The 72,089-nt window shown below is 37.0% G+C and overlaps 3 protein-coding genes across 4 annotated transcripts; all 3 read right to left on the reverse strand.

The window, feature by feature from the left end:
• Positions 1 to 14,616: 14,616 nt before the first annotated feature.
• On the reverse strand, positions 14,617 to 25,690 carry LOC118266807 (fork head domain-containing protein crocodile). Of its 2 annotated transcripts, XR_004782900.2 has the most exons (3): positions 24,397 to 25,690; positions 24,053 to 24,225; positions 14,617 to 16,633 (listed from the first exon to the last, which is right to left on the reverse strand). XR_004782900.2 is itself a non-coding variant. In XM_035580390.2 (2 exons), the coding sequence occupies exon 1, from the start codon at positions 25,419 to 25,421 to the stop codon at positions 24,411 to 24,413; it is 1,011 nt and encodes a 336-aa protein (XP_035436283.1). In that variant the 5' UTR covers positions 25,422 to 25,687; the 3' UTR covers positions 14,617 to 16,633; positions 24,397 to 24,410. The 2 variants fall into 2 exon arrangements, 1 of the variants encoding a protein (XP_035436283.1); XM_035580390.2 differs by lacking the exon at positions 24,053 to 24,225 and having other exon boundaries at positions 24,397 to 25,687.
• Positions 25,691 to 46,459: 20,769 nt separating this feature from the next.
• On the reverse strand, positions 46,460 to 48,140 carry LOC126912452 (piggyBac transposable element-derived protein 4-like; the record flags this gene model as incomplete). The annotated part of the gene is made up of 1 exon (XM_050704574.1): positions 46,460 to 48,140. A coding segment is annotated over exon 1 (1,485 nt), but the record flags the coding sequence as incomplete, so codon positions are not given.
• Positions 48,141 to 66,980: 18,840 nt separating this feature from the next.
• Positions 66,981 to 69,523, reverse strand: LOC126912453 (uncharacterized). Its single transcript, XM_050704575.1, has 2 exons — positions 69,518 to 69,523; positions 66,981 to 69,321 (listed from the first exon to the last, which is right to left on the reverse strand). Exons 1-2 carry the CDS (start codon positions 69,521 to 69,523, stop codon positions 66,988 to 66,990), a joined length of 2,340 nt encoding a protein of 779 aa, XP_050560532.1. The 3' UTR covers positions 66,981 to 66,987.
• Between the last annotated feature and the right edge of the window lie 2,566 nt (positions 69,524 to 72,089).

Raw genomic sequence — 72,089 nt, forward strand, 5'->3', positions numbered from 1 at the left:
TGAACAGACATCCTACTTCTTCAGTGACAGATACTGAAAGCGATATCGGTATCGGGCAGAAGTTATTAAATAAACAAAATGTTATTTATCTAAAAAGTTAGACAAATAAACACGATTCGAGTCCCGAGAGTGTACTGACACCGTACTGTTTATCTTGTATTTTAACCATACCGCCGCCACAACAACCCACGTTTTATTACAAAATTTACTCGACATTAAAAATATTATTAGCTGACAATATTATTTTAAGTCGACTGATACATACATTTCGAATATACCCGTACTTTCCGAAAATCGGGAACGATTTTCTCAAATGATTTCTTGGTTCTTATCTTACATTAGTTACATAAATGTCACCTCTATAATAAAGTTTGTGTAATTGAGAACTATATTTTAAACAATACCTATTTGCTTACGTTAGAATAATAAATAGTTGAGTACCGTACCTAAACTACATTGTTTGTGAGTGTGTGATGGTTTCACAGCGACATCGGCAGGCGGCGGGTGTTTTGTTCAAAATTGTTTATCCCACAACAAAGACATTAGGGGTAAAGTTAATAAGCTCGTTAATAATCCGGTGAAGAGTTATGACGGCGCGAGCGCCAGGCTGCGGTGTGCGGTGCCGCCGACCCGACTCACCGTGCCACGGTATCTTAGTATCTTCACTCGCTGAAGTATGGAGGGCCTCCACGCGTACGATCGCACTGAGACAAATCCTGATCACTACAAAAAGGACCTAAAATGCAGGTCGTGCTGTTATTATCTAAGTATATTAACTAAATCTATTTCATAAATTACGCCATTTAAATGACACAATTAAATGGTAAGCAAAAGTTTAGCAGCGTGTCTGATTTTAATGTTATCCGTATTAATTGCACTTATATTTTCGAAATTTTCGACTTTGATCTTGCTGAAAATGCGGTGTAAGCATTTTTGTTACAGTCCGATGATGGGAATATGAAAAGTACAATTAGGTGTATTATAAATTACAGATCTTTTTGGGAATTTTTATAAAAATATTATATTGTATTTAATGTGAAATGAGTTCGTGCAGTTCACTTAGACTTTTTTCATGGACGCTCAGTATCTCAGGCGTAGTGAAGACATTCATGGCGACTCTGGATTACGCCCATGTGTTCGCCACATTGCACGCCGGCCGCGTTAACGGCCAACGTATTGAAAGGTAAAACCAAATACTGTCCGTCATTTGTTTATTAAGATCGCCCGCACAGGAAAGGATTGAGACTAAAGTATGGGATTACTTGATAAGCTCCGACTAAACGTGATTTATTCTCATGGTAATTACCTACGTTCATAAAAATGAGTCACTGGAGCGTATTTGAGAATCTTCAGCTTCCGAACGCATCAAAATGGGTAATTCCTTTTTGTTATAATTATCCGATAACCTATTATTTTTGGGAAATACGCCAGTTCGTCAAGTTTCTATTTGTAGGATATTCTATCATGTCTAAGAAGTATTTTAGGTTCTGATCCTTTCTCTATCCGTACTTATTGACGATGCTTAGAAACACGGAGAAATTATTACCACCAAAAATATTCTGTAAAAAAGTAACTAAGTCTCGATGGACTTGCTTGTTTATCTCTAAAAACGAATGAAAAAATATTTAATGAAAACTGGACAAACTCGTGACAAGTCAAAGGTTTCTTACTGCGATTTTTTCATTATTATAGTTAATGTTATATAACTGGCCATTAAACATTATTTATATACGTTATACGCCAAGTCAAACTTTTTTACTATTATTGTTGTGTAGCAGCATAAATGAATTACTAATATTGTGGAAAAAATTATCTGATAATCTGCTACTAAGTCATCATTTAATTTTATGGCGCATGCTGTAGACACTACACCCGTAGGACACAGACTGAACGGCTGAACAACTGAACTTGGTAAAGATTCAGTAGCGATGAAGAAAATACCATATTTTTTCAATGAAAAAATACAAGACTATGATGCCATGTCATTAAACAACTGTTTGTACATAGATAGATTTAACATAAGTACCTAGAGAAAACCAAATGAATACAAATTCGAAGAAGTTTTATATTAATACGTTTATATTAAGCTACATTTATTTCTAAAATAAATTCGTTTTATTTATTATTATTTGCTTTCTTTTTATTTCCACCTATCTAAATCTTTGTTCATTGAGCCAATCCGCACTGATTCACCAAATAGATAAATGTTGAATACACATAAATATATTCATGCTGCTATATACTAAAATGAATAAATACTATCTTAGCATAAATACAATAAGAAATTCTGAAACAATTTGTGTGTAAGCTAAATAATACGAATACTTTAACTGGAACTAATATGCCTTTTGCAGTTGCAATAAAGGCCAGAATGGCGTTTCATCGTTAATTGAAGTTAAGCTGTTTCCTTTCCATGATGCCAATATTAGGGGCGATGTGTTTATACAAGGGATATTTGTGTGTGTATTTAATGTTAAAATAAGTCTACCAACCGAAATTAGGCGTGGAGGCTAAATCCAAATTGCAGCTGTTTGCTTGTTGAGTCGTTTGCGGTTGTTACTCACGTCGTCGATAACTTGCCGATTTTAATTTGTCATTGCAATTTAAGATCATTTTGAAATTGCATTGCAGAAAAATATATTTAAACTTATTTTTATTAAGCTTTGAATTCGTTTTTCGTGAATTATGATATGATATATCTTAGGTTTAGACTAAACGAAACCGTTCAGTGTATACTTAAACAAAACTTGTTTTAAAATACGTTTATTATTACGAACGTGTTTTCTAACTCTAATTAACATTTTACCTAGTAGTAAGAAAGTAACAACTAACAACATATCACTTAACTTTGTCTTACAAGCATGACGATAATTCTCCAATAATAATTCTGTAGCAAACGTTACGCTGAGGTGATGAAAACAAAATCAAAACGCATGTGTCGCTACAAATTGACCGTGGTGACGTCATGACGCATGAAGAGGGCGCTTTGACGCGTTTTTCCCCCTCGATGATTGCTCAATTAATCGCGACGCCTTTGATGTATACTATAAATTCAGAAGGAAACGCGTTACTCAATATAAAATATTTCCTAGTAATGGTAAACTTAGATTCATGACTACCAATTTTTATACCTATTTACCTCTATATAATTATGAAACGGTTCATCAAAATACTACGACGCATCCGTTCAGGTGTATAAGATTTGCAATAAACTCTTTGAAGCATCTTCATGATTTTGTGTCAGATGTCATCGGGCTCTGTGACTGTTGATTCGTTGATTCGCGACAAACGTTTGATCAAACCGTCCAGATGATAGATTGATGAGCGGCCCCGGTCCAGAAATCGATCCTCAGTTTCCGTTCGAGATTATTTATGCGTTAAGTTTGGCAGACGCTGATATGCTATAGCATCCGGATCGGATGAAAATAAAAACTTATAATGACTTCTCCTGATATAGGTTTATAGGGACACGTGACAGGTCAAATCTAATTTTCAATTTTAATTGTCGAAGTTTCTAAGAAGTGCAAACATTATTCATATTTTAATATTTATCATCATAGACTCGTCGACTTTGTAACGGGCAAAACATATTGCGTTAACAAAACACTCACCCCATTTCATTAATTGATAGCAGACTGAATGGAGCATCAACACAAAAACGCCGCAAGTAAAATATGCTGATCCGCAAACAGTTTCAAATTGAAACCGCATCTAAAATAGAGTTGAAAGGGGTGGTGAACGTGTAGCGGCGTGATAACGCGGCGCCAGCGATGCGTGAGCGCTGATCCGTAGTTGCATGCGCTGTATAAACCGTAGCCAGGGAACAATGTGAACAAAAATGAACAAACGCGCACTAATCCCTGCATTGTTCGGGCCCACAGCCCGCCCACGACACGTCATCATCCACCTACCGCTACCACTTGCTCGCATCACTATTTTTTATCTTTGTTTAATTGCTACCTGCTGCAATTCGTGTTTTTTTTCATAGGATTTATACTATTTTGTTGTAGTGCCTAATCGATCATTTTGATAAGTTTAAATATGTATTTATGTATAGCATTTTTAACAGAGATATATCTAAAAAGCATTTTAAGTTGCTACGAGTTCGTTAAAATATACATGTAATTAAGAATTAGACCTTCTTTAGCACTATCTTCATTCCACCATCTTCTAGACAGGTTTATTGTGGATATAAAATATGAATTCAATCAATTAATAGGGTAATATGGTATGGATTTGTCAGCAAGTTGCCAGGATATAATAATAATGAGTCGCCGAGTCGGTTATTGAATCCTTTATTTCCTTTCCAAACTATCGCTGAAAATTAAATTACTTTTGATAAAGGTTTGTGTTTACTCAGCAAATGACATGAATGGACGCTTAAGGAATTCATTAAGAAATATTGCTGCGAAAAAACAGCTTACGTTGTAAATGATGTGTTCACTGTATTTTGAAACTTATGCCATTGTAATAAAGATCTTGAGACGTTGTTAAGTTTTAATGTAGGTACAAAAAACAGGGTCCGGACGGGCTGGATGAATGGTGTCAAAATGACAAGCCAGTTTCGTATTTTTTTTGCAAAGTTTATGATAGACCCGGTGGCTGAGCGTTTATCCGCCTGTCAGTGATTTGCCCATTAACTTGTCTAAACGTTTAAAATTACTAGATTGTCGTGGGAAATCGTAATACAATCGCCAAATGTGCATTAACGACTAAAATATGTTTGATATCCAAACAAGAAGTTAAACTTTATCACAATACATTTGACTTATTTATAATAGGTGCCTAGTGCTTCCTGGGTACTTAGGCACCTACCTAAATTATTACTATATATAGTTAGATTTTAGACAACCCAGGAAACACACATAGTAGATACCTACCTAATTATGTATAACAATAATTGTAGTAAGTATAGAATGAAGTTTGAAGAGGTTAGTCTATAATCTAAAGGTATTCTAAAGGTATCTAAGGTGCAAAAAATAATCGGCAGCTAAAAAAATAAACTGTAGGTACGTGGATCGTAGATTGTACAATGCGCAAAATAAAGATAAATAAAAAAGAAGGAGCCGAAAGATCTGACCTTACTTAAACCGAGACCACCTATACAATAGAGTAAAAATAGTAGCATTATTGTTAACAAATTGAATTAAATCGGCTGCGAAAAGTTTAGCGAGTCCACATTATAAATAAAACGTTTCAGTTAAAAAAGTGTTCCTGCAAAGGTATGATGCTAACACTGTGGAACCCCCCGTATGTTTCGGTAACGCCACAAGGTCGAAAGTCGACGTTATTTTAGTTTGAAAAATAGCGAATTTTATTTTTGTTGTCTCTTTACTGTTCGTTTTTGCGGATTATAACTATTCGGGCATTGTGTGCCCGAGGCACAGTGGCGTGCGAGGTGGATTATTCGCCACATTACCCCGCGGGTGCAGATACCATTCTCGATGCGGGCATGATCTCGAAATTGTTACACATTTAGATATTAGTTTTGTACACACACAATAGCTAACCTTTATCGTGTCTTTATAAAATCAATACCTAATATAATTTGCTAGTAATTCATCTTTTGTTATTTTTATATTGACAGACATTCGAAGTGCAATTTTGTTTGATCAAGATTGTTGTTGTATATAAAAACACTGCTATTTTAAAAAAGAATAGGTATGTCCATCACACCTTCTGTATGTTTTATGTGCGTAAAGGTAAAACAAAGAATAAAACGTGAAAACGAAAAATGTGGAAAGGTAACCTCACTCTAGTGAACGACATAATTTGGTGTTCACGATTTACGACTTCCAGATTGCGTAAAAACACATCTATAACAAACTAAACAAACACAGGCGCGCGCAGCCGTCTATAAAGCGCAAGTTATCCACATTTAATTACATTCTGGTATTTTTGTAAGTACGCCCGGACCGCCGGCGGCGACTAACGCCATGGTGGTCACCTTCCGCAGCTAGCTATGTAACGCTCATTCCCAATTAATAAATATATACCCAGATATAGGTACACGGTAACGATATTTATTTAGGTAGTCTTTCATTCCCCATCTGATTGGTACAATACAATAATAATAATATAGTTAACCAATTTAATTAAATGTTATCTACGTTCACCTATAAATAATAATAAAAGTCAACTTCATTCTGATTATTTGTTTATGTAATAACTATTGAGAAATTTTGCGAAGATAAACTAGAATTGTTGTGGTAATTACGTCACGATTCACGAAGCTTTATACTTATTCAATTTATACCAGCGACATTTCATTTGATGAATATCGTAGATGTTTTGCGGTCAAAACTTACGAGATGTTATTTTGAAAGAAATCAAAACAGTGTCGGCATTTAATCTCTTGTAAAACAGCATTAAAATACAACGGGCCGACTCGAATCCCGACTAATCTTCATGTCACAATATCATGTTGGTAGCTTCTCTACAATTTAGATGTTTCGTTGTTTTAAGGTAACTGAATAACTTTTGTTTCGTTTGATGTGATATTTATTTTAACGTTTAATAAATTATGAAAGTTATTACTAAAGAACTAACGGCATCATGGCACTTATAATTACATCGAATAATTTTTAAAGTCAGTTTCCGGATTGGTATTTCAGCTAAGAAGCAAAATAAGAGCGTGAGAAAGAAAATAAATCATGTCAGGTGTATTCACACATCCACCATACCGTTCATTAGAATGATATTTAAAATGTTTATACTAAATCTCCTTCTGCCTCAGAAGCCATCGCAACTTTCCACAATATAAATAACAAAGTTTACCCAAAGTGAAGCCTTATTGAAGTTTTATCAAAAAGCATTAAACCGTATTGATCTGAGTTTCCACAACGTCGGGCGGGATGTAAATTATGATCACCGGGCTGTTACGAGGGGAAGTTTACCTATACAAAGTATATAGGGGAAGAGCGGGCAAACATTTAGCTATAAACCATTTCCAACGACGCCCGAGGCGGCATTGGCCCAAACGAGGGTTGGCGGGAATAGGCAAATATTTGCCCTGAGGGCTGGGAAGCAGCCGACTAATTGTTCTTTAAATACCTCAGGCCCACCCTTCAGCAAACAATTTCCAAATCGATTTATTGGTGCCGACTCCCCACTTTTTATTTTTTCTAGAAGAACATCTCTGCATATTTGTTCTTGGACTCATGGTGCATCGGATAGGTTACCGGGCAAACATTTTCGGAACTCGATAAACATTTGCTCATTTAAAATTCAACTGATAGGATGATGACCCATCTCTTAGCATTTCACATACATAGAAAACTTAACCGAACGGTACTACAGCAAGTACATTTTGAAATAGGCAGACATTACTGAGGGTATGAGCTGAACTCGGGCTTCCTGTAACATTTCAACATAATGCACCTATTATTACACACGGACAAAAACATAGTTCCCACTATTTTAAATTTAACATGAAAAATGGAATGTGAAGCCGGCATTAGCACGCGAACAGATCGACGTGTGTTCTACTGTCAGCGTTTCTATTTCCATCACATCTATTTGTCACGTTGTCTAATTTGTGTTAATGTTGATGTAAAGATTTATTGTCGGGATACGAATGTGTCTATCATAAAGAGGCTCGTCAATAAAGACAACGCCGTCTGATGTTATCTACTTAAGAATCATCTTCAGTTACAACTTACGAATGATTAAAAAATGTCGCTATGGTGTATAGAAAGTGGAACACAAACAAAGAAAATATTTTTTCACTTTTGTAAGCAGCAATAAATTAAATCATGATAAACACTATTTGTTCTACGACACAAACGTTCAATATCAACGAGATCGTTGAGAACAACCCAACAGATTGTTAACAAAAGAACGTGCGAAGTGATCAAAGTGATCGGAATTATAACGTAAACCTGCTGGAGATCGCCACACGCCGGTAACATACACTTTTTGTTTAAAAAGATATTCGACAGTTGGCCGACCGACATGTTGCGTATGTAAACAAAATCTTTTGACAGATTTCCTTGCTGTACGCAAGTGTAAGAAATTAACTCTCACAAACAAACTTTCGATCCTATTCCTATATTTGTTTTCAAAACAGTTGTATAGGTGTGTGACTGAGATCATGGCTATAGGTGATCAGGCTAGTCATGTATCTCACAGAGTGTCTGGTCAATCAAAGTGATACCTATCTACTTCACGGAAATGGTGATCTTCTTCTTCACAATCAAACAAAATGTGATAAAATACGAATTTTACATAAATCATATAAATGAAAATTTATGACAAACTCACAAAACAATGTATTTTAGAAGTAAACGGAGAGCTGTAGTGCGGCAATGAAAGAAGTGAAAATAACTTGCGGCATTGCACTCGGGTCCATATGGGACATGTCTCGACTACCCTTTCTGGGGCCACTATTTTTGTAATGACAGTTCGCAGGCGGTCGAACGACCGACGCCACGATCACTTCAGGGAAACACCTAATTGTGTTGTAGCCGCCACACTCATGATGAATGAGCAGATACTTACATTTTGTTTTATTTTGCAGCAAATGTCGAACGTAGCTAGCAGTTTAATAGTATTTGTCATTCATTGTGCTTATATTTTACTCGTACACGACTCAGTAAGAGTTGGTTATGCTGGGAATTTAGCTTCAAACGTTTAATAAAGATAACAGGTTAACTGTTAAGTTAACAGCTTTCAGATAAACTTTTTTACTGAACAGACCTGAACATAGCACACTTCTTAACCCTTTGTTTGTTTCAACAGAATGAGGTACTTACATGTATCTATCTGGGTAACTGTATGGTATAATGTCATTTACTTTTGCCTAATTTATCCCTCGTAATCGCTCACTCCAAACGACATTAATGCATGAACAATTTGTAAAATTAATGACACATTTTTATCAAGAATGAACGATGTATTACAATGTACAGTGTTGTGTGTCTGTCCGTACTCATCACCGATCTCACGGTTATGTAAACGTTACTAAGTCAAGGATTAATAGTAAAGTTTATTTTAAAACGTCTTTATTTATTTACTCAACAAGTGCTTAGTAATGTAAACGTAAACTAAAACGTGTATACGGCACGATACCCGACCCGAGAGCCGAACCCGGTGGCATGCAGGCGCGCCCGCCGCACGCCGACGTCGGCGACGGCTACGGCTGTGCCCTGTCATTTCCGACATGTGTTATACTTTTTAACGTTCTAAATATCATTTGTAAAACCCAACAGTCCATCACATTTAGGAACTATTTTCACTGATGCATAATACACGAACAGATTTTAAAGGAATTACATTCGACAAAATGTTTTTCATAATAAGTACATCCATAAACGTTTAAATAATAAAGTGCCTTTACTTAACTTTACCTCATTTCATTTTCCATCAAAAACATCTTGTCTGAAAGGGCGGCGATCTGGGGCCAGTTTCGTGCCAAATTAGATTCGATAAAATAAATATTTATCTAGCTTTCGATATAAACGTAGTAGGAGGTGAGATAGCCGTCAAATCAAATTGCTTTTCGACTAGACTGCGGGTGGTTGCGGCCGGCGTTTCTCGGATTTCCAATGTTGAGATTTTAATGCGATTACAAATAGGAAATCTATCGGGAAACTGCCGTGGAATAAGATTTAATTAAAACTTTCACTTCAAAGATCTTGTTTCAAGGAAAATTTTAGTTTTTTGCTTAAGACGTGTGAATACTTACTTATATATTTATTGTGGATGTTTTTCATATTGGCCTATTTTTATTACTCTTAGTGCTGTCAAATGTGGGTAAGTATGTTGAGAAGATCAACGTTGCTCGTGGTGCCATGCCGGAAAAGAGAGATCACAAATATGTTACTTGATATTTGAACCCTTTACTCTACATTTTCAGTAGTACACTTAAATAGCTTTTGTAGAAATCTAATTATACACGATTATTTTGAATTATCATAATGTCAACGATGTGGTACCTACATGTATTTAAGAATATGTGTATAGCTAAATAACCCATTAGTACGTACTGAAGTTTTATTAAGGGTATCCTCGGACTAATGATATTAAGGTAAGAAGAAATGGTATGTATGGAAAGTATTGTGAATAAACTGACATCTGCAATAAGGAGGCGTGCTCGGGAGGGGAGCCAAAAGACGGCGAACGCCATTTTGAAAGCAATCCATTTTCCTCGTGCACCGTTAACATTTCAGTGTCTACTTGATGCGCTAATACCTATTATTATTTGACATAAAAATTTGAAACTACTCACCATTAAACAAACTAGTTGTATCCACCATAAAATCAAGCGCAAGATTAGCTAAGAATACGTCTAAATTTAGAATTTAATGTTTCAAGAACAACAGAGTTTTAGAAGCAATAACTTATTCTCTAATTGAGACTTTCTTGAAACGTCGAAGCCCGTTGAAATATCAACCCCCGGTCGTAATTCAAGCGGGCGGATTATTTTCTTATATGTTCGAGTATGATACATGACTGTGCTCAGATGCTTACCGTTCCGGTGCATCGGGACTATTAGAGGCATTGGATAAACAAAGGATTAAATTATCGCGTTAAGACAGAGATAATCCATACAGATGAGTTGGTTGTTGACCTCCGATCTCCACGAAAGTAATACTCTGACTCATTTCGAATATTTTAACTTGGGAATTCTGAAAATGTGGATACAGTTTTGTATTGGCTGGTCTCATTACAACTACTGAGAATGAGGACTAAGTTCTGTATCTACAGCAAAATCTCAATTACAGCACGGGCCCTGATTTATGCCCACATTACTTAATTTTGTAGAAAATTATTGTCTTTTTAATTTCAAGGAAATTGTTGGCCTGAGGTTGTGTTAAAACTGTTAGATTAGGTACCTCTTGCCTACACAAGGTTATTTAAATCACTCGACAACGATCGAAATACGCTCTGAAAGACAATAGGTAAATATGAAATGGGTTTGGAAGACCACTCTTGAATGTTTTCCGTCAACCAATGTTTATACAACAACACCCGTAAAGATAGAGATGCACCTACTTACGTTTAGAATGTTTTCGTCTCATATAGGTACGTTAAAACACTTTTTTTAATATGCATAAAGAGGATAATGTAGCTATAAATGGAATCAGTGTGAACTATGAATTATGAAATGCCATCATTTCAGGAAAAATTACTCTACAAAGTTGCAGAATATATTCAGATAATTGAAATCGCACTGATCTCACGCTGGGTAGGTAAACTTAGCATGAGTACTCATAGGCGCAACGCAGCTCGCGTTTGTATTGTGTTATTATAAGGTCATGGTTACGTAAATCTACCTGTTTGTACGAGACTTACCATTTTAAACAAATAGAATTTGTGCCAATATCAACATTGGTGTTGTAGAAAAACAATAAACATCGGTTCATTGACCGCTTCAGTGGATGTTCTGCCAAAATAAGCACCCCTTACCTTCCACAATATCTACAGACATTTGAATATTAATTTACGAAAAGTTTTTTAAACAAAATATTAATTAAATATGTACGAATACTAATTATGAGTCGGTACATGTTTGTAGGATAATAGGGTAATACGATACCTACTTTATCGTACGAATGCAAACTTTCAATCATAAGAACTGAAGGAAATAATTGGTTATATCTTTTATTTTATGGTATAAGCCCGTAAACGATCAGACGGATCACTAGATGGTAAGCAATTGCCGCCGCCCATAGCCTCTAAAAACACCAGAGGCGTTCAAAGTGTGTTACCGGCCTTGTGGGGGTTAGGAATTTAAGGGTTGTTGGAGAATCGGGGTTTGGGATATCTGAGTACTAACAGGTTTTGTTAGCATACATGTATCTAAATTCCTGATCGTAAGTATGTAACTAATTCTTTTCTGTGTGTGTTGGGTGATGTGAAAATATGTTGTCCTTTATCCTTGAGAGCGGTTATGTTAGTCCAATTATTGTAGTTACGAAAAGTAAAGTAACTTTAATAATTTGTCTATTCGTCAAGTGACATAACATCACAGTGGCGCATGTAGCGAGGCTAAAATATCCTTGTAATCACTTTCATATTTTATTATGGAGTTTTTACATTGTCTGTATCTTCTACAATTTCAATGACATTTGTTAAGGTTTGGTAATGTTTATTTTTCTTCCTAGTTCATTGCCAGTATCTAATCCTTTATCATCAGATAAATTAAGTAACTTTTTTGTGGGAGTAGATAGCATGACTGCTTCGCAGAAGGAGGGGACAGCATCCCAGTCCCCCTCGCTCCGCACCATGGCCTGAACTGAACCAATGCCTGATCACCACCGGGTGGTGCTAAGTTCATGCAGGGCACACCGCACACCGCCACCGTAAGCTCCACCGTCCACAGTCCTCCGGATGGGTCTCGCGGTGATGACACCCGGGCGTTTCTTTCCGCTCTATCAGAAGCACGAACCTGCCGAAAGTCCCATATCCGGTAAGCATCTGCGTCTGGAAGTTGGTGAAGACGCCGTAGCGCCTTTGAAGCTACTCTTCAAAGAGGGGACTTACCGCTGTGACAGCGAGCGCAATAATTAGGTACCGCCTACATTGCTAGTTTCAAATAAATAAAACAAAACAGTTTTTTATCATATACATATTTTGGTACACTAAATTGTGTTAATATTAAAATGACAGTCGTTTGTATTTAATAAAAAACAAAAATGATATCGACGCGGGCGGTGGCATGTCAAATTGAAGAATCCGCCACTAAATGACGAAGCCTCTCGACTGGGCACACGATGCTGAGGACCAGCACAACAAGACCTTTCCACTCAATATGTATGCAGGATCAACGTGTCATCATAACTGGTGGGTGGATAGTCATTGTTGTGACCAACCTCAGCTTCTTGTATCGACACTTGATATTTTTTATTCGTCATTGGAATGTCACGTGTAGATCGTGACTTAAGTACTAACCATGAACAGATATTTTGTTAGTGTTAATTTTACTTACTAACTAACTGAGTACGGTACTTAATTACATTATCATCTTTTTTTATTTAAACTTTCTTAATTATATTTGTGTACGCCATAACAAAATAATCACTTAACAAATGCATTTTCTAGCTGAAAACTTGTTTCGGTTTTCAAATTGACTATTATCGTATAAAATGATGGTTTATTTATATTTATTGATTATATGAAACTGGGTCTGGTACTTATAGGTACTAAATCGATGATCCTATTTTCTTAACCACACGTGTCGGTTGGTGTTCCACCAAACGCTTTGTTTTTTTTTTGTTTGATCCAGATATAAGTGATTATCTTAATTCTTTTACGGGATGAGGGGATAAAAGAGCAGACAGATCGCTTAAGGGTAGGCAAAATTAGCCGTAACCTCACTGCGAAACACAACGCAAGCGTTACTTTGGTTTCACTCCGATCGGTCCTTAATACTTTACCTACACCATCGAAGCATTAAGTTACTAAGAACATTCGCTTACATTGACTTTCATCATTAAATAAAACACGAGAGTCAAAGAAAATATCAACATTATTCTCCGTTGGTGGAATATGGGGCAGTGACAAATGATGATAAATTAAATGTTAAATATTACTGATGTGGAAATGGAATTACACCATTTTATAAACCTTTAGAAAATATTTACTTTCTTGAATTGTCGTGTTGGTTACACATAGAATATAATGGCAAGAACGGCCAGGTTAATAATGATGAAAGGCAGGAAAACTAAAACGAATTTCCGATGTTATCCTAGTGGTCCTTTGTGTTTTCTTCGTTGAAATTAATATGATACTGACAGGTGAGCATTTATAAATATTTAGTACATTTACAATCATCATATCTTTTTATCCTACCATTTGCTTAAATATATAAGTAGATTATTATGAAATAAAACCGCCAAAACTATTACCGTTTTCAATGTGTGCCTTAATCTACTTTATTATTGGCGAACACTCAGTGAAGGAACACTTTAAAACGAAAATTATTTTAAATTACCTTTGATAAAATGACTGGAATCCAGTGCAGGCTGCATTCAATGTACGCCTACTCAAACTACCTACTTGCCTGCCTAATTTTATTGACACGTTTTTTCAATGGCCCTGCTTCAACTTCAAAAAAATGTGTGTACCAATGTTTGATTGAGTGATGATTCGATAAAATCAGTCTCGTATCCAATCGACCGAGTGGCCACTTGTGCGTTTCGTTTCATTCAACTACAAACAAGCTAAAATTATTACTCACTAACGAACGGTCTCAGGCTGACACACGTATTTTACGTTTTTTTTCCGAGATCGACCGTTTAAATGAAATCTTAACACTTAACTGATCGGATCAGGCATATTCTTGTATTTTGAATTATACCTAAATGTAAAACTTTAGTATGAAATGTTCATGTAGATATTTAATGTTATATTTGTTGAATTCGATGCTGAAAATAGTATAAATACGAACACTATTTAGTAGGTTCTTCTTTTGCTACAAGATTCAGATAAATTCTAAGATATGGCAAAAATAGGGGTAGTTAAAGGGTAATTTTAGTTATCAATGCCGTATAGTAAAGACGACAGCGGCAATTATAGGTTTAGTGATAAACATACGCGTTTTTCAATACCAACAAAGGGAAATATGTATTTCATTAGGGTTTATTAAAATAATAAACACGAATAAAGTCGATATGCTAAATACAAATAAACATTTATTATTAAATACATTTATGTACACACGATTACGATAATTATCACAAATTTATCAGCTAATAGGTAGGTCATCTAATATTTTATTATTACATGTGAAACAATAAATGATGCATTGTGAACTAAGTATGACAATATTGCTGAAGTACATTTTACTATAGTAAAAACACGTGCCTATAAGTACATAATGTTGATACATAATTATGTATGCACTTACATATTTAATTAGCTATGTAAGTTCACATGCTAGGTATGTATGTACTTTTGTGCAGTGTAGCGAGATTCTGAATTTAGCAGAAGATGTAATAACTTGTATTCACTTTATGAAGGTAAGAAATGCATTAAAATATTACTTCTACATAACATCCAGAAAATACACAGCACTAAATATTCCCCGAGGCGAATATTTATTTTATTGTTCTGCGTAATCTGCAGATCTTTTCGTTCCCGACAATATTGTATGAACAAGTATTTATTTAACTTAAATTACAATTCATTTAATTACATAAATCTCCATATTTATAATATGTATTATCTGTTGTGGGTATTTCATGGAATTGAGTAAGTATGTACGATAATGCTTAATAATTATAGTTACGTATAAATTATCGGTTTACGTTAGAGACATGATTGAAGTTAGCACTTACATTTTACAAGCTAGTTTTTGTAACTGAACGATGTAGTTAGATTGCTTTGTATCTAATAAATAGTTATTATGAATAAAGAACATGTTCATCAGATACAATAATATCATATACGTATATAAACGAACTTACAAAGACACGCTATTAGCGCTCACGATTTTTATTGACTTCTTAAACATGTTTCATCATAATGATACCTTTTTGATTCCTGTCTAATCTATATAATATATTGTTTATTTTTGCTAATTTCCAAGGGAAGAATTCCATCAAAATACATTTTTATTTACAGATTCACTAATTATCACCTACGCTACGAAAAATGCTGTTTTTATACACTAAAACCTATGCTTTTGATTTAAATAATACCTCGTCTCAGTTTCAACATGATACTATAAGTAAAGTGAAGTGATACATAGTATTTCTTTGCGTAGGACATTATAGTTAAAAGAGACTGGCTGTTCGTATTTGTTCGTGTCTTAATATACAATTCTACTAATTGCTAACCTTAATTGTATTGATTAACATACGTATATAATTTATTCAATATACTACGTTCATTTTTTAGTTTGATGTCTGCCTGCTGTAAATTACAATCACCTATTCAGGGTAGGAAAATTATTCACTCGTCGTTTTTAAAAATATTTAATAGATAACAATATAATAGATACAATGCATTGACAATAATATTGTTTTAGTTAATATGTTACTTTATGTTATAGTTTCGTTCGTTGCTATCTAAATCCATGTGCATAGGTAGTTTGTTTCGTTTTTATATTTTCTCCTGTTTCTGTAAGTATATAGATATCTATTACACAAATAATTTGCCTAAAGTAGCAGACTAGAATAACAACACATCCCCTAAATATGTTTTCAGAAAAACTATTATTTTTTTCAGAGGGGAAAATCTACACCTCATACAATTACTAGGTTTTAATGACTAAATATTTACATTTATCTAATTAGTAATATTTGTTTACAGATCATGTGGGTATACATAATACTGTTTTAACGGGTAATACTGTAACTTATGTATGTCCTGGCCTACTTACCTACGACATTAATGAACGCTACGTTATTTCGGAATTATCGGTTTTCGTCTTATCTATTAATTATAGTAAGTTCATAGGTAAACGAATATACATACTAAAATAAGTCTTCGGGTGCCATCATTCGTTAATATCTCTTATGGAGATACGATGATAGCTTGAACTTTATAAATACGAGACGTTTGCTACAATATGTGCACCACGCGGAATAAAGTTCTTACAACACTATGTCGCCATCTCTTCCAGACACGTTAAATACTCGCGTCACCCCTGCACTCAGCCTCCCGCTATCTTCTTGTTCCGCCATACCTGCGACAAACAAACATTCTGTGTTCATTACTTCATTTATTTTAAGTGTTCGTTATGATCTTAACAGATTTGATTCTTCACAACTCCAGACCAGATTTCAGCATCCAAACGTAACGTAACCACTATTAGAAAAAAATCTAGCTGTATGACATTTCAGCCCATACATGCTTGGCGAGAAACGAAAGAAGTGCAAATACTCCATGTTACCCGAACGTAACCTTGAAAAAGCTTGAAGAAATTTAAATCTAGATCTTGTAATCTTGACCATTTTTTTAAGGTGTCAAATTCTTACTGTCTAAAAACTACCCCATTCCTGCTTTTCGAGCCGGAGCCCCATGAAATACGCATGTTGTAGTCTACAGCTCCGAATAAGGCATCAGCCCTACTGGGCTCCATCTGCGGTGGTCTGATGGCTCTTTGAGTACGCACGGTTTGGTTCTGGTCGATCCGCAGATCCGCACTTACGGGGGCCAAAGATGTAGCCTTGACCTAACAGACTGATTGAACGTCAAAAAAAAAATAAAAAAATTGCAGCCCCTATCGGATGCAGCGTAACTTTTTATAGTGTATAGCCTTTCTCAATAATGGACTATCCAAAACAAAAACAATTGTGGAATTCGGAGGTTCCAGAGAAATCTGCGTTACGCTTTTAAAAAAAAACCTAAGCTAGCTTTAAAAATACTAGGTAACCCGCGCGGAATTCCCCACTTCTCGGTTACTACTTATTGGGCGAATGGGCGTAGCATGATATTTTATAGCTCATAACGATCCTTGACAAATGATCTATCCTTGATAAGAATATTGTTTTAAATTGAAACCGGAGATCAGCGCGTAAAAACATACAAAATATTCAATTTTATTATACTAATAGTATAGACAAGAATTAATTCATACTGCCATTCTATATTTGTAAAACAAATATAAATCCAAAAAATCAATAAGATTCCTATTAAATTTTTAAGTACTGAATATAAACCATGATGTAGTATGAACCCTTCTAAATAAACCAAAATTTTGTAAAAAGAAAACAAGAGTGTGTCTGTAGCCTGACTCAACAAAAAAAAAGAATAAACGTAATACCAGCAGCTCATGTGTGATACGATGTCCAAGAAAATTGGGATACACTTTTAAAAATATAGAATAAATAGATTATTTTTAGACCTAGCTACTAAAGCTACGATTCCGAATAACTATGCTGGAATTACAAAATAAGAAAGGAGTCTAAATAAGAAAATATTGTTTCTTACTTTTTTCTTCTGTTGTCTTTGAGTTTTTTTTTAATTCTTTTTTGCGCTACCTGCCGGATGTATTAAGAAGATTAACTGTTCCGCTTCCGTCCAGCTTAACGATATTACATGATAAGAGGTCTTCTTATCTAAAGGTTTCTGGTCCGTTATGATTCCTTTTTTGTGCAGTGCAGATATTATGAATAGGCGAACGTGTTCTATTTACCTAATAAGTTATTACAATGTTTTATTGAAATCGAAATTGTTACATAAATATTGTTTTATGAATGAATGTATTTTTTATTTCTATCGTGTAAAGTTTATTAATAATAAATATTTACACTGTAAACAATTGTTGGTGAGCCAAATAAATAAAATGAAATAATAAAAATCCAAATCGGTGTAATACGATGATCACACCTGTATTTCGAGTGTTGATGTCGGACACCAGAATTAAATTCTCATATATAATGTTTAAAATTTGTATATTTTTTCACACACTTAAATCGAAACCTAAGGGAAAGAAATTAGAATTGTGGTAGAAGTAAACGCTCATTTAAAAAGTATTTGAACGTAACTAAAGACCTTCATGATCAACAATTTGGAAAAGTTTGTTTGCATCTTTTAAGGTTTGTTGTCAGGTATTATTGAACAAAGACAGTGAGTGAATCAGTGAGATACCTAAATAACCTTATATAAATAATTACCTCACGTATATTAACCTTAAATTGGTAGAAGATAATCGACTCAGTTCAATGGGTAGGCAGTTAACCCCGACGGTTATTTACTCAAATTCTTTTGACTTTAAAAGATGTTACACCCCCCTATGATTTTCTTGTTGTAGATGTATTTACAACATACAAACCAACACTTACGTGTGTTCGGAACATAACGTATGATTAATAAAATGTAAAAAGTTCTCAACGAAGTGCCATTGGCAAAGAATCTTCAAAGTTAGCTGATGTCAGTTTACTATTGGTACTTTATCCAGCCAAACGGTATGTTTTATAGTAAACATAAAATATGCGTTAAATAAAAGATGACTTGTCTGACTTTTGGCCATTATTTTATTAATCATGCGCCACGGTGTCTGTGCAACTAAATAGAGTCATGGAAAAGGTCTTTCCTAAACTTAATAACACTGAGGCTATATTTTATTAAGTAAAAATACAATCATAGGCGCAGTTTGTAGCAATTGCCACTCTCGCTATATAGTCGATCCAGCACTGTAGCATGGTCAGTACAAGGTTTTGTTTTGAATGTTAATCACTGCATCATTGGATAAAATAGATTTTTAAAAGTTATATCGATTGAAAAGCCGTGCCTATAAACAGTAGCACCTCCTTTTGTCGAGTTTCTTTAAATGAGTCTGAAAACTTAATAGGTAGTAGTCGATGCGAGTATAGATCAGCTAAAACAGTCAAAAATAAAGATATATATGCATAGCTATGCTTAATTTAATAGAGTGTAGAGAAACGGTAAAATAACGTAGTAGTAACCTGGGGATTTTTTGCTCTTATGGTCAAAGCGTTATTCCGTAGTACAATTTTAACATTTTTGTCGTAGCAAGTGACAAATCTGGTTGACAAAGTGCATTAGATTTAAGTGCATTAGCCGTGTGAAAACAGAGCTTGACTACGTTTTGGTGTTCCCCCGGCAAATGTACGTACAATGTACATAGAGGGACAAGATTTCATGTGATTACTATTTATTATATATACTTATTATATAAAGCCGAAAAGTTTGTTTGTTTGTTTAAATGCGCTAATCTCCGGCTCCGGAACGACTGGTCCGATTTGAAAAAATCATTTTGTGTTGGATAGTCCTTTATCGCAGGACGCTATAAAATATCACGCTACAATCAAAAACTGCTGAGCAGAGCAGATGAAAACGCGCGCAAATGTCCTTAATATTTGTTTAAATCTTACTAAATATCGATCTACATCGTTTCCATAGTAGTCCCTAGAATATTTTAATATAATAACTTTACATTCTGAAAATCAATACAGTAAGAATCAAAACTTTTCAAGCTCGATGCGTTTTTTTTTCATGTCGTTTTTAACACATGATCAATCTTTTTTATAGTTCAGTACCGTACTTAATCGGTACATGGAAAATAATTGGAGAGCTTGAAAGCTAAGTTATGCTAAATAATATCTAGATGGAAAATTCAAGTCAAAGGAACAGGTACTTTTGAAACGTAAACAAATAAATAAATAAATAATACTCTGTCAGTCCGTCCGTCAGTGAAGCTAGGCGCTCATTCCAAAATGTAGATTCGATTGGAGATGAACGAACAAGCAATACTATCCTTAGATACTATTAAAAAAAATATGTTTAACAATCTCACTAACACAGTATTCAATCCAATATTGAATATTGCAGAGACATTTTTTTTTATGTTAAATGGGCCGACGTTTGGCCGCTTTCACGATAATATATATATACGTAATTGCGATACAAAATCGTTACTAAGGAATAGTTTAAGTAAGTAATTATTAAATGTCTCCGAGTGTTGCGGTAAGAGATCAATTCTTCAGCAGGAGATCTAGTTGTTGTTTAAATCAATCAGTATTGGTCTTACAGCTTGATTATAACAAGATGGATCTTAAAATTGGGTTGAGGAACAACATCTTGAGAGTTTAGTCTCATTTATACTACATAGTATATTTATACTACATAGTATATTTATAAAAGCAGATATCACCCCTCCATCTTGTACATACGTGTTGTTTTGTATTTCTACTACTTTACATAATTACGTGGTCTTAGTGAATTATGACAATTAATTATGACTTGTCAATTAAGCTAACAACTATATAATTAATTGTGAATATATAGTTGTTAGCTTATAAATTAAATATATATATATATATATATATATATATATATATATTAAATATATATATATATATATATATATATTTTATACTATCCGCCAAAAAATTACGAAAATGTATTGCGGACTACTCGGAGCATTACTCAGGACCATAAAAATCCATTGAAAATTTCGATTTCGAAATTCATACTATCTTTAAGTAAATCCACAGGAGTTAGCAATAATAATCGCCTACTATTAAGTGTCTATAATATACAAATACACTTTTTTACAATGGTTTAACACAACCATATTTTCCATGAACGTTCTGAAATTATTAAAAAAAATATGATGTTGTGTATAGGTAATACCTGTTCCTTCGCGCTTCGAAGAATTCGAGAATATTTTATGTTTATCTGGGTATATTATTTATAATAACAACAATAAAATATGTATTGCTTACACAATAAACTGGTGTGCGATCGATAACTATTTGCCGACACATAATAAATAATACTTTATCTACATATCTATGTTTTATGGAATATAGTGGGGCGTTAAAATATTTATAGCTTTCAATCGTAAGGTTTTACGACATTCGTGGTTTATGAGGTGTTCAGTTCCTCCTACTGATGTTCCGACTCTCCGCCCAACTCCTGAATATAACCAGTCCCAAAACATCGCGCCTCTTATTCTTGTTAACGATGAGTAGAGATGAAAGAGCACTCTTATCTAATCTCATAGCGAATTTTGGCTCCGTTATAGATATTGGACTAATTTGGCGATAAGTTAGACATTTAGTGTGATGTGAATTTAATTATTGATAGGTATCACTCAATAGATAGGTATTTTTATGCAGAATAAAACTCTGTATTACGACTAATGTTCTGACTTAGGTATATTGCTTGCAATGTTGCTACGCAAATGATCATGAGCTAAGCAAATAGTGGTCGTAGCTCATTTATTTATAAGAAAATTGAATATATCATTGTTTACATCCCTAGTCCTTCTATTAACACCTACCAGGAAAACAGTTCGATAAGAGATTGCTACCCATCCAAAAACTAACCTCGGCAACCATAGCTTGGACCTTGGAGATCGACTCATATAATTATATAACATATGTATTAAGCAACGATATCCTTAGCACTTTTTTATGATGTAATATTAGGTAGAAAGAATATCTATAAAGAAAATTTCTTATCCTTAAAAATGCCTTACACTTAAATGAATTAAGGACGTTGTACCGATCTAAACATACATTTGACCATAATTATGTTATAACTATTGTTCCATTTAAAAAGCTCTATTACATGTTGGTATTGAGGGGTGGGCCCACACTTCATAAATTTCTTCGCACTGTCCTTTTAATATATTTTTTTTTTATTAATTTATATGTTGAAGAAGCAATGTCATGTCACTAAGCAACCGTAAGTAATTTACGTAACCTTGTTTCATTCCACTAGTGCGTTCCTTATTACTTCTTATATAATCTGCATATATGTAGGTACATACAAATTTTTTAGCTTTCTACGACCAGCAATATTTTACTGTGTACTGTGAATTGTCTGTCAGTCAATCAGTCGCTTCGTGGTTCAATCACTCAGTCTCTATTAACGGAAGAGAACTTTTGTGTATTGGCTGTTGATAGCACAATTTAACAAATCGCGCATTCTAGATTGGTTGCAAAAATAATAATTGTATACTTTTTACCCAACTGCGCCAGAAGGAGGGTTATGTTATTCGAGAGTATGTACTCGTATGTATGTATAATTGTTTGGCACGCTCTGCAGCCTAAACGGATTGATGGATTTTGACTTGAGAGGTGTCGTTAGATTCGTATTTACTGTGAGAGTGACACTGGACATATCAAAATAATAAAAAACAAAATGGCGGATTTTTGGCGCCAAATTCGGATATTGCTCACTCTCTAGCCTGAACGACTCGATGGATTTCAGCTTGGTAGGGGTCGTTTGATTCGTAATTACCGTGAGAGTGAACCTAGATATATCAAAATATAAAAATAATAAAACTAAAAGAAAATAAAATAAAAAAGGTAATTTAAAAATCTAAAAAACCCGACTGCGTTTCTTTCTTAAAACAAGAAAGTCATCGTAAAATTGAAGCAGTCGGGACCCATTCTAGAAAGCCAGCCGTATGTGCCCTCACTAAGTCTACATATTTAGAATGGGTCCCGACTGCTTCAATTTTAAGATGACTTTCTGACGATGACGATGAAATCCATCGAGTCGTTCAGGCCAGAGAGTGAGCAATATTCGAATTTGGCGCCAAAAATCCGCCATTTTGTTTTTTTATTATTTTAATATATCCAGTGTCACTCTCACAGTAAATACGATTCTAACGACGCCTCTCAAGCCAAAATCCAACAAACCGTTTAGGCTGCAGAGCGTGCTAAACAAATATACATACATACATACATACATACTCTCGAAAAACATAACCCTCCTTCGGGCGCAGTCGGATATAAAGTACCCTATCACGGCTGTCACCGAAGCCAGCTATGAGCTTAGATATTTGGATATTTTTCATACCCTGATTGTATACAGAATTTCATGAAAATCGGTTCAGTAGTTTCAGCGTGGTGGCCGGACAAACAAACAAACTTTCACATTTACAATATTAGTGTGATAGGAACATAATGTATTTTATTTTAAGAAACTTTACATTTACGGAATGCATGTGAAGAAAATACGAAAACTGCTTTTGTTTTTACGAGAAATGTAAAATCCTTCTCCATCATAATGCCGTATTTACTTGTACGCTAAGTACTGAAGTTGAAGTTACGCAGTGAGGCTCTACTTCAATTCACGCGCCAATATTTGCACGTTGAAAGCAAATAAGGATTCATAATTTTACGGTTTGTCCCACGTTTGTTTGAGTAAGTAATTAATTGTTTTTGTTATTGCAGTTGAGTAGATTGCTGTCTAGGTATGACATACAGTTTATATGTGATCATTAATGTTATTTAGCGTTTATAGTTAAACCCTTCGAGAGTTATATTGTTGTTTCATCATTAGCATAAGGTTCCCAAGCACACGCTTTTGTTATATTTTTTGTGGTCGAGCACTTGGTCACCAGATGGTCATTTAATGGACAGATAAAGTACAAAACTTAGGAAATGTTTTTATAAGACTAACAGTCTGTATCTGTAACAAATAGATCCGTACAATGGAACGATGTATGTTCAAAACAAGCCAAAACAACTGCGACTGTGGAGCTTCCTCGAAACATCAGAGATGGAGATGCCAATGGCGGCTCCGGGCGCACTCACACGGGCTTGCACACGCACACCCTGCCCGCGTCACCACTTATTGTTACGTCTAGTATTCTAACACATGTGGAGTTTCGACATACCTATAGGTGTGAACGGAGCGGGAGGCGGCAGGGTCGGCCGCCGATCTGTAAACAGTGGTTATCGACGCGCCGCCACTTGCCTCCACGGCATCTCCGGCTACTGCGCTATATTTATCCGCTCTGGAACTGACGCGTGCGGCTAAATCCGTTCGGCGCCGAGCGATGCCGGCCTCCTGCAACCACAACCACGTCACGAAGTGTCTCGGTGCACACCGGCGCTCCCTCGATGGTCCGACGGAGCGGCTGACCGAAACGCACAGCGGCATTCGCGGACGCTACACTACTTGGAAAGAAACATCGCAGAGCGCAAGCATATACACTAGGAAACATCAAATGAAGCTTACCTGAGAGCTTGGTCTCAGTAGGACTTATGTGCTGGCGCAGGACCGGCGGCGACGCAGGCTTGGTGATGGTAGTAAGAAGGTGCCGGTGTGCGATAATGGTGATGTGGCGGTGGCGACGCACGGTACGCGTCTGGTACGGGTGAACCACTGCGGAATCCGGCTAGTTGGCAGCTTGGCGGCTCAAAGAGGTCGCGGAACGCCGGAGGCAGTTGCTCCGCCGGAGGTTCGGGCGCCGCATACCATCCTGATGTAGCGGCACGAAATTCCTCGGCCACCAACGAATAAGGTTGAGGTGAACAATAAACTGCGGATGCTGGAAGTCGAGGTTCACTGAAGTCATCAAGACCGTCGACAGGCTTGTCATATCTTGCACAGTCTGCGCCGGGTTCTCGTTTCGGTCGACATTCGAAGATTCTTGGTTTGACATCAGGCTTAACATCACGTTGTTGTCCTAGAGTGTCCGATGCAGTCAGTGCTTCCTGCGCAGTGAGTGCCTCCTGAGCTTCTTGTAACTGCTGTTGTCTCTTTAAAGCTTCTTCCTTTTCTCTAAGCGCATCTTTCTTTTTAAAGCGACGCCGACGGCGTAAGTACGAGCCATTATCAAACATATTATATGAATCAGGATCAAGCGTCCAGTAACTGCCTTTACCAGGTTTTTTATCATCTCTTGCCACTTTCACAAAGCACTCATTGAGGCTTAGATTGTGTCTTATGGAATTTTGCCAGCCTTGTTTGTTTTCTCTGTAATAAGGAAATCTTTCCATAATAAATTGGTAAATACCGTTGAGAGTTATACGTCGTTCAGGAGCGTTTTGTATGGCCATAGCTATAAGTGCTATATAAGAGTAAGGCGGCTTGACCATGTCTTTTGGTGCACCAACATGCTGTTGATGGGGGTGAAGGTAGGGAGCTCCATATCCATAGCGGTATTGTTCATAGGCATAAGGTGTCACACCGGCTGAGTAACCACCGGCGGCTCCTCCACGATACGCATACGGGCTCTGTTCACCAAACAACGCGTGCATTTTGCCGGCTACGTTCACTGTCGCAACATGCTCAACCCGAAAGCGCGGAACCTCCGACGCGCTGCTCTTACGGCAACAAAACGACGACTGACCGATTTTGTTTAGATTCACAACAAGGCCGGTTTACATAGCGGAGGCTAAGCGAAAGACGAATGAGCAGTGGAGTGGGCACCGCCGTTTGTCTCGCTAGTGCCCCGCCTTCGAGTGCATGTCCTGCTCTCGCTCCCGAACAGACCCATTTGCCTCTCTATCGCGACGTTGACGTGGGGCGACGTACGCCCAGAGCACTGCTATGGGCGGCGCTTAACTCGCTGGCACTGTACTGCCCCCGTAGTGACACTCCTCACCCTCGTCCTATATCCTGACCCATTGTCCATCTGTCAACGATTCTAGCATTTATATGAGTTGTTTGGCTGGTTCACTCATTTTAGAAAAGCTTTATGTGTAATAATATACTATTAGAATGTAAAATCGTAGACATTTACAGGTTACAAAGGTGTATTCTTGATCCAAAAAAAAATATTAAGATTAAAAAATATTTTATTAATGAACTAGTAACAAAGCTAGAAATGATAAAAATAGAATGCGAAGCGATAAGGATTGTTGGTAAGACTAAGACTAAGTTGGTACTACTAAAGGGTAGTTCGTGTAAATCACTTAGGCTTTTAAACTTTGATTTGGTTTAGTTGATAATTGAGTTGGTTTTTATATACAAGTAAAAGACTTAACTTGGTCGATAGAAACAGCTTCTACAGCTTCATAGCTAAATAGCAACTAAGTAATTGGGAAGTTATTTATTTTTATAAAAAGTATCAATACATCGTTTCCTATTGTTTACTTGACATTCAGGATTCCATCTATGATTGATTTTTTTAAACAACATTTTAAGCTAAAGCTAATTGCTTTCTCCTGGTGACTTAAAAGGAACGTCGCTAACGGTAGGTATATACAGGATACCTGTCTGTCTATCGGTAAGTTTTAAAACTACCTATTTCTATAACAACGAAATAGAAACGGCGCAAAGTCCAAAAAGTAATATCTTCTGTAGGTACTAGCGAAAACTGAAAAATACCTCCCTGTTTTGGTACAGGTGATAGCTACTACATACTATCTAAATTATATTTATTATTTTGTTTATCACTTATATTATGGCATGCTAATCGTGCGAGATAGGCGGTTTTGTATGTTTTTTTACAAATAATCACAATCTCTACATAATTATGTAGAGATTGTTGATGTAACAATCTCTATCTCTACATAATAAAACTTTAGAAGTGTAAATTCCGTACATTGAAAAAAAATAGCTACTTAATACACACAGAACAAAACTCACGATCAAAAAATTTGAATTGAATAAAAATATGTTGTCTGTCTGTGTTTAAACATCACGTAACAACTAAATATGATTAAACTTGGTATAATTATAATTTAATATCCTGGGAATCACACTGGGTTATTATCAACCGACACAAAAACTTGATTTCCCTTTAAAAAGTAAAAAATAATAAAAGAAACTTAATCTTAAAGTACCTATTGAATAAAAAAAAAATACGTCGCGTTGGGGGACCGCTCCTAATTATTTTCTACTTCTCTACGATTTTTTCATAAGTATCACATGCTTGGTGTTAACATTAAAGTAAATTGATGTTTAAGTACTTAACTATAACGCAGAAAATAGAAATATAGCGGTGCGGGCGGCGGAGTGCAGAATGTGTTTGTTCCTTATATATTGTTTTATGAAATAGAAATAGACAAACGTATATCACCCTATACTGTCACAAATAACAGAGAAAATGAGAAAACAGAAATAAAAATTGTGTTTGTATTTTTGTCTTCAGTCTGGATACAACAATAAACCCTTAGGTTTAATTAGCGTCTTTATTATTATTTCTTTTGGAAATGAGAACAAAATAATTCTGCATTACGCGGACAAAGCAGGGGGCAGAATTTAGTTTTTTAAGTCCTAAAACACAAATATGTTATAGTAAACCAATCTCGTTAATCTCGAGAGATGTCACCCATTTTTCTTCTCAGATTAATCTCGCTGAAACAATCACTGCACTACCCCTAGTGCAGTCAAAGTTAGTTTCAGGTAAGATTAAATGTGCAGACACGCCTTTTAACTGTTTTATTATATGTATTTATAGATTTGACAGCCTATCTATGAAAAGTATCTAAAAAAAATGGATTAACGTGCAGGGTGCTTTATGTCCGGTGGTTACTACAAACGAAATGGCAAAGCGAACGTCAGTTTTACTAATTTTGAGCAAACGGATGTAGGGATTGTGCAGTGTTGACAAAAGCAAATGTGTGAAATAAAATCGTATTTATTGATTTTGAAATAAAAAATGTTGACCCAGTCCAACAAAATTGGGTTAACTAAGTACCTGCATCCGCGTCCCTTAGCCTAAGTAGTTTAAAAGATTTCCGTCAAATTATATCGTTTTTTGTGTAGGTAATCTAAGGTGGATTGTCTACAGCAGAGCCAATGGTTGTGTGTTGTGTACCGGAGTGGTGTGCATAGGTGCATGTTTGTAAGATACCTACACTTGTTATGACTGTAATTTTGTAGTATTTTAAAAATGTTTTTGTTAATGATAACTAATGCCAGTGTAGAAGGTTAACATTTTATATAAATCTCTCAATCGATTTCGATCAAGGTGATTTGTCTATCTAACTAGACTAACCTACTACCAAGGAGATATTATAGTGTACCAGTCAGTGTGTGCGCAGATACAGGTACACTTCCTGTTCTTCCCTTACTAAATCCAATGGGACAGTTACCAATATGATCGGAGAGAGGCCTGGCGCAGGACCAATGGCTTTTTGTGCCTTCCGAGGCACGGAGGTGAAACACTGCCCAACTTTCTGACTCCAGACAAATAATTGTCATTTTACTCAGAAAATGCCGTTTGATTCGAACCCGCGACAGGTTGAACAGCAGCCAGTGACCCAACCCACCGTGCATGTAACAGGATTTGGGCCTATTATTAGGATATTGTAGTGAGTGTTCCGCAATACACTCCGATTAAGATTTTTATGCCTGAGAGTCGAATGAGGTCCCTTGCTCAAAAGTTGCGCTTGCAACTAAACCAACAGAAACGCAGTTGTGTACGGTATTTATTTAGATTATCTAGGTACACATCATATTTTTTTTTCAAAAGTTGAATTATTATCTATTCCCTTGTCATTCTGTCCTAGGGTCGACATAAAAAGCAAACCAAAAAATTCTAAGACACGCGTAACGTAGCGCTCGACTTCGCTACACGTCTTGCGCTTTATCTATGCTACGCACAAAGCTACGGCGTAGCTAACTTCGTAGTCGTCTAAGTATTTTAAACGTATTCGTTTTAAACTTCAATTTGTTATTTTAAATATCTTTAAACAATATAAACTATCTAAAATAAATCAAAACGTGACTTCTGCGGGTGTCGTAAGAGCTGATTGAGGGAAAACACATTCTATACCTTTGAAACTGTGATCTGCAATACGTTTACCATGCATGCATGTCCTAGTAAGTAATGGATATCAAATCATCTTCTTCCTTTAAAAGTCTTAATTTAATAATAATATCTTTAATGCTTTGTAATGTACGAGGGCATAGTGATAAGCCTGGTTAAAATAAAACTAGAAACGTATCCATTTAACTCAAAGCACTCATCTAGCGTTTCTCAATCTTTTCTATCCCTTCTATAAAGTACGACTTCTCTCAAAATAGGTGCGGCGACACGACAAGTGACAGATGACGAAAGTCGCACATAGACGATCGACGAATCGACGAACGGATAACGTCATAATATTTATATGCGAATAAACATAGAGTATCCCAACGAACAATAGATGGGCCGAAAGCCCGCCAGGTACGATCACCCCGCCTGGATTCTTCCTTTTCTTAGGGATCTTTACTCGTGTGCGTCGTCTTGATGGAAGATGAGTTTCTTCTTAGTCAAATGGTCCAATAATATTCGCCATTAGTCGTTTTACCCTTCTCTCTAGGTAGTCAATAAGGATTAACCCACGTGCGTCCCCAAAAACTGTAGCTATCACCTTATTGGCTGATAAAATTGCTTTGGCCCGTGGCCGTTCTCTAGTTCCGTAGTTCTCTTCTGCAAAAAATAACGTTTAATCAATACTCGTTTACTTTTCTCTATCTTTACGAAAACGCGTTCAAATGTTTTCATTTGATGGCTCTCAAAAAAAAAGAAACTAAACAGCCGTACTGACTGAAAATTTAAATATAATTCCTTAAAAGAGCTTTGATCAAGAAGTTAAGTGCAATTTGCAGTTATCTCATTCCAAAATAGATTTTTACCAGAGTTGTCAATCCGCCTACATATAAAGAAAATCACTTAGACGGTGTATTTTTATAGTTATTTATATCCTATATTCTTTTCCAAGTTGTCATCTAATGGTCTTACGGATGTGACGTCCATTATGAGAATCCGAACCGGTCAGTATTATGTTTATATACAACAGGTCACAAAGACTGGTAAAGTTTCTATTGTCTTCTGACACGTTTTCTATTCTCAGGAGCGATCTCGTTATGCATCATAAATATGGATTAAATATCGATATCTGTTTCAAGTATTAATCTATACTTATAATAAATCTGTAGAGAGGTCAATTCTGTACATGAAATATATTTCCAAAATAACTATCAGCGGGTGATTAGTGATCGATACTGACGCCAAAAATGCAATCAGAAAATTTTTTGTCTGTCTGTCTGTCTGTCTGTATGTTCTTTATAGAAATAAAAACCACTCGACAGATTTCAATGAAACTTGGTACAATTGTTCTTCATACTCCTGGGCAGGTTATAGTATACTTTTCATCACGCTACGATCAATAGGAGCAGAGCAGTGAAGTGAAATGTTGGGAAAACAGGAGAACTTACTCCATTTTTTAAGCTTCCGTCGCGTGTGCAGCCTTAATGGTTAAAGCTACACAGAAATAATGTATGACAGAAATGTTCTCCTTAAAATTGTTTAAAAAATATGCCACGACAGCAAATGTCTATCTCTTATGGTTAACTCACAATAACACGTATAACTCCCGATAGCTTAGCAGTTCGGAGCTTTCTGATTATATGTGTATTTGTCTACTCTTACGTTTATAACACTCTCATTCATTCATGCATTCATTCATATTATAATAAAATCTGTAGAAGGGTCAATTACTGGGTGTTACTGGATCGATACCAAACCCAAATATGTGATTTTTTTTTGTCTGTCTGTTTATATGTTCAGGCATCACGCATTTATTTTTCAGTTTTATTCTACAGAACGCGAGCTCAACAGTAGTAGCTCAAAAGATGTCATTGTCAGAGTTACTCAAAATGGAGAAACAAAACTTCCACGCGAAGACCGACATCCGCGCGGACGGAGTCGCGGGCGGAAGCTAGTATTAAAATAATATGAAATGGGCATTGTTCATAATTTATAAAATATCGTAATTGAAAAACCATTTCGAGGAATAGACTTACTAATCATTATGGACTAATTAAAAATTTAAAATATTTATTATTTATTGATATTTCGTTAAAATACGGTTGACCTTGCTTGTCCTTCAAATCGCGTCATAATAGGACGTATACATTAGGATCGTTTCCTCATGTTTCAAAAATTAAAAAGTTTTGAATCAAGCCTACAACTGTCAAATATAAATGTCATGTCAGTTTGTTTCGGTTTTGTTTACAAAAAATACAAAGTTTCAAATTCTAAGTTTCTTCTGCATAAAGTGAAAATGGAATACAGAAAGTGCTTTGTTTCAAGTTGCAGCAGTAATTGTAAAAATAGTCCAAACAAAATCTTCGTTCGCAATAGGGAAGACTTACGATAGAAGTGGTGTCGAGAAGCTGGTGCGAAATATTACAAAGTTTATACTATGTATTGTCGTGAAGATCATTTTAATGTAAGTATTATATTGTCAGTCCCATTATTGTCCATATCATTATGTTAAATTATAATTATCACAGGTTTTATTGTTTACAGCCTATATTAAGGTTATTATTATTGACAGTTCTATTCAGACAGCTATTATTGACAGTTGTACTTTTTTAATGCAACCACACTATGGCACAGATACTATCGTTCTGTGCCTAATGATGACGTCACCCATATCAAAAAATGGAAAGTCTTAAAAAAATATTTTTGAAGTGGTTTCTGATCCTTTTATCAAAATATTCAAATTAGTTTCTTTAAATGGTCTATATTATCAAAAAAATCAATAAATACACAAGGTAATTTTTTTTGAACAATGCCCATTCACTTGCTACTTTCATCTCTGCACTGCCTAAAAGTCGATTGGAAGACAAGCATGCCTAAGGCATTATGTTCACCTGCATACATAAGTACAGTCAATTCCCGATAAAGCTGTTTCTTTATCTTACCAGTATCTTTACGAGAGTCATGAGATCTGTTTTCGCGATTTTGGCCTCCGGTCCAAATCTTGAAATGGAACATTAACTGAGAATTATCCCTGTAACTCTGTATAATTATTAACCGATTTCCCAAAAAAGAGGACGATCTGTATTGGCCGGTATAATAAATAAAAAAAAACCTGCATGCACAATTTTTAATGTAATTTTACAATGATGATTTTAAGTGGTATTTATATCAATTTGAAATCATAATATTTGACCTTATTAAGCATGGCCGCATCGCGATGAAACGAACATTTGGCCAGAGAAAAATATAACACAAATATTTTTTTGTTTATATGAAATCCGATTCCGATGAAAGCGGATTCCATAATAATGATATTTTTATTTCTGCTACTGTGTATTGATGCTGGATAAAAAAATAAATAAAAACCTCTATCTGCAACATTCAGAGTCATTTAATGGTTACTTAACCTAGTCCTTTTAACGGTTACTTAACGTGTAATCCGTGTAAGTGGCGTACCACTTACACGGATTTTGATGTTGTTCGTCATAACTACCGTCATAGTAGGTGTTTTGTTTTGAACAATAAATGGTAGAAAAACATTGTGGTTATAATCACAAAATATAATGACGCAAAAGACAACCGAGCGCCACGGAAGACCAAATTACTACAACATACAGAGCGTACAGAGAGGCAACTATGGCGCTACAACACGCCATTGCAGATTGGCATCTGCCATCATGCCTTGGTTCTGTAGGTAACTCCTCGAGGGGCTAATAAAGGATCCGTGGGGAAGACAATACCGTTTAGTCATAGGTACATTCGATTCATGGGTTCCTCCTCTTACGGAGACCATGGATTCGGATTTACTGGAAAGAAAAAAAAACTCTTCCCAGTAGTAAGAGAAAGCCTCTCACTTCCCCAATGTCGTCAAATTGATCCTCTAACTTGTGAGTTACAGAAGGGTAGTTAGACCCAGCCGTGCGCCGATTAGGTTCTCGAAAAATTGTGCCTGGCCCGGATGTTGTCCATGGCCTTGTGTAGGTGGCTGTATAGGCTCTGGGGGACCGTCTGAGGCGGTTCTCTAGCCGCCGCCTTCAGTCAGGTGTGTTCCCCACCCGTTGGAAGGAGCTGGATTGTCAGTCCCGAGGGTCCCATCCTATCTGATTATGTATATCTATATACTAATACGTGATGCAAAAACTTTGGACCCCTTTTTACGAAAATTGCGCGGACGTAGGAGCATAAAATTTGGTACACTTAAGTTTATGTGTAGGAGAAGAGAGAGAACGCTAATATTTTTCAAAAATAATGCTTATAAAGTACATTAAATCAATAAATAAAACATTACACACACTACCATGCATAGTAACTGATCGTATTTGACAAAACATCAAAATCGACAGACATATTTGACAAAACGTCAAAATTGACAGATGAGTGATGAGATATGAATAGAGTTTTCCTGTTCATGATGCGCCGGAATATATTAATTTGAATTTTACAAAACTAATAGCAATTCGTTAAATAAAAATTATACTTGAACGAATGTTAAGTAGTATTGTAAATTAAATCGAATTTCGACCACTAGGCGACCACTAGGTTATATTCATATACTAGCTTCCGCCCGCGACTCCGTCCGCGCGGATGTCAGTCTTTGCGTAGAAGTTTTATTTCTCCATTTTGAGTAACTCTGACAATGACATCTTATAAATATCTATTGGACTCAAATACGGCGAGGCCCATAATGATTAAGGAGATCCCTCTATTAAGCTACTGCTGTTGAGCACTAAAACTGAAAAATAAAGATTTTTTTTCTACGTATTTTTCCAGGATAAAAAGTAACTTATTTTATGCCCAGGATAATAAGATATAATTATACCAAGTTTCATCGAAATCGAACCGTTAGTTTTCACGTGATGCCTGAACATATAGACAGACAGACAAAAAAAATTAATCACATATTTGGGCTTGGTATAGATCCAGTAACACCCCCTGCTATTTATATATTCTACAGATTTATTATAATATGAATGAATGAATGAATGAATGAGAGTGTTATAAACGTAAGAGTAGACAAATAATATAATCAGAAAGCTCCGAACTGCTAAGCTATCGGGAGTTATACGTGTTATTGTGAGTCAACCATAAGAGATAGACATTTGCTGTCGTGGAATATTTTTTAAACCATTTTAAGGAGAACATTTCTGTCATACATTATTTCTGTGTAGCTTTAACCATTAAGGCTGCACACGCGACGGAAGCTTAAAAAATGGAGTAAGTTCTCCTGTTTTCCCAACATTTCCCTTCACTGCTCTGCTCCTATTGATCGTAGCGTGATGAAAAGTATCCTATTTTATGCCCAGGATAATAAGGTATAATTATACCAAGTTTCATCGAAATCGAACCGTTAGTTTTCACGCAATGCCTGAACATATATAGACAGACAGACAAAAAAATTTTATCACATATTTGGGCTTGGTATCGATCCAGTAACACCCCCTGCTATTTATTTTTTCTATATTTTCAATGTACAGAATTGACTCTTCTACAGATTTATTATCTATAATATAAAAATAAGTCGGGTTTTCCTTCCTGACGTGACGCTATAACTCCAGAACGCACGAACCGATTTCCACGGTTTTGCATTCGTTGGAAAGGTCTTGCGCGCCGTGAGGTTTATAGCAAAAAAAAATCTGAAGAAAATCAATAAAATAGCCCGTCTGGTGGCGAAACGGAGTTCGCCCGGTTTTGCTAGTATGTTTCTAGTTCTGTTCTAGTTATAGATTATTGGTTTTATCAGAAGGTATGGTCCCCGGCAAACGGAAACGGAAAATTTACCCATGCTGTCCATCGGCGCGCGGCGGTAGGATGCCAGGGGTGGCGTTCGTTAGGCTGAGGCGGAAATAAAGGCGTTCGAGCGGTGGCGTGAGCGGCTAGAACAGCCGGAGTACTCACGCAAGTGCTTTTTCGACGCTATTCTGCCACTTCGAAGCCTGGATGAAGTGAGAGGAGCGCGTCTCCTTCAAGCTCATTTAGGTGCTGCCCGGACCAGAACGGGATTGGCGAGAGGTTACGGCAAATTGTCACCACTGCGAAGGTGACCTGGATTCCGCACAGCACACGCTCAAGGAGTGTCCAGCGTGGGCCTGAGTGCTCTGGGTCCTGGTGGCCAGACAGGATCTCACGAGATTTGTCTCTGTCAGCAGTAGCTAAGGCTATGTTGGCAATGACAGAAAATTGGAGGGAAGTGGCCTCCTTTTGTGAGACTGTAATGTTCCAAAAGGCGTAGATGGCGTCGAAGAGGCAACCGCATTAAAATTATGTATGTTTAATAAACTTCTTCTAAGATTTATTCACTTAAATTCTAATTTTAAATTAAAAAAATAAACGATTTTCAATACAGAATCAGCTGTGATTTAAATTTGAGTACATTACCTACATTGAAAAGCATCAGTTGACTTTCAATGTACTTAGTGTTGCCATACTTTGCAATAATGTTAGTTTCTCAAACATTATTTTTATAATGAACAAATAATAGACAGTCTTTTAAATATTGTGTGTGCTATATTAAATATTTCTCTATCTGTGTAGATATTGTATATATATATATATATATCTAATTGTCTATTATGTGTTAAGTAATACAACAGTATATTTCCTGAAAATATAATTACTAACACACATCTTTTGTCCTTTCCAACAGCTAAAAACTTCTACAAAGTTAAGTTCGACAGTTTATTCATTCGCGACATCACCATTCTTCACTGGCAGTATAGTCGACAATACCGTACAAGAATAAAAAAATCTATGGTTCAATCATAAGCAAATAACGGTAGTGAAAAAAAAGTTTTTAAACGAAATGGTTTATGGTATACGTTTTCACTTTTGCTTTCAAAATGTAATTATAATTTTTCTTCATTTAGATATTTATGCCGAAATATTAACATAATAATAACTAATTTTGTTAAAATTATCCAACACAGTGTTTTCGGAACAAAATCCTTGCTAAGAAATAGTATAAAAGTAGGTACCTAATCAACATGTTTCTGAGTATGGAGTTATTCTGATTATATAAGTATTATACTGATTCTAGAAACTTTATAAAAAGTATAATAGAAATGTGATGGCGGCTAAATGGCTAATGGCCAGTGGCCAGTACAAGCCTACCCTGAGTACCCTTCGATTTATCAAAGGTTTTGGTACGAAGACCGAGTAACAATTTGTGTTTATGTGCTCATAAAAATACCTAGTTTATAGGTAGGTACGCTTTCTATATTATGGTAGGTAGGTGTGTCACAGACAATTATTATTTTTTAGTAAAGGCAAAGTTCTTAAAGGGTTACTTCATTTTAAATTCATAGGTATCTAAAGGAACAACTGGTCAACAACTTTTTCCCTATTTTGCACTTTCCCATCACATTTTGATCATTATTGTGTTTCATGTTCATCCAATTGGAGAACTAAACAGACAGATATTTGATATCTATATGATGACATATTGATTTTATCATATTATCTGTGATCATGAGATCACAGATAATATGATAAAATCAAGTGTGGAAATAGAAGAATGTTTGGTATCAAGTCAGTTTTATTTTATTGGTAACAGAAATAATTTTATGGAATTGATGATAGTACTTCTTGCTTATAATATCCTATGCGTTCATGAGCAGATGGCATGTTATTTTATACTTAGCATGTCTTTTTGGTGTTATTAGGTGAAAGTTTTGTTTTTGTTGTTATTGATAGTAATTGTTATATTTATTATTTATTTATTTATATTATAATAAAATCATTGATTTATCCTGCACATCCTAAAAGGGTTTTCTTTTGTTGTGTATTATTCTAAGGATAATAATATTATTATCATTTAAGTTATTATTTTATTTTAAAAATGGTTTAATACCTAGTTTAGCATTGATAAATTGAAGTTATGAATTTCTTCATAATAGGCATATTTTATTATTTGTTAGGGTTTTGCCCGTTTGATCCCAGGTTGTTTTTTGGTCATAAATAGAAAATAAAAATATGTACTAGGATTTATAAAAAATATTATTTAAGTAAGTATTTATAAAACATGTAAGTATTTTGATTCTTATATAATGTTTAAAATATGAGTTTTTTATGTATTAATTTGCTTTCTAAGATTTTTTTTACTAGATCTCATTGGCGTTAGCCCAGGTATTGCATTGTTCAATTTCCTACAAAATTGTTGAGTTAGATGGTGCTGATGTATGTGTCATGTTCGTGAACTGGTGAGCTCAAAGAGGGTTGTTTGTCCCAATAATAGAGGTAATTCAGTGCCAATGGGTAGGGACCTCAGTATGAGTTCCATTTGTGGAGGTTTCTTACTTATCCAAGTCCCACTTAACCGTTTCACTGTATTTGTTTTGAGATTCAAACATGCCTGGTGTTATTGAAATAAATGATTTTGACTTTGCTCATTTGATGTGAGGTTTTGTTGTTAGTTTATAAGTTCAGCTTCATTTAAATAACTTAATGCCTTTGTCATTCTCTCTCAGTCGGACTTCAACTTCAGTGACACTGTAGATGACAAGGCCCAAGGGAAAAATTAACAAAGCACCTACTTATTTGTATTTATTATTCATCATTTATTATGTTTAAAATATAGAAATACTAATACTTTCATGAAATTAATCTTGTCAAAAGTAAGTTCTTTCAAAAATGATATCTGTTTGTGTAGTAAGTAATTAAAATTATTAAAAGCGTTTCATTTGCTTTTAGAAATGTCCGCTTCTTTGGAGGTGACCAAAAATTAGTTTTTATAATTTTATTGTGGGTTATGGTTAATGTGATAGGTTTTTAATTATTATTTAATCTAGTCCTGTAATCTGTATGTCAAATAAAAATTATCTCTATTGACTTCTACTTGGACCATTAATTACATGGTCACGGTTTAATATCAAACGAAAATCCTTTAGTAAAGCTTGTTTATCTTGCGAGGATGTGATTGCATTCTAGTGCTATGTAATCTATAGACTCTAGAGCTATTTCTTTAGATTTTTAGGTTTTATTCTGTATTTATTTATTAATTGGAGATACAATGTTTATCGAAATAAATATTTCACAAACAGTTTAGCAGTTTGACTGGGGTTGTAGTATTGGTTCCTCTTACATGTAACTTGATGAGACTTGAGTCTTAAACTAGAGGAACAAACCTCGGTCCTGACTAACAAAAAAAAAAAAAACTGGGAGATTGGTAACAGCTTTACTTTTTCAAATACATCATTTTACTATTTAGGCCAAAAAATACAAGAAAATTGGGCACCTATGTATCGATAAAAGTAAATATATTATATATGTTTTTTTAATAAAAATGCTGTAACTGATATACTATTAATGCAATATTATAGCTAGCAAATTTATAGGTACACAAGTCTTATTAAGGATAAGGCTAAATAAAAATCACAAGAATTTGATACTAGTAGGGTCATTTAAGGGTCAGCCTACGAACTTTTCAGCCCAACTGTTGCCCAACTGCTTATACTTTATAGATATTATATTTTTTATTGAAAAATGTACTTTATGACCGTTGGGTTATTGGGGTGTAGTAGGTACCTATTTATACAAGCTCACCAACTCATTATATCTATTTATGGGACCTCCTTGTATTAGTATTTGTTGATTATTTTCGGGTTCAAAAAAGACTTTTTCCTGATATTTGGCAGAATTTAAATATATAACTATTTAATTTATAAATATTACGTGGACCAAGTGCCTACAATATTGTTATTATACAATAGCGCCATCTATCCACTACTTTGTACTTTTCTGCAAAGAGGAGCACTACTTTCTCTAGTAATAGTTAATCGTCAAACGTCATAGATGGCAGTTGTGTCAAATTATGCGATGTTGAGCCATTTTTAATTTTGAATATTTATGTAATGTTTATAATATTACAAGGTTCTGATAAAACGTAACCTCTACCCCTGGGAGCCTACTCTAATTCAACGAAAAACGAAGTTTCATCCGAAACTTCGCAGATTGCATACTACAATTCTATTTATTGCGAATTTTTGTGAACAAAAATGAACGAATGAAATGAAGATAAATAACTAGGTTTTGATATGAAATTAAAAATAATTCTATTTCAAATAATTCTATAATTAATTCTAATAATTCTATTTTAAATAATTTAATAATTCTATTAGTAAATCAATAAAACCTACGGTCGTAGATTAAACGAAACTTTGGATTCGAGAACCGGAGTAGGCGCCCCTGTTCCAGATTTCATCTCGATCCTTTGGCAAATTGATGCAGAACGACATAGAACAAAAAACTAAAACAAAAGAATTCTGTAGATAGTTTTTAATCGTCTGCATGAGCTAAATCATAATACATAGATATCATGATTTTTTTTAATTGTAATCTGCGTAAAGTGCGACAAAAGATTTAGTCCCCGATCTAAGTACCTACTTAATCTTCATAAACGGACTTAACTTTTTTTTATAATTTTATTAAACTTCGTCGCAAAAGTAACCTACAAGTAAAGTGTTTAAAGTAGTTCTCTTTCAATTGCAATCATAGACAAATCTATGAGTCTGCTTTGGCCCTGTGTGTTTCGCAAATTTGTATTGTATGAATTATTTTATGGTAAGAAAATTTTCACTCGGTTGACATGCTACTAACTGGAACCGTTACCATCTGTCATCGCTGTCAAATTATTTGTATGCAAATTACTACATAGTACTTACATAACAAAGTCCCTATATCCTTTTGTATGCTTAAATAGTAGATAGAGTGATTCAAGAGGAAGTTTTATATGTATAATAAATACATCCATAATATAACACCATTGCACCCATGCGAAGCTGGGGCGGGTTGCTAGTTTTGAATAAATATATTTTTATTCGCAAGTTATTTAAACAACTTTAAGTTTTTAAAACGAGTACGACACTCTTTTAGAAACTTTATCTTTGATTTCGTAAAACACGCGTCTATCATACTGTTGAAGATCGCCAAGACATCGTTTTCTTTTCGGTTGCTCAAAATTCGATTCTAATGTTAAGTTATAATAATGTATATTGTATATAATATCCCACCCAAAACATAAATGTGAAAGGATGCCAAGTTCGATAATATTATCGAACTTGGCATCCAAGTTTTCTTTGTTATAAACCTACTAAACGCAGTCAAACTTATTAATTTTCTATTAAAACTTGCCAAGTTTATGTTTTGATCTCACTTCTTTTATAGGCGAATCATGGGATTTCATTTATGTTTTGGGTGGGATTTCGTTTATTTTTGCAAGGTTTATTTTCTTTTTTTCTTATTTTACTTTACTTTGACTAAATACAAACCTTCGTAACGAATTTTAGGTCGGTACGACCATTGGAAGATATGGATAAATTTTTTGTTTTAGTTTCTTAGGGGTATGAATACCTTCAATATTTTTAAAACCGACTCACACTTGGCCATTTTCAGATTTTTTCCTTTACCTTGACCTAAAGACCTACCTCCATGCCAAATTTCAAGTCAATACGACCATTGGAAGTGGTCTAGGTTTTTGATGAGTGAGTGAGTCAGTCAGTCAGTCAGTCAGTGAGTGTATAGTAAAAATAGCGATTTTCTGACGTCAATATCTCAAGACCCACAATAGGTACATTAATGAAATTTTGTATTTTAGATAAGTAAGTAGATCTCGATAGATATTGGAAATTTCATATGCGTAGATAAAATAGATTTTGAGTTATAGGTGGGTCGAACTTGGCCCGAAATGGTTCGTGTAATATAACCCACGGCCGGTGTGTCGGTTTTTTGCTCGAACTTGGCGGACACACTGCCGTGTGTCTAGATTGGAAAAATCTATCCACCAACGATTGTCGCACCATAAAACCATTTCTGTTGGTATTTACTCCAACAGCAATATCGTCATTCTGAATGTGAATATCTTCACAGTTCATTGGCATTATCGTCTACCGATAGTGCAATATTATGCAATGTTGCACATGCACATATTATGATAGCCACAACTGTTTCCACCTTCATACTCATTCTCACTTGAAGACAAGTAAATCTTCTTTTCCATACACCGAAACATCTTTCCACAGTATTTCCTGTTTTAATGTGGCTTCTGTTATAATTTTCTTGTGGATTAGAATTTGGTGATAAAATGGTGTAAGTAAAACACTGCTAACTATGCCAGAATCAAATCTTTGCTTAATCGCACTGCTGTTATAAATAAAACTGTTATGTGTACTGTCAGGCGACCGGGCCACTACTTGCACATTGATAGAAAAGAACCCTTTTCTATTCTTGTATACTTCTGAAGATAGTCCTCTTGGGCTTCTTATTTTGATATGGGTGCAATCAATACACCCAATTACTCCAGGAAAATGAGCTAATTCATTCTTTTTTTGCTTGGAACAAAAAGAAAACATGTATTAGTACATTGATGTAGATTAAAGAATTATGCAATCGGTATCGCTGCGCACTTAACTAAATTCACATTTACACACAAAGAAAGTTCTTACTTTACTGTACTAATTTCATTTTCATTAGATGGGAATTTAACATAATCTTTAATTTGTTTGCTATTAGAGTAGACACTTGGGCTATGAGTCGGGATACTGACTGCTGGCAAATATTCATCACGTTTCCATCCAATTCCTGGAAAAAATAACGACATTCTATTATTGTGTATAAACATAAAATCGTTTATTTAATTCTTATCTAATTCGATATAATTAAAAAACAATAGCACTTACTGAAAACTAACCTGAAAACTGCCTGTTGCGTAGTAGCGTAACGGCAGCAGTACCATTATTTCTGGGGCTATAGGTAATCCACTTTTTGTTTTAACCGATTCTGGCGTATATCTGTATCGCTCATGGTATTAACGAGTGGAGTATTTTCTATCAGACTAGTAGTAGGTAAATACTGCTTCGGTCCCACTTCTCTGTTCCTTATAGAAAATTCAAAAAAGTCAATAAAGTCTCCGAAATCAGACCACCTTTATCTTTATAGTCGATTAATAATATTCCTTCCGAGTCGCAAAAGACCGTTGCAATGATTTTCCCAGCTGACTGTGACACCTTAAACTTCTTAGGGGTGCTGCGCCCTTTTTATGCCTCTGCATGGAATCTTGTTTCGACTCAGATTCATAATGATGAACCCAAGTTTCGTCTCCAGTAACAATTCGACTCAATACATCATCCTTGTCTTCATTACAGAGGTTCAAAAATGCACGTGAACACTCTACGCGCTGTTGTTTTTGAGGCGGCGTGAGCATTCTCGGTACCCATCTTGCACTGACCTTAGTTATGCCAAGATGATCATGAATAATTTTAAAAATGGTTGTATTGGATACTCTAACTATTTCTGCGAGTTATTTCTTCTTTAGTCGAGCATCTTCCAGTACATTTTTTTCAACTTTTTGGATAAGTTCTGGCGTGGTCACCTCGATACTCCTGCCCGGCCTCGGGTCGTCTTCAATGGATTCCCTTCCTTGTTTAAATAAATTGTGCCACTTGTACACCATGGTTTTTCCTTGACAAGAGTCACCGTAAACCAATGACATCTCATTCATTATGGTCGCAACTGTTTTTCCTTGCTTGGTAAGGAACTTTATAACGGCACGATATTAGATTTTTTCCATATTTCACTTTTCACTCCCGATTTTGTTGCTTGATTGACGATAACTCAAAGACTAATTGTCTAATTGCAATGAAATCTCGTATTTATACTAATTATCAGTCACTGAACACGTTACGACCTAATGAGCGTAATCCTCCCCCCACAACCCTCTCATTCCGCGAACTTAAAAACGCACCCTCGTATTATAAAGCTGAAGAGTTTGTTTGATTGTTTGTTTGTTTGTTTGTTTGAACGCGCTAATCTCCAGAACTACTGGTCCGATTTGAATAATTCTTTTTGTGTTGAATAGTGCATTTATCGAGGAAGGTTATAGGCTATAAAACATCACGCTATGACTAATAGGAGCCGAGCAGAGCGGGTGAAACCGCGCGGAAGTTGCTAGTAACAGTATAATTTCTTTGATGATGGTGAATATACCACCATTAATTCTGCACGTTTCCAGTAGGAAGCAGAACCTCTTATATTCCTCATAGTTAAATGTATATTATCCATTAAACTCTGAGGAACTTCTTCATTTAGTCCTTGTCTCATGCTACAAGAAACCGAAACGTTTGCTTTTGCTCTAAAATACTCCGCCATAGATAGAGCAAAATATAAATAATAGTCTTTTTGAAACAGAGCTTTGTTGCTCATTATTCTTGTCTGAAAGAAATGAAGAGCTATAACGACCATATTGACCAAATTGACCAAAACCGTTTTTATGATTGTGACCAAAACCGTTTTTATCATCCGGATACCATTGTGAACCAACATAATTCTTCCATTCTTTTTTTCGTTGTATGTACAAGTGGGGCTGTTTTTCTATGGATGTCTGTATATCTGTTACCATTTAAATTAGGATTGCTGATTCTACAATACAATTTAAATTCGGAGTATTTTCGTCGATATGATGCAACATACTTGTTGAAACTATGAGGTGCCTGTTCACTTAGATTGTTGACGATTTCCATATTATTTTCAGCTGCAACTGACGAAAATTCCTCACTGTTACATCCATTTTCTGTTTGGAAATTAGATGAAAGCATTCTGATGCTTTGCCATATTAGTCCCTTGAAATGTTACATGAGCTTTTCATTTTTTAGAGGACGCAATTTTATTTTTTGAACATGTTGGGGGGGGGGGGGGGTCAATAGAAGCTTAACTTGAAGTTTGTGGGGTCGCCACCCTTGTCCCCCGGCCGCCATCTTAGAAAAGGGGGTGGAAACACTTTTTTTGCTATATCTCGGAAACTATGCATCGTACAAAAAATGTTTTAAATGATAATTTGTAGAACATTATTTTGCCTACAAATATGTTTAATAACTTTTTGCTCTAAATTAACAATTAAAGAAGTTATAAGTAAAAAAAGTGAAAAAAAAATAAAAAAAATCTTTTTTGCTCTATAACTTTTTTTACATTTTATAAATAAATGACTTCAGACAAATCTTGTAGAATATTTTTCGAGAATTTTTTTTCTCTATAACTGTTTTCAATTTCATTCATTAGAAACTCAGTTACAGCGCTCCGAAGTTAACCGAGTTCGTCAACGCTCATGAGAATCTGGTCAAAACGTTTAATGTTTTTTACTTTTTTTATTATTATTCATATTTTTACAAAATTTTCGTTTAATTTTTACAACTATACACATTAACACGTTCGCGGACACTCGACCGGATTTTGCAATGCTACTTTGACACTTAATTTTTGTATGGAATGCTATAGGCGCACCGTCACTGATAAAAATAATTAATTACATACATAAAGTCACAACTGCTATAGCCTTCGCCTGCTTTAGCCGTTTCATCCCCGGTAAATAGATTATAACTGTATACATTGGACGCACCGGCTATAGCATTGGACTGCTAAAGCAGGGGTGTCACTGATGAACAGTTTGTACTACATAGACAGGACGCACCGGCTATAGCATTGGACTGCTATAACAGAGGTGTCGGGGACGAGAAGTTTGTACTACATAGACAGGACACACCGGCTATAGCATTCGCCTGCTATAGCAGCGATGTCAATGGTTAATAGTTTTTAGTACATAAATAGGACGCGCCGGTTATAGCATTCGACTGCTATAGCAGGGCTGTCACTGGTGTATAGATATTACTATACAAATAGGACACAACGGTTGTAGCCTTCGGCTGCTATAACCGCTGTGTCACTGCGGAAACGTATTTATACTAAATTAAAAGGACGCAGCGGCTACGGCCTTCACCTGCTGTAGCTGATGTGTTACTGGTGAATACTTATATTGGTTTGGTTGGGTCTGGGAAAGTCACAACGAAAAGACAATATTACACTAATTAAATTATTTATTTTTATGGTAAGGAAGCATACATAGCGCCAACAACAAAGTGTTGAAGGTGTGTGTTTAAACATAACAAAAAATCTTAAATTTTTTCTTAATTATTTTAATTAAATCACAGTATATAGACATCTTGTTTAAAACAAGTTGTATACCTACCTATTTCAACACATTTTATTATTTTACTTTTGTGATAGCTCGTTCTTGAGACAAAATAATATAACAAAAAATAAATGAACATACTTCTAACCAGAACATAACATTTCTCCTTATTTTAATTATTATATCTAGAATAAAAACTAGATCAGACTTAAGTTAATCACAGTACTGTCGGTAATCAAATAGTATCATCAATAAAAAAAATAACTTTATGTCAGACTTAAATCTAATCAGACTAAATTAACTTTATACTCTGCATTGCCAAGAATTATAATTAAATTTTTAGTCACAGCACAATAGCATTAATAAAATATAAATATAATAAAAATCGTTACCTAAATATTATAATCTATACTATAATAAATCAGTCAATATTTTCTGCTTGGCAATGCCATTGCTCAAAACATCCAGGACATAAAGGTGGTTTACTGGTGCATCCTTTGCACCGATAACTTGTTTCCTTTTTAATTTTATTTTTTGCACATAGGCGGCATTTTAAAAAAGCTTTGTTACGTTTGCAGTTTTCTGTTTTTGGTATCGGTTCAGGCCAGTGTGTGTTTAACAGTTGCGAAGACGCGCCTTCTTGGGAACTGCCCTGATTACTATTTGGTAGAGTCATTCCTGAATTATTTGAAGTTCTCGGGTTTGTTGGCTTTCTAGAAGAAATAATGTTGGAGCAAGTCAAGTTGTCAAATCCTAATAAATATCTAATGATATGTTCTCTGAAGCCCAACATAGTTTCTTTTTCGTTGCAATGTTTACGGAATATATAATAGGCATTCCAATTATGCCCATGTCAAAAATATGGAAAAATACTTTTTTGTACCACCTCACTGTCTTTTTCGGGGTTGAATAGTAGGCCAACATCTGATCTGAAAGGTCTATCCCAGACATATATTTATTGTACATTTCGACCTCCTTTGGCTTGGTTATTTGCTTGCCAAATCTGTTCCGTGTTGTGACCATGCGTGGGTGGTGTTGTGTTGTGATCATGGTCACAATTCGTTTGTCTTTCCAAGCTGAAACGTACACCTTTCCTTTCCTGGTCCATACATGCTCACCTTTCTTAAGTACTTTGCGAATAACATCTTTTGGATTGTCTTTTCTATCTTTCCTTAAAGTGCCTGTAGTATGCGTCATGCAACTTAAAAGTTTGTCGGATAAGGCCACGCTATTATAATAATTGTCCATATAAAGCTCGTGACCCAGGTATAAATAAGGCTGCATCAGATTCAAAACAAGCTTTTCAGTCAATCAAGTGTGGGAGAGCCATGCTTCGGCACGAATGGGCCGGCTCGACCGGAGTAATACCACGGCCTCACAGAAAACCGACGTGAAACAACGCTTGCGTTGTGTTTCGTTGTGTGAGTGAGGTTACCGGAGGCCCAATTCCCCCCTTCCCAATCTTCCCCATCCCCATTCCCGAACAACAACCCTTAAATTCCTAACTCCCAAAAAGCCGGTAACGCACTTGTAAAGCCTCTGGTGTTTCAAGTGTCCATGGGCGGCGGCGATTGCTTACCATCAGGTAATACGTCTGCTCGATTACCGGCATGTCCCATAAAAAAAAAAAAAAAAAAAAAAAAAGTCTTTGATTTTGAACTAGTTTCAGTGTCTATGTCAATACTAGTTTCAGTTTTACCCTGGTAAATTTTAAAATTTAAAATGTAGCCATCACTAGATGTTAGTATGTAAAATTTTACTCCATATTTTGCTTTCTTTGATTTAATATACTGTCTGAAAGACAATCGACCGCGAAATAATAACATAGATTCATCTAGAGAAAGCTGTTTATGTGGCTTGTATAAACTCTGAAAAATAGTAATCATGTGATTAGCGAAGTCTAAGACCTTGTTTATGCCTTTAGCATTCCCTTCGTAAACACACAAGCATCTCAACAACTGTTCAAATCGTCTTCCTGACATACAGTGATTGAATATGGGATGGTAATATAATGGATCACTGAATGTGAATAGTTTTCGAATATTTGGTGTTTCGACATGAGACTGTAAAATACATAAGCCCAGAAATCGCTTCATTTCTCCAATGGAAGTAGGATTAAAAGTTCTTTTTCGGCTGTGTCTTGTGTGTGGTCTATTCATATTGCATAATGCAGCCCCGTACTTGTTAGTGCGTTCAACAAGTTGCTCTATTGTAGACAGAGGGAAAAAACGATTAAATATTTCAATTGGCGACGTATTCGCATCAACATAGAACTGAGGTCCAACAGAGCCGTCGTTAAATTCAAACTCTGGTATAGGAGCAGTGGATGTTTGCCATTCTTCGTCTGTGATACGTGGTGACCTAGGACGATGATGAGATACACTAGGTACGTTTAAAAAAGAAGATGTACTAGGCTGCTGATAATCTAGAGGTGTCATAGGTTGCTGCTGATTGTCAACCACTTGCGATCTTGGAACTTGTTCTGTAGCATCGGTATTTGGATAAGATACTGAACCTTCACTGTCCAGCCAGTCAATCTCTTGTATGAGCGTTTGTGATTCCATTGATCTGGGTGGTGTGGTATCGGAATTAAACGAACACATGTTAATAATGTCTAGTGACTGGATTGCCTTATCTACATTTTCCATATTGACTGGGGGCGATACAGCCATTGAATCTGCTGACTCAACTGAAGCAGGAACACGAACATGAATTCCCAGTTCTTTTAACGTTATTGGGGAATCGACTAAAGGCACTTGTTGTTGTTGAACATGGACGCTCTCACCTTCTAAGGTATGTGGAGTATCTATAGAAAACACCTTATTGTGTTTCGACTTAGGTATTAAATTTAGCTTACCATTATCCTCTTCCGAGTCAGATATGTGAGTTGTGGACGATAAGCTGTCTTCATTGGGTATGTAAGTCGTGTCTGAACCATCACAATCCTTATAGGGATCCTGTTCCGACTCACTTGACAATGATTCGCTATCGCTTGAAGTTTCGGGTTTTTCTGAATCAGCAGACAACTCATCTGTGTCCACATCATTGAATAATTTCATAATTCGTTCATTTTCTTTTTCGCATGGGTCATTTTTTCGTTTATTTCCATTTAGTCCTTGTCTCGACATCTGAAAAGTATAATTTAACACTCAAATATGGTACCTAAACATAATTATATGAATGAAAAAGCAGTGTATCAGTAGTAAATCACCTTTAATAGCAATTAAACCCAGGTTTAATAGCTATCCCACAACCATCACACAAAACATTGTCGTTAAATAAGCTTGATCAACCTTATTTTAGTAGGTCAAAACTATGCACAAATACCTAGACCAGAATGTAGAAATTCGTAGAAATATTGTTTCGAGAATGTTTGTTTATATTGTCATTATCATAATATCATTAAATTCCATTGCAATATTTGTCTTATTTAGTCAGAAAAATCAAATAAACTCACCGTTGCGGCACAACAAAAATCAGTTACAGCGCTCCGAAGTTAAACGAGTTCGTCAACGCTCATGAGAATCTGGTAGCGACAAGTAGCGACACGTTTGACGGCGTAAAAAGTGATGTTATATGACACCTAGCGATTTGAAACTTTTATTGGGGGCATTAATATCGAAATATAGGATAACAGTTTACAAAATCGTCTGCTAAAGCCGTTATGCCACTTTAATTTTTACAACTATACACATTAACTGTAAGGTAATTCTCGACATCATAATATTTTATATCACTTATTAACTAGTTACTCCAATCGACTTTTCTTCGATGGCCTAGGCTGCGACTCAGATTCTACATCATCGTCAAATGTGAATCTTTGAGGAATTACAGGACTTAAAATTGCAGTCATAATTGGAATTTCATCTTCAAATTAATTTTCTTCTATTAACTTTGATATTTCCATAATGTTACTGCATGTTTCATCAGAACAATGGAGGCAAACAGTCGAGCATTTCAGACCTATGGTAAGTTCTAAGGTAAAGAAAAGAGTTAGAAATTTATTAGTAAAATTGTAAAAATTAAACGAAAATTTTGTAAAAATAAGAATAACAATAAAAAAAATTAAACGTTTTGACCAGATTCTCATGAGCATTAACGAACCCGGTTAACTTCGGAGCGCTGTAACTGAGTTTTTTTATATATATTTTTTTTTCACTTTTTTACCTATAACTTCTTTAATTGTTAATTTAGAGCAAAAAGTTATTAAACATATTTGTAGGCAAAATAATTTTCTGCAAATTATCATTTAAACTTTTTTTGTACGATGCATAGTTTCCGAGATATAGCAAAAAAAGTGTTTACACCCCCTTTTCCAAGATGGCGGCCGGGGGACAAGAGTGGCGACCCCACAAACTTCAAGTTAAGCTTCTATTGACGTCCCCAACATGTTCAAAAAATAAAATTGCGTCCTCTAAAAAATGCATTATTCGGCCCTCAAATTGTAACATTTCAATGGACTATATATTGTTTGTTGTGGAGGATTTTTTTTTTTTTTTTTTTCAGAATGAGAGGAGGGTTTAATAGAATGAAAATTACTTCATGACACTAGTAATCATTATATGTAGTTTCATTGTTTAAGAGTTTGTGCAAATCAATTAACACAATATAACGTTATGATATTCTTCGAAATTATTAAAATGTTGAACAAAAAATATTCACAAGTAAGGAAGTAAGTCTCTTGGAAACAGGAGTGGCAATTGGACTCTAATGTATAGACTTATTATGCGACATAACAACATTGTTCGTAAATTCCTGGTATTATCCACCTATTTGTTACCGTATTTGGCCGTAATTGTAGTTATTACAAATGCAAATTTTAATTGCACAGCTTCTGTAAATGGAAATATACGTAATTGACCGTAATTGATTATCAGATCAGAAGCTATACAGGGTGACTTTGAATTCGACGTATTCCGCTCGGGAGGTGATAATACAACTAATTTCCTACAAAATTAGCCCTGAGGTCCTTGGGCGGAAAGTGGCTAATTTCTGAGATATTCAACATTTTTGGTTTTGGTAAAAATATCCCGAATTAATTACAAAAACACCAATAAATAAAAAAATACTAGTTGGATTTTAGTAGTTTTAGTTTTAATCAGTTGTCAATACATCAGTTATCATTTATAAATACTAATAATAGCAGAAATATCATTCGTTTTAAAATAGCAAGTAATTTCCTATCAAATTTTGATTCGTGTCACTAATTTGGTCGATAGAAAACTGGATTTAGTTAAAAAAAATATGTGACACTATGCGTTTAAACTATTAGAAAAACTTCCTTGGTTTATTAGCTACCCAGAAACATAATATTATTACAACATTCTCAAAAATAAATGAATTAATTGATGATAAGTAGAGTGTAAAGATAAAAGGGGCAATTTCAAAAACATCTTAATTTGCAAAATTTTGTTCAAAGTGACCTCCCCTATGACAAATACATGCCCGAACACGCTTCCTTATCTCTATGATGGTCACTCTTGGACTGAATATGCGTCTTATTTAGTCATTATCTTCAAATATGTTTTGGAGAAGAATTTCGATACACGGCCTATTCCGTCTGTATCAACAAGGCACTTCATGTAAAAATCGACCGGCGTTAGGTTCTGGTCATTGTGCATGCCATGTAGTCATGTAGTGGGATCGCCCTGCCAATATAACACGTGGGAACCGAGACATCCTACCATTGCCGCACAGTAGTTCGACTACATGGCAACTAGTATTTTTTTATTTATTGATGTTTTTGTAATTAATTCGGGATATTTTTACCAAAACCAAAAATGTTGAATATCTCAGAAACTAGCCACTTTCCGCCCAAGGACCTCAGGGCTAATTTTGTAGGAAATTAGTTGTATTATCACCTCCCGAGAGGAATACGTCGAATTCAAAGTCACCCTGTATATGGCACGTCCCAACTATGTAAAAATATAGCTGATACTGTCCTATTACCGAAGCTATTTGTTCCGGCATGAATTATCGCATGGATTGACTATTTCTGTCATTAACAAAGGAGACTGATACTATTTTATACATGCTTATACATGTTTTTTAAATTATACGCATTTTCTAAGAGTCTACACATTGACATACGGGGAAGGAAAACATAGAAACTTAAAATAATTCGTAACAATTATTGAAGAAATACAGACAATGTTTATAGGCGTTGTCATACGAATGACATGATGATATTATCAAAGAGAGATCCTTAGAATATATTTATTTATTTATCATAATACTTATCGCCTAAGATACCGGTATAGAACGACCTTCACCGAGATGTTTATTTAATGAAACATATTTTATACTAGCTTTTGCCCGCGACTTCGTCCGCGTGGTTGTGTTAGTGGTTGGTGTTCAAAATGCTGCCGTATGTCATGTAAAATCTGAATTACTTGAGAATATGTTACTGTTAGCATTTTTAAAGATATGTATTCCATAGAGACCACGGCCGCTGATTCATCATTTTATAATCACGATGAAACGTAACCAATCATAATATATCCTATACTATCTAAAAAAAACTCAAGACAAACAAGGTTACTTTCGCATTAATAATATTAGTATGGTAGTAGGGATATTGGCGATTAAAATAAACAGGTAGGTACGAATCAAACGCGAGTGAAGCTACAGGTAACAGTATTAACAAAAATTACAAATTTTCAAGTAAACATTAATCTCCTCTATCAACCATTCTACGCCTTCAATTAACAATGTGTTTTTTTATTCTCGCCTATGTTCTTTCGTTTATCATAAAGTGTCTACATACAAAGTTTCACTGTTACAGCTTTAAAAATGACGAAATTCCTTATGAACATTCATACCCCCCTTTTTACCCACTCTCCCCTATTTTCAGCAATAAAAAGTACCCTATGTTCTTTCGTTTATAATAAAGTGTCTGAATACAAAGTTTCACTGTTACAGCTTCAAAAATGACGAATTTCCATATGAACATTCATCATCATCAATAAAAAGTAGCCTATGTTATTCCTCAGGGTCTATTCTATCTCTGTACCAAATTTCATCAAAATCAGTTCACTGGTTTAGGCGTGAAAGCGTAACAGACAGACAGACAGAGTTACTTTCACATTTATAATATTAGTAAGGATTAAAGTTAACAACTCAATAAACATATTGCAAATGGGTTGCCTAACAAATTTCAGTCCAGACTAAGATTAATTAATTATTGAAAAAATAAATATTTTTGAACATTTCACCGGTGTGATTATTAAACAAATTCTATACCAATCGAAAGTATGAAGCCCATAGAATATGCAAACGTTAGGTTGCCTATTCTTTTCCGGTCACAACTATTGGGTTGCCAGGTATAAACAGGTAAATAACAACAAGCATTTTGCACCGGTCTGTTTATTTAATAAAATTTATATGAAAATAAAGATTAGTTCATTACGAACATGGTGGTATAGGGTTGCCTGCGAAAAATCAGTCCAGAATCCCGGTTGTCGAATTTTGAAAATGCAATGTATGGTCTCCCGAATGGATCACAATCCAGTGTCTCCAGCAGCTCGGCTCTCGCTGCGTTTTTGGCGGTGCCGATGGCTTACTGGAGGGCCACCTCGTACGCTTCGTACAAGCAGTTCTCTATGACTTCATCGATGCCGCCGGCGACGAATCCGCGTGAACTGGCGCTTTGCGGCCAAGCACGCTGCCCGCAGTTGCGCCAGCTCCTCCGACCACTAATATACGGCGCGGTTTGGAGGTGGGCGACGAGACCGAGGCATGCTGGAGTTTACAGACTTCGGTCAGAGACCCTCTGAGTTGAGACGCCGTGGTGTCGACGTCCAGGTCCAGGACGGTAGAAACGCGGCCTCCATTGCAGCCACCCGGTCCAGGCGGATGAGAGCCTACCGCGGAAATAGGGATCGACCCGACCGGAGCACTGTGCAGTGCTCCCCCGTCGGCTCTGGGTGGAGATTTCGAACCGTATACATCGTTGGTCAGACAGAGTCTCCACCACTCTCCACATTAAAGTCCCCCAGCACGGAGACCTGTCGAGGCGCTATCCTGCCGACTACGGCCAAGGAAATCCTCGGAGTCTTGGAGAGGGCGATTTGGGGAAAAGTATACCCTCACAAGGGCCGGGTCCCCCCACACAACGGCCACGTATCCCGATTCTCTCTCTAGAATCGAGAGGGGAGGGGAGTCTGTGGAAGATCGTGCAGCAATCGCAAGTTGCGATTCGCAACTAAGCCATTCCTATCGTCGAGCTAACGGTCGGGAATCGAGTAGGACTCGGCAACTATCGATACATCTACCAACCAATCTGCCATGGTTTGCACCAGCAGGTCCTGGGCCGCTCTACAGTGGTTGTTATGGCCTGTAGGATGAGATGATCGCGCCCCATTATTTGATCATCTCATCTCCCGCGTCACCGACCGTGACCGGGGGTATCGGAAGCGGTGGCATTAGCAGCGGCAGGTCGCTTTGGAGCCTGCATTTTACCTTTCTTGGTGGGAAGAGTACATTTCCGCTCAGCCATGACGTGGTTCGCTGGGCGACCACTGGCAGCGCACACAGCACAGTGTGGCGTGGTGGCGTCACAGCACGCCGCCATGTGGACCGACTTGCCGCAAAGTTCTCTCGGTTGTGGCCAATGCCGAAGCACTTGAAGCAGCGCAGGGGTTGCTCCTCAAGTGCTCGGACCACAGCTGAGCTGAACCCGATCAGCAGCCGTCCTTTGGTTCGATTTAGGGCGGCCTTGGCTGCGGTGACTGGGCAATCCACACGGGTTGTGCCCAAGCCGCGACGGCCAGTCCTGACGGGCCTGCTGCAATGGCCGCAACCATTTCTCTTATGGAAACGGAGTCGTCCAGATCTATGACCTCCAACGTTACAGACTTGACGGGTGTGGCGACCTTTGCTACGTCTGCGAAGCTGCACTCGACGGCCCGGGGAAATGGAAAATTCGAGCATCGGTCTGGGTTCGGTGGCAAGTGATGGTCCGATTCCCAACTGGATGGGATCGGCGTAGGCACGAGCCTGCGTCAAGACGGACTCGTAGGTTTTACCCCTTTCGGTGGTCACGAGGGTGATGGTCACTGTGACCGCTACCGTCCTGGGAGCCGCTAATTTCACCGCCTTGTTTGAGGGAGCGGCAGGAGCCCTCTTAGCTGCAGGAGCAGCCGGAGTGGTTTTAGGGGTCTTTTTCTTTCCATTCCCTCTCTTCACCACGTCCGTCCACGCCTCTGTGGGAGGGGTGGCGGAAGATTCCCCAGCATCGTCCTGCTTGCTCAGAGGAGTTGCTTGTGTATCTGCACTTGTGCTGGGCGCAAGTGAAGCCGCCGCCTGGGACATTTTGCCCTTTCCTTTGCCCTTAGAGGGTTTTGGGACCTGGGGTTGACCGTTACCGGTGCCGGCATTGCAACTGATGGTCTTGTCCCGTCCGCCGCGAGTGGAGGACGGATGCGCTTTTCCGGCAATAGCCGGTCGGTCCTCAATGCCTGCAAAGCAGGCTCTGGTGAAGGCTCTCTCCTCCAGATTGACCTTGTGGATGATATCCTCAAGGTCTGAGGGGGAGTAGGAGGAGGAGTCTGCTGCCGCTGAGGTTTTGGGGGTAGGAGCCGTGGCGTCAGCCAGTTTTTTGTGCAGCTGGCTAACCGCAGCTTGCAGGCGATCCACCTGCTCCTGCAGCTGCCGCGACTCAATAATGCCATGCATACTAGCTGCACGGCATTTGAGGGCCTTTTAAAAGGTCCCTTTCAAATTCGAGGACTTAGATGTGACCTCCAAGATGTCCTCTTTGTCTTCCAGCACCAAGTTTCTTTTGCATAAAGTGAAAATGGAATACAGAAAGTGCTTTGTTCCAAGTTGCAGCATTAATTGTAAAAATAGTCCAAACAAAATCTTCGTTCGCAATAGGGAAGACTTACGAGAGAAGTGGTGTAGAGAACCTTGTGCGGAATGTTACAAAGTTTATACTATGTATTGCCGCGAAGATCATTTTAATGTAAGTATCACAGAAGTAATAGACTCCCATGGTATTGTCAGTCCCATTATTGTCCATATCATTATGTTAAATTATAATTATCACGTTTTATTGTTTAAAGCATATATTAAAGTTATTATTATTGACAGTTCTATTTAGACAGCTATTATTGACAGTTCTACTTTCTTTAATGCACTACACTATGGCACAGATACTATCGTTCTGTGCCTATGATGACGTCACCCATATCAAAAAGGGAAAATTAAAAAAATATATTTTTGAAGTGGTTTCTGATCCTTTTATCAAAATATTCAAATTAGTTTAGAGGGTGGTAGTGTGTGATCTAAGGTGTAGACCAAATGAAAGACCGATGACGACTGAAAGTATGTATATTGTTCCTTACTAAGACGGATACACAGTGCGAGTATTCACATAATGAACAATGAAAATGAATGAACAATATGTACCTATAATTTATTACATCCGAAATATAAACTGTAACTTTGTTTACGTTGCAACATGGCAGTACTTATATGCTACGCCGCTACATTCGTTTCTTTAAATGGTCTATATTATCAAAAAATTTAATAAAAACACAAGGTATTTTTTTTAACAATGCCCATTGACTCGCCTTGCCACCGCACACAAGTGGGAATTGATCCTCGATTCATAAGTCGGAGGTCGAGTGAAGCCGCCCAGTCCTGCATTACGTGTCCCCTAGGCCTATCCCGGGTGTTACCCCATGCTCTGGAGTGAGCATTAAAATCACCCAGGATTAGTACTGGACGGGGTGAGCACTTGTACCTAATACAATTAGCTACCCCATCCAGGTATCTCTCAAAATCAAGAAGTGAGATGTTTGGAGACACGTAACATCCCACCACGGCTATTGGTCCCCACTCAACAACCACAATGGGCATTGTTCATAATTTATAAAATTTCGTAATTGAAAAACCATTTCGAGGAATAGACTTACTAATCATTATGGACTAATTAAAAATTTAAAATATTTATTATTTATTGATATTTCGTTAAAATTCGGTTGACCTAGCTTGTCCTTCAAATTGCGTCATAAAAGGAGGTATACATTAGGATCGTTGCCTCATGTTTCAAAAATTAAAAAGTTTTGAATCAAACCGACAACTGTCAAATATAAATGTCATGTCAGTTTGTTTCGGTTTTGTTTACAAAAAATACAAAGTTTCAAATTCTAAGTTTCTTCTGCATAAAGTGAAAATGAAATACAGAAAGTGCTTTGTTCCAAGTTGCAGCAGTAATTGTAAAAATAGTCCAAACAAAATCTTCGTTCGCAATAGGGAAGACTTACGATAGAAGTGGTGTCGAGAAGCTGGTGCGAAATATTACAAAGTTTATACTATGTATTGTCGCGAAGATCATTTTAATGTAAGTATCACAGAAGTAATATACTCCTCTGATATTGTCAGTCCCATTATTGTCCAAATCATATGTTAAATTACGTTTTATCACAGGTTTTATTGTTTACAGCCTATATTAAGGTTATTATTATTGACAGTTCTATTCAGACAGCTATTATTGACAGTTGTACTTTTTTAATGCAACCACACTATGGCACAGATACTATCGTTCTGTCCATAAGATGACGTCACCCATATCAAAAAGTGGAAAATCTTAAAAAAATATTTTTGAAGTGGTTTCTGATCCTTTTATCAAAATATTCAAATTAGTTTCTTTAAATGGTCTATATTATCAAAAAATTCAATAAAAACACATGGTAATTTTTTTTGAACAATGCCCATTCCCTGCCCTCTATCTATCATGGCACGGTAAGGCCCGCCACTCACGCCAGCCCAGTAAACTGCAACCGAGTCTACGGTATCGCGGAACCAGCGAGGATGATCCAGGAGACCATTTTTTTTTTTTTTTGAGGGGGGAAAATCGTCCAATGACTTCTCCCGCCTTGGGCAAGGCGAGAGGGAGTGTCAGACTCTTACTGACTAAAAACCACCCCGTTCCTTTTCCTGCTTTTCGACCCGGAGCTCCGGTAAACCCGCTAGGTAGTCCGCAGCTCCGGATCAGGCATCAGCCCTGCTGGGCCCCATCTGTGGTGGTCTGATGGCTCTTTGAGGCGCGCGCGGAACGCGACGCGCCGCACGCAAGACCATAGGGCTCTGCCACCACCGCCAATGCAACCGACCACTCCGCGACAGTTTGCAGGAATAAATTCTGCGCACTACGGCAGTGGTTCAGGTTGCTCTGCAGGACTTTCAGGGCTGGTCCATTTCCTCTGGGGTGCTAACAGTTAGAGGTGCAGCTGACGTCACTTGCAAATTCTTTTGCGACCGTTTCTTTTGGGGGTTACATTGTTTCCCTCCGAGACGGTGGTTTGCAGGGCGGCCCTGGTCAGAGCATACCGGACACTTTAAAGTGGGCGAGGTACACTCACGAGCTTTGTGAGTACCACCGCAAGCATAGCATTGGGAGCTCCGGTCCGCAGAACTGGTACACATACGCCTGACGTGTCCCGGTTCAAGGCAACGGTAGCACATCATGCGACGTGGTTCCAGTACTTCGACTCTAACTGACGTCCAACCTAATGGCATGCGCTTGTCAGACGCCAGTTTTTTCATTGCCACCAGAGGGCCACGAACCCATACGTGTCCCAAGGAAGATGAGGGACGTCGGATTTCACCAATTTTAATATCTTCCTTGGAACATCCGCCCGCCATAGCAATAGCCGCTGCCACCTCCTCTGGGGTTACAGCGTCGTTCAGGTCCATAACCCTTGCCTCAGCCATTTTAGTCGGACGTCCAATTTGTACGTCAAATTCCCCAAGAACGTCCCGCATACGACTTGCGAGACGGTCGGCTTTGGAAGCAGCATCCTCACCTGAGATCATAAGAACAATCCCTCCATCAGCAGCACGTTTCTCACGGCATTTATCACTAGTGATACCGAATTCTGACAAACTGATTCGTCTCCTGGCCTCAGCAAGTACTTTTCCAAGACCTACGGTTGCTTCCTCTCTTACATGTACAGTGATAGCTGCTGAAGCAGGAACTTTGGGCAGTTTAACTGGCAGTTTTTTTAATAACTTGGCCTGTGCAACTGGTGCGGATGAAGCCGCTGGTTGCGGGGCATTTGCCTTTTTAGACTTTCGTCCCACCACTAACGACCATGTGGTGGTATCCTGGGAATTTGCTGTTCCCAGTCGACCGTCTTTTGATACCGAAGTGGATACCTATGCTGGTTGTACTGCGGTTACTCGTCTCTGTCTGGACGGACTCTGAAGCTACAAGTCTCCTGGCATCAGAAGCGAGAGCTGGGCGAAGTGACTTCTCTGGCAGTAGTCTGCCGTCTAAAGCGGCTAGCTTTGCATCCATCATAACACCAACCTCTATGGCGATGGAGCGTCGAAGCTGAGCCTGTATATCTGGTGGGACACTAGCAGGCTGTGACAAGCTGGAAGCTTGCGACTTTTGTGCTGCTCCATGTTGGGATAACAGGTTCAGTTGGTTTTTTAATCCAGCGACAGCTTCATTGAGACTAGCGACCTGAGATCGTAAATCGTCATTATCTTCTCCAAAGCGTCTTTATTCGATTCAGGCAGGATTTCTACTGCAGCCTGGGCAGCCGTCGTTCGGGTACGCTTCCGTGCCGGTGCCGTTACTGACGCCGTCGATATATAGGAGACCGACGACATTTGGGAGCAATCAGACTCGCCACTGTCACTTGCCCCCCTTTGGTGTAGCGGGTCGCTTAAACTGCGACCGTGTTGTCCTTCCTTTCGTGCCTGAGCACGAATTATTCAAAGTCAAAGTCAAAGCATTTATTTCAATTAATCCTAAATAAGGCACTTTTGAAACGTCAAATTGAATTGTCCGTCAGTCTGTCTGTCAGTGAAGCTAGGCGCTCGTTTCAAAGTGTAGCTTCGAATGGAGAAGAACGAGGAAGAAACTCCATCGTTACTCTTTTAAAAAAAAGTTTTTTACAATATCTCTGATACACTATTTACCCGACTGCGCCAGAAGGAGGGTTATGTTTTTCGAGAGTATGTATGTATGTATGTATGTATGTATGTATGTATGTATAATTGTTTGGCACGCCCTGCAGCCTAAACGGCTTGATGGATTTTGGGTTGAGAGGTGTCGTTAGATTCGCATTTACTGTGAAAGTGACACCGGATATATCAAAATAAAAAAAAAACAAAATGGCGGATTTTTGGCGCCAAATTCGAATATTTCTCACTCTCTAGCCTGAACGACTCGATGGATTTCCGTTTGATTCGTATTTACTGTGAGAGTGACACTAGATATATATCAAAATATAAAAATAATAAAACTAAAAGACCATAAAATAAAAAAGGTAATTTAAAAAACTAAAAAACCCGACTGCGTTTCTTTATAATATTTAAATGAAAAATCCCTAAAACAAGAAAGTCATCGTAAAATGTAAGCAGTCGGGACCCATTCTTAAAAGCCAGCCGTAAGTATGTGCCCTCATTAAGTCTTCATATTTAGAATAGGTAGTAATAAGAATATCGATATTTAAGCTTCAAATTTAACTTGAGTCAGATAACAAAATAAAACAATCGAAATAGGTAACAAATGAGGTTTATTATTTATTTTTACAGTACATGTTCCACATGTCCGCCCCTGTTTCGCACACATACATGCATTCTGTGTCGTAGGCCACTTTTTACCACACCAGTCGTTAAACCTCTTCTTATTTCATTAGCGGCATCAATTATTTTTTGTCTCAAAACATCAATATTTTGTATTGGGTTCGGTTCATTATACACCAAACTTTTCATGTGCCACACATAAAAATCCATAGGGGTCAGGTCTGGACTTCTAGCTGGCCACGGTACAGGTCCGCCTCTCCCGATCCACTTATTGGGATAATTAGTGTCCAGTGCGGGCCTGCGGACGGCGAGCAAGGGTAGCTCACCGCCCGAACAGAACCAGACCCGTGCGTGCGGCGCGTCGCGTTCCGCGCGCTCCTCAAAGAGCCATCAGACCACCACAGATGGGGCCCAGTAGGGCTGATGCCTGATCCGGAGCTGCGGACTGCCTAGCGGGTTTACCGGGGCTCCGGCTCGAAAAGCAGGAGAAGGAACAGGGTGGTTTTTAGTCAGTAAGAGTCTGACACTCCCTCTCGCCACGCCCAAGGTGGGAGAAGTCATTGGATGATTTTCCCCACTCAAAAAAAAGCCACTCCCTGACACTCCTTCTGAAGTGAAGTGAACCAGTTTGTTTTATTTTGTTATCTGACTCAAGTTAAATTTGAAGCTTAAATATCGATATTCTTATTACTACCTTGTAGTACTTCATCGATGTTTTGGCAAAGAATTCAAATTATTCCCTATCATGTTATACCTTATCAGAAAGCTGAAGAATTGTAGATATTTTAACGCACATTTGCAGCACAGTTGTCGTAGACTTTTTTTTAAATATCTCACAAAGAAAAACAACTTATCACAAATTTATTTCTTTTTTCTAACATTCGATCGTCTGCTACGACTCAGTTGGTACAGTTATTTACAGTTTTAGTTTTTAAAATAATAAAGCAACTAATCTACTACACAAAAAAGCAAAAACAAAACAAAATTTAGCCACCAAAGACAAAACAAGGGAGAAATAGCCAAAAAAATGGGAAATTTTATCAAAAAAGTTAAAATGCCGATAATTTGAAAACGGTTAAGTTTGGGATATGGGGTCCCATGGTCAAATCAGTCAGGAATGATGTAAACTATCACGTCTTAAAGGATTTAGGTCGACTTACCCTTTAACCCTGTATATGTAGGAACAATGTAACTACAATACGTCAAAACTAACGGGACAATAAAACCAATTTGTAAAGAAAATACGAGGGCGGGTCAATAAGTCCGTGAATTTTTGAATAAAATACAGGATTACGGATATTTTAGAGAGAGCCGTATGTGCCTCACAAAGTCTTTATATTTAGAATGGGTCCCGACTGCTTAAATTTTACGATGACTTTCTTGTTTTAGGGTTTTTTCATTTTAATATTATAAAGAAACGCAGTCGGGTTTTTTAGTTTTTTAAATTACTTTTTTTTTTCAACATACTCTCCTTTGAGATCCACACACTGTATCCAAAGATTCTCCTATATTTTTATCCCTTCCAAAAATATGATTTCTCGAAGTCATTAAAATGAGCATTACTTTGTGAAATGATTTCATCATTGGACTCAAATCTCTTTCCACCAAGCCACTTTTTTAAGTTTGGGAACATTTAACAACATTTGGCAACATTATTGGAGGATTTTTTATAGAGGTTATCTTCCTCGCGGTCCGGGCGACCAAGCCAAGACCCTCGTCCCGTTCAGAAACCATGACCGTGGTCTCGTCCCAGATTACGATCTCGGCGGTTGCAGTCAAAGACAGCCTGTGTCCCGATGCTACTCGTTGGCAGGGTGAGTGCGCAACGAGCGGTCTGCCACTCTGTTACGGTGGTCAGACACAGCGTTGCCCGGGGATCACTGCGAGGAATTCAGCACTGTGGGGGGATCCCCAATACTATACCATTTTGAATTAACCGTTCTTTGTTCCTCACGAGGAATAGTCGCAACATGGTCGGTTTTGGAGACAAAGGTGGCCACCATGTTTTTTTTTTGCAACACTTCGTGAATGAACGTTTTGTGTTGCCTTTAACTCATTTTCGAATACCCAAACTCGTGACTGGTTATATGTTTCGGTTTCGTACGCATATATCCAGAGTATGTCATCTGATACAAATGTTGTGTACAGCGTTTGAGGATCCTGCGTAGAATCTTTCGAGAGTTCTGACGCATAGAGTAAAGCGAGCCATCCATCAGGAAAAATACTTTTTACACCTAATTGTTCATGCAAGATTATTTGTATTTGACTCATGTCTAAAGTTGCCTGAATTTCGCGCAGCCTCAACGCAGCTTACGCACAAGCATCAGCGTTTTTTTTGGGTGACTACAGTTTTTAGACGACCTTGACGGGATCGTCACTGTGATAAATTGTGGTATTGCATGAGGCTGCATCAGCAGAAAGCAACCGGCCAACACCTACGGTTGCATCCTCTCTTACACTTACAGTGATAGCTGCTGATGCAGGAACTTTGGGCAGTTTAACTGGCAGTTTTTTTAATAACTTGGCCTGTGCAACTGATGCGGATGAAGCCGCTGGTTGCGGGGCATTTGCCTTTTTAGACTTTCGTCCCACCACTAACAACCATGTGGTGGTATCCTGGGAATGTGCTGTTCCCAGTCGACCGTCCTTTGAAACCGAAGTGGATACCTGTGCTGGTTGTACTGCGGTTACCAAAGGCTTAGCTGCATTATTTTTCTTGTTCTTCCTTTTCTTCTTTTGCGCTTTTTCGGCTATCATCTCTGTCTGGACTGACTCTGAAGCTACAAGTCTCCTGGCATCTGACGCGAGAGCTGGGCGAAGTGACTTCTCTGGCAGTAGTCTGCCCTCTAAAGCGGCTAGCTTTGCATCCATCATAACACCAACCTCTATGGCGATGGAGCGTCGAAGCTGAGCCTCTATATCTGGTGGGAGACTAGCAGGCTGTGACAAGCTGGAAGCTTGCGACTTTTGTGCTGCTCCCTGTTGGGATAACAGGTGCAGTTGGTTTTTTAATCCAGCGACAGCTTCATTGAGACTAGCGACCTGAGATCGTAAGTCGTCATTCTCTTTGGCGAGCCTCTCCAAAGCGTCTTTATCCGATTCAGGCAGGATTTCTACTGCAGCCTTGGCAGCCGTCGTTCGGGTACGCTTCCGTGCCCGGGCCGTTACTGACGTCGTCGACATATAGGAGACCGATGACATTTGCGAGCAATCAGACTCGCCACTGTCACTTGCTACTCCTCCCTTTGGTGTAGCGGGTCGCTTAAACTGCGATCGTGTTGTCCTTCCTTTCGTGCCTGAGCACGAACTATTCTTGCTCGAATTCGAGCTTTTCACCTCCTTATCGTCATCATTTGGTTTTTTATTATTAGTATTATCCATAAGATTCCCACGAGAATGGGGGATATAAAAGGTCCACCTAGGGAGTGCCCCCTGTCCCTAGGCAAGTGTACATTTAGTACCCAACTAGAGGGCCCACCGGTTCCCTAGCTGGGGGTGCGATCACGACTGACACAACACCTCAGCCATGCATACCCTCGCCGCGCACCAGAACTTGATATAGGATTTTTTTATAGAGGTTATCTTCCTCGCGGTCCGGGCGACCAAGCCAAGACCCTCATCCCGTTCAGAAACCATGACCATGGTCTCGTCCCAGATTACGATCTCGGCAGTTGCAGTCAAAGACAGCCTGTGTCCCGATGCTACTCGTTGGCAGGGTGAGTGCGCAACGAGCGGTCTGCCACTCTGTTATGGTGGTCAGACACAGCGTTGCCCGGGGATCACTGCGAGGAATTCAGCACTGTGTGTATCCCCAATACTATACCATTTTGAATTAACCGTTCTTTGTTCCTCACGAGGAATAGTCGCAACATGACCGGTTTTGGAGACAAAGGTGGCCACCATGTTTTTTTTTGCAACACTTCGTGAATGAACGATTTTTGTTGCCTTTAACTCATTTTCGAATACCCAAACTCGTGACTGGTTATATGTTTCGGTTTCGTACGCATATATCCAGCGTTTTTTTGGGTGACTACAGTTTTTAGACGACCTTGACGGGATCATCACTGTGATAAATTGTGGTATTGCATGAGGCTGCATCAGCAGAAAGCAACCGGCCAACACACTGTTTTTATGTTAAACCACTTTGAAGGTCACAATAAATCATTACTCTTAAATTTTCTCGAGTTAATAAGTTAAGTTTCCATTTTCTCAACGACTAAACTTGTTTGACAAGACCAAAGAGTATAATAAGTATAAACAGAACCGAGAATCTTTGATTAAATAAATAAATAAATGGTATTCAATAATGGTATAAAATTACGGAGTTTTCAATTAATAAGATTTTAATATGACAGGAACAATGGAAATATCCGTTCCCGATTTTAGTGCAGTGCAGTCCTCGTAGTCCAGTGTTGAACGATGGAACTCACCACCCTAGAGGTTAAGAAATATCTTCATTTGTGATGATTGACGTTATACACTAGACATTTGCTTTTCGTCACTCGCCGGCAGTATTTTAAATTCAAATTGTAGTCGATCCATAGTTTCATATTCAAAATCCGATATTTCAATAAACAATAGTCGTCGTTTTATAAGACTGTATCTTATTAATTTAGGATGTAAATAAACCACAATGTGTTGCTTCTGTTATTTAGTATTTATTTTGTAAGTTTCTCATTTACGGTGCTTGTACATTGTAATTAAACACAAAATAATTATTTGTTCCCAATATATACATATTTGTTCCCAAGCATTTTTCTTTAGTACTTTATTCGGATAATCCGGCAATCGTGAATTCCTCAATATTGGCCGGGTTTGAATTTCAGTTATGAAGTTTTCCGTGTCGAAAGGCTCCAAATCGCTCGATTGCTACTAGCGTAGATTCACACTTCGGTGACGCGACAAACGCGCCGGTGTCGCGCGTTTTTATCGATACAAACGACAACAAACTGATGTGCAGGAGAAAAACGCACCGGCGACACAAGTTTCCAAAACGCGCGTCGACGGCGCGTTTAAAAAACGTGGTGTGCATAGGCCCTTACATGGCGACTTTGAAATTTTCCTTTCAGTAGTCATATATTTTCAGAGAGACAACTCTTCCCGTAGGTTACTGATATGGGTTTCTCTGCACACTTCACCGTATAGTGTTTTTACTTCACTGTATAGGAATCATCAAACCGTATATGCTCTCCAAAGTATGAACGAGCTTGTTTTAGTTGATACGTACCACATGAGATTAATATGAGATCTTCAAAACTAAGCTGAGGGAAATTAGTAACATTGTTGGAATCGACATTTATATTTATAAAGTGAGCTCTCCTTCTGTTATAGTTATTGTTATTGATAATATCAGCTAACGTGTTATTTAAAAACATTCTCTGATGTATCACTTCTAAGATCTGTGTAACGTCTGTCCGTATATCGAGTATGAAACTTATTTATTATAGCAGCAGTTATTGAAAAATCTGTCATTAAGTGGGCTGGAGCTCTATTAAAAAACTCATGGCGAAATATTTTAAATTGTTCTTTAAAAATGCGATTAACTGCTTCAACCACCTATCGACAAATTGTCACAGCCCGTGTTTTATTAGCTGCTAGTGTAGATAACTGGGTTTCACCCTCTTCTAAACTCAATGGAATATGGACACGGTAATTGCATGATTCCAACAGTGGTACTGTCGTTTGATGAAAACATAGTTTTCATTGAATGAAAACGATATTTTCGTTCTGGAGGATAATATAATAGTGGCTGCGTTTCTTCGCTAAATTAGTTTCTCATAATCTCAGCATCTGATGTTGTCGCTGGATAGGGGCCTAGAATCTCTATAATGTACCCATCACAGCACACAAATACAAATGGCTTTACAAGGTTCCTATACTTGTGCAGCGAGTAAGTATCTTTTTGGTATTAATTAGAGCTTTTCTGGCAATATATCTACACTAATATTATAAAGAGGAAAACTTTGTCTACACTAATATTATAAAGAGGAAAACTTTGTTTGTTTGGTTGTAATGAATAGGCTCAAAAACTACTGGACCGATTTTAAAAATTCTTTCACCATTCGAAAGCTACATTATCCATGAGTAACATAGGCTATATTTTATTTTGGAAAAAAATAGGGTTCCGTAAAATATTTGGATTTTTCGGATACAAACTGAAAAAAAATCAACCAAAGAAGTTACTTATTTTGCGTACGCTGCCTAAACTACAAAAGATAGAACCATAAAATGTTATAATTAAGGACGCGTTCTCATAATTGACAGGTATCGAATCGCATCACTACATTGACACGACTCTCGACAATACACACATACGCACGGATAGCTGCGGAAATTATGACAAAATGAACTTGATACTTTGAAAGTTTGAATATTTTCTTACTTTCTTTTTTAATATTTTTATTTTGTTTAGTGCGTGCGTAGACTCAAATGTTTTGTGTTATCTGTTGTTCAATTCCGTTCAGTGCCGAATTTGGGCTCGGATTATTCGATTGGTGTCATTTTCATAGTTTTCGGAAAGTAAGCGTTCGAAATCAAAAATCAAATGGTGCCAACGCAAAACTAACTTTTTACATGCTTTTATTTAGTTTCATATGTAAAGGATGTATGTATGTGTGTTTGTTTGTATGTTTCTATGTAACCGACCTCTTCCAACTCGATTTTTACCCATTTTAAACGGACCGATTTCGTTCAAACTTTGTAGACTTATCAAGGACCGGTGGCAAATTAATACCTCGTAGAAATTAATCGAGGGTCAGGAATCCCTGACGTGGACACTTAACAGCCCAGATGAACCTGAAGAGATATGAATATACTATCTTAAGAAAAGTTGGTCAGCGTGATGAGCACATTTTAGCGCCATACGAAAATCGAGGATGTAGAATCCCTGACATGGACTCCAGCCCAGCCGAACCTGAAGAGATTTGAATATACTTTCAAGAAAAGATATTTAGCGTGATGAGCACTTTTTCGCCATATCTTTTATACTAATTATTCTCATAACAATTTTCCGCCTACTGTTAGTATTAATATTAAAATTATTTTGTTCGGTTCATCACAAAAACATGTTTTTAAGTTTTTTTAATCTACAATGTGATAGGGGTGGGACTTCTAACCCGTTAAGGCTGAGTACTACATCTAATTTTATCGACAAAAAAAAAATAATATGGGGGGTTGAACCAATAATTGAAAATATTGAAAAATTGTGATTTTTTCGGTAAAAATAATTCACAAATGATTTTTTTTCTCACCAAAACATTATCAAACATTTGAAAAAAGTAATGAATTAGTTAGCCAAGGTTATTAGCTACCGTTTGTCGTTTTTTTTTGTTTCTACGACGCATACAACCTTTGATATAAAAAAAGTAAAAAAAATATTTAAATTGCCATAATTTTAAGAGGGAGGGGATTCGACCCCTTCGACCCCCGACTTTTGTCGATAAAATTAGATGTAGAACTCAGCCTTAACGGGTTAGAAGTCTCACCCCTATCACATTGTATATTTTATTATGGTTTTATATCAATGGTTTTCGGGGTCGCCAAGATAAAAAAAAACAATTATGGTAACGAACGTGACAAGACCTGGGTGGAACAAACAAAGAAAATACATAAAATAAATTAAACATCAATTCTTTATTTTCACGATATTTGTTTGAATATGCGAGGAATGAGCCCGTAAATTCATATTTCTTGCCTGTCTTGGGTCAATTAATTCCGGAAGAAGACAATTTTTATAAAATCGAATGAGATGGGCTTCCATTTTCTCTTTCCAAAATTGAGAGTCCTTTTCTACAAACTCGAACTTTAATTTGCCGGGGCCCGTCCATATGGCAAACACGCACCTGTCTTGCCCAGTAATACGCAGCTGCCCTTGTATTTGGTAATACCATTTGTGTTTTTTATTTATTTTAAATTTATCATTATTCATAGGTAACCAAAAATCAACTTTTTTTTGCGCAATTGCATCGTCTGGCTCCATTCCGTATGCCGTTGATGGACATTTCACTTCAATTATGCCAAGCTCACATTTTCCATCAGGGCTTGCTCCTAGAAATGGAAATTCTTTGTCTATAAATAATCCACACTGTTCTATATGCGTGTTCAACGCATTTTCAAGCTCTCTGATGGCAGTTTGTTCATTTGTTCGGCCATGTTTTATGGACGGAACATTGCTAAGGTCTTTTCCATATAGTATTTGTTTGATCAGCGGACCACACTCTGTCGTTGGCCGCCGTTTGCATACTGTAGCAAACCAAGACGCGGTTAGAAGTTTCCTTCGTGTTTCCAACCATAGTGGACTTCCACTTTGAAGAATTGTGTCTTTTTCGAGGGTGTTTTTTTCGAGCTCTGACAATTCCAATGCCTTCAAAAAGTTTTCTTTGGCTTCTTTAAATTGCTCATCTTCCATATCGACTTTTTGACAACTTTCACCATAATACGCATCTTTTTTATATGTTGTTGGTCTTATTATTTTCTTCTTTTTCGTGTTTCTCTCTATCCTTGCCTCATTTCGTTTCCGCCGCATTTGTTCCAACCGAACTATTTCTGGATTTGCTTCGGTGTCAAAAATGAATTTGTGTACCGCTGACTGCAGGGTACCTGTGTTGTAAGTTACGACGGCTGCGGCACAACGAGCAAGGTAAGAACCTCGTTGGGAAAAATTTACCCTTTTGCCTCCGACAAACTTTGCAACTCTTGCGTTGAAGCTTTCTACGGTGTTGTTAGTTTGATTGTAAGCAAAAGACGTGTGTAAAGAAAGACGATGAGCCAACTCTTCAACTTTTTGAAAAACGCCGTATGCTGACAGTTCTGGTACAATATTTTCATTGCGTTTCTTTATTTGATCATTGCAAAAGTATGATGCACATTTGGAGTGATCACCGAATATGTGGTATGGGCCATTTAAAATATCTTGTTTTATCATTTTTACTTTTTCTTCAAATGCAATATCTTTAGTGGTCCAATATTTAATACTGCTATCAATACCCCAGCGTATCCGTAAATAATTTTCTTTTATAATTTTTCGGGCCCTTGTGTGGTAGGTAGTATTATTAGCTATAGATAGAAGTCCTTTGCAGTAATTCCTTAGTAAATGATTTTTACATTCAATTTTACCTACTGTCACATCATTATATGGCCTTGAGTTCCGGATGCTGGCATACGTGCTCGAATCACCATCTGCGATGTACTGGTTGTAAATGAGTCCATGATTTTCGATAGATTTTTTGAAGCCTTCTGTTATAATAACTGCTTCCATCGCAGTAGAAGGACCATGAAAATTTTTGAAACAGGTATGGTTCGGTGCTTGTACTTTGTTAGAATTGGCCCGTGAACAGATACTACAAATCTTATTTTTCACTCCGTAGTAGAGAACTTTCTTAGAATAAATCCCCACAATTGCACCAACTCCGGAAGACGCACTGTAGTTGGTCCCATACGATCGCTTTGACCAGCATGCATCACCCGATACAGAGATCATTGGTATTCCAGTATTATGTACGCTTCCAATACAAAGAGCATGATTTTTTTCTATTATGCCAGCCTCTTTCATAGAATGCTTGGCAGTTTCTTTCCACCATTGACTTATGGTATTGTGTGTGTTTTGATACAATCGTATCGACATAGGTGGTATATTTATGTGACAAAGAACTGTATTTAGCTGTGTAACTCCACCACCAATAGTCATTATTCCCGCCACAACTTCCTCATTCACATTCATTCTCTTTTCTGAATCTTTGGACGATTTCAACACAAATTTTTTGGCACACATTTGGCACTTCATATTAAAAACTGAGCTAAGTCCAATCCTTTTTTCATGCAAAAGTTCAACAGTACTTAAATTACAACTAAACATAGAACTGTGGCTTCCGATTTCTTGAAGCTGTTTTATAAAATAATCAATTTCTATGACCCTTCTTCCTGAAATTTGGAACGGTTCTATTTCTTCATTGTTTGTATCCTAAAACAATGCAAGCATACACATTTGTAAATTGTTATTATAAGTGTATTTTTCACAAACTAAATCCTAACACAATAAAATATAATAGTCCTCCTGACCGTTTCTGGTCACGGCGACTAATCTCAGCGGAGATTAGCTGACTGCGCGGGACATTTATAGTGCACAAGTGTGTGCGCAGACGCAGGCATAGGCGTACTCTCATAGTCAGATGGGATGGAAATCAGAAACGATCAGAGAGAGAGAGCAGGCGCAGGACCAACGGCTTAACGTGCTTTCAGAGGCACGGGGGTATCATACTTCCAACTTCCAAACTCCGGGCCACTACTGAGAAATTTCATATGGAGTTTTCATCCGACCCGGGAATCGAACCTGAGATCTCATGCTCAGTAGTCGCGCTTGTGACCACGAGGCTACAACAACTACAAGAATAAAATATATTAAAACTTACATTAGAGGTTTCGAAATTATTATTATAAGAAGAAGTACTACAACCGGGTTGGTCATTATATCCTTCCAAACGCTCTTTGAGTGTATTGCGCGTATCGCGAATACCTCTCTGAATTCTGTGTAAAAAGGATAAGGTGATAATAAATGGTCACGATAAAAAAACATATTTACAATAATCAAAATACTTACTGGCTTTTCTGTCCTGCAATAAATCTATTGGCACGAAGTTTTTTACGGGATATTGCTCCAAAAGCCTTAAGCCTTGGCATCTAAAACAATAAATGAAACTGTAAAGGTGTACACTTTACTGATTTTACTCGTTCCGTTTAGGGATTGCAATCCGGTATCATTTTCAATCCGGCCGGATTTCACCGGATTGATGCTAATCCGGCCGGATCCGTCCGGATCCGGCCGGATTTTAACGTTACTTAGGGCCTAGTATTTAGTGGTTTTTAGTTTTGATAATAATGTATAAAATACGTATTTATGGAAAATAAAATCACTTTTAATTATATGTTTTGGTATTAATTGTAATTTTTGGTACTATTTGTACTAAATCAAATTATGAAACTATTTTTAATAATAAAGTAATCACAGTCTAACTCTGACTTATTGCTGTACCTATTTATGTACCTAAGTATCTGAAAGTACTTAAGTATTAAACTCTTATTAATAATCTACACAGTTAGGTTATAACAAAACAGTCTTTTAAATTTGTACTTATAAAATCAACAACTTCAGTTCATAATCCTATGAAACAAAACAAGAAGCATTTATTTTTTGCAATGCAAAATTCAAATGAAAATCATTTCTGTGCCTGAAAAAACGATCTTAGAAAACAAATAATGTTTATCTGGGGGCACGGCAGTGCCCCCGCCAAGTCGAGCAAAAAAAAAGCGGCACGGCCGTACCATCCTTTTCTCGAAGCAATTCGGGCCTTTTTCGACCCCCTATAATTCGGTTGTGGATAAAGCAAGAAACCTGAATCTTCAGTAACTAATCCGGCATTGTATAAACACGGAATATTTAAAATTTCAGTCAATTTGAACCAGTAGTTTAAGAATGACAACTTGTTAAAGTTTCTAAATTTTGTCACTCACTGACTCACCGATCATCAAAAGTCCAAGGCACTTCTAGCAGACTTAGAAGCTTCATATTTGGAATACATATAGAGTTTAGTGTCTTAATCATGGGAAAACTTAAATATTTTGTAATTTCGGTCCAGTTTTCCAAATACACCAACTGCATCAATAACTTTGTAATCCCATATAAATATATTGGATTACAAAGTTATTTATGCAGTTGGTGGTGGTTATTTTTTACTTTAACAAAATTCGTTAGAAGTAGATGGTATCAAAAAGAAAGGCTCTACAAAAAGAAGTGAGATCCCATCAAAAACATCCTGTAAAAAACCCAAGTCTCGCAGCTCAGTCTTTCTACCGTCAAAAGTTGTGAGATCCATGTAATACCAAGTCGGTTAATCTATTTAGTGTCTACTTGAAGGACCTTCTGTCTTAAGTTATTACATAAGTTATTATCATGCCAATATTAAAAATATTTAACGTTTTAAACAAATAGATCGGCTTGGACATCGCATGAAAACAAAATGAATATTACAATATTATATTAGATTCTTTAGTCTCTCGCGCCTCACGCGATTGAAACTCTCGTTCCTGTTGGTCGCTGGCCCGTCGTGCTGTGTAGTGTGATACATACTAATAATCAAATCAAGCGATGTCCAAGTCGATCTATTTGTTTAAAACGTTAAATATTTTTAATATTGGCATGATAATAACTTATGTAATAACTTAAGACAGAAGGTCCTTCAAGTAGACACTAAATAGATTAACCGACTTGGTATTACATGGATCTCACAACTTTTGACGGTAGAAAGACTGAGCTGCGAGACTTGGGTTTTTTACAGGATGTTTTTGATGGGATAGTACTGTCTCCTAGTCTGCTTCTGATGGCACTACAAATATAACCTGCGGCAGAAAAGGCCCTTTCTGCCTCAGCACTGGTTGGCCTAATCGCCATCAAGTAACTGTAGATCAGCGAAATGTGTTTTCCTTTTACTCCTACTACTTCATACGCAGTCATTTCTTTTTAAGTATTTTCTCATAATCTGTTTCTTTTTTAGCATTAACTTTCCCCCTATACCCTTTTTTTTCTTGCAGGATTTGATTTTCTAGTTCCTCTTTTAATGTAATATTCTTTACCGGATCCGCCACCGGATCCGGCGCCGACTAACCGGATCCGGTAGCTCCAAAAACACGCCGGATCCGCCGGATTCCCGGATCCGTCGGACCGGATTGCAATCC

The sequence above is a fragment of the Spodoptera frugiperda genome, chromosome 25 (assembly GCF_023101765.2).
Source record: "Spodoptera frugiperda isolate SF20-4 chromosome 25, AGI-APGP_CSIRO_Sfru_2.0, whole genome shotgun sequence".
NCBI classification, from domain to species: Eukaryota; Metazoa; Arthropoda; class Insecta; order Lepidoptera; family Noctuidae; genus Spodoptera; species Spodoptera frugiperda.

Excerpts from the sequence above, each read along its gene's own strand:
- LOC118266807 (XM_035580390.2), bottom strand. The coding sequence starts at position 25,421 with ATGCACGCGTTGTTTGGTGAACAGAGCCCGTATGCGTATCGTGGAGGA.